The 66,301-nt window shown below is 51.6% G+C and overlaps 3 protein-coding genes and 5 pseudogenes across 3 annotated transcripts; 2 read left to right on the forward strand and 6 right to left on the reverse strand.

The window, feature by feature from the left end:
• Window positions 1-11,528: 11,528 nt before the first annotated feature.
• On the reverse strand, window positions 11,529-15,064 carry LOC142593195 (ubiquitin carboxyl-terminal hydrolase 42-like). Its single transcript, XM_075706866.1, has 10 exons — window positions 15,049-15,064; window positions 14,509-14,709; window positions 13,946-14,056; window positions 13,768-13,870; window positions 13,553-13,620; window positions 13,321-13,391; window positions 12,675-12,757; window positions 12,316-12,427; window positions 11,855-11,995; window positions 11,529-11,636 (listed from the first exon to the last, which is right to left on the reverse strand). The coding sequence occupies exons 1-10, from the start codon at window positions 15,062-15,064 to the stop codon at window positions 11,529-11,531; spliced, it is 1,014 nt and encodes a 337-aa protein (XP_075562981.1).
• A 2,307-nt stretch (window positions 15,065-17,371) lies between these two features.
• Window positions 17,372-17,747, forward strand: LOC142593308 (histone H2A.V pseudogene; annotated as a pseudogene).
• A 301-nt stretch (window positions 17,748-18,048) lies between these two features.
• On the reverse strand, window positions 18,049-21,438 carry LOC142593196 (syntabulin-like; annotated as a pseudogene).
• Window positions 21,439-29,019: 7,581 nt separating this feature from the next.
• LOC142593307 (histone H2A.V pseudogene) lies at window positions 29,020-29,395 on the reverse strand (annotated as a pseudogene).
• Window positions 29,396-39,067: 9,672 nt separating this feature from the next.
• Window positions 39,068-44,771, reverse strand: LOC142593197 (ubiquitin carboxyl-terminal hydrolase 17-like protein 6). Its single transcript, XM_075706867.1, has 13 exons — window positions 44,756-44,771; window positions 44,216-44,416; window positions 43,653-43,763; window positions 43,475-43,577; window positions 43,260-43,327; window positions 43,028-43,098; window positions 42,382-42,464; window positions 42,023-42,134; window positions 41,562-41,702; window positions 41,243-41,343; window positions 40,307-40,445; window positions 39,378-40,018; window positions 39,068-39,155 (listed from the first exon to the last, which is right to left on the reverse strand). Exons 1-13 carry the CDS (start codon window positions 44,769-44,771, stop codon window positions 39,068-39,070), a joined length of 1,875 nt encoding a protein of 624 aa, XP_075562982.1.
• A 2,313-nt stretch (window positions 44,772-47,084) lies between these two features.
• On the forward strand, window positions 47,085-47,575 carry LOC142593198 (histone H2A.V pseudogene; annotated as a pseudogene).
• Window positions 47,576-47,761: 186 nt separating this feature from the next.
• LOC142593199 (syntabulin-like) lies at window positions 47,762-49,910 on the reverse strand. The gene is given in 3 exon segments (XM_075706868.1): window positions 47,762-48,470; window positions 48,472-48,612; window positions 49,846-49,910. Coding segments are annotated over 3 exon segments (915 nt in total).
• Window positions 49,911-58,267: 8,357 nt separating this feature from the next.
• Window positions 58,268-58,643, reverse strand: LOC142593324 (histone H2A.V pseudogene; annotated as a pseudogene).
• Window positions 58,644-66,301: the final 7,658 nt, after the last annotated feature.

Below are 66,301 nucleotides of genomic sequence, written 5' to 3' on the forward strand. Positions count from 1 at the left end.
TTTTGTGTGTGCTGGCTGAATTGGCGTGAAGCTCAATCAGTTTCCCTGGCTGGTCCACTGCGCAAATGTACAAGTGCTTTGCACTGGCTCAAGGGTAGCCGGAGATGTGCATGGGAACAAACGGCCAGAGAAAGGTGGGGTACTTCTTTAGGCAGCACTAACCTACAGCATCTGTGAAACTACAGTGTTAATTGAGTGACACGGAGACTCGTTCCCCCCTCGGGTATGACACGTGTGCTCCAGAAGGCGTGCTAGCGCTTTCCATTTGTTGTCCAGAGAGTCAGTTTGATTTAGAGGTAAACCCCATATTCCGCAGGCAGCTTCCAGCACATGGTTCGTGCCTGTCTCATGCAGTGCTCTTCTCAACCGTACAAGTGCACTGCAGCATTTCATGGGTCTTGAGCGTATGCGGGGACCGTAACCACAAATGTACATTGTTGGGAGTGTTGAAACGTGTTACGATGATAAGTATAGGCGTGGGTACACTTTGAATATTAATGTTGTTTTAAAGTCTTAATGTGTCGGAACCTGATAGTGATTCAAGCCCTTTGGAACATTACGTACAATAGTACTGTGCTTTAACTTAGTGTTTATTTAATTGCTTTGTTGTAAATTCCCTTTCCAGTCACAAGTTCAGTAAAGCCTGTTAGGAGCGTTAAACGCGTGTGAGAGTTTTATTGTGGCAAAGCTGTAAAAAATACCCCATCTCAGCTGAGCCACCCGCTCTGCCGCACCCACGCTGCATTTGCAGGTGCAAGTGACCTAATCTTCAACCCGATGCAATCTTCCAGAAGCTTGTAACGTCTCGTTTCTGCACTGCCGGGGGAGCGTCCGTCTTCCTGGCATGTAAGAGAAGTCCGGAAGGGCTTGCTTAACCCGGCCGAGAGTCGTGCAGTCTCGGTGTGCCCACGGAGATGCCACTGTGCCCACCAAACCACGCTTTCCCCGTGTCCAAACCTTGAGATCTGTGCATAGATCAGAGGAGGGCAACACCAGCCAACAGATGAAAGAGTGGGGTTTGTCTGGCTCCACCCGACCTTTCAACACCACCTCTGGCCATTTAAACCTCACTGGCCTCCTCTTTTCCCCTCCAGCAAAGCAAGTGCACTGTTTCCGTGTGCAACCTAGAGCAGAAGAGGTCTAGTGAAGCCAGACGATGCCCTGCACTGCTCTGCAGCTTCTGGGAAGAAGGGAGTTCTTAGCAAGCCACAAGGGAGGAGGATTAATTGGCCAGCGTGCGGGGAGCATTGGCAACGCTCAAGAGGGTGATAGGCACCGATGCTTACAGGGGCGACTCAGAGACCTGTGGCATCCCTGTGATGCCCGGGTTCTGAATTGCTTGTGTTTGCAACAGAGATTCAGGAGGGTTCGTTAAGCGTTACAATTAAGGAAGAGAACTGACAAGCTGACGTAACAGAGTCCCCAGGAGTCCACAAAGACGGCCGTGACAGCATCTTGCTCCTTGGAACACCTTACAGAAAATGCCTTATTCCTACTTGGGAGTCTGTCTGTTCAAGGCCAAGAGAGCAATATTTTATACGCAGTGTTACCAACTGTAATACAGTTTTGGATTTCTCTTGAAATACTTGGACACAGACACATCCCTTCTGAAACAAGTCCAATCGGACACTTTTTAGTGGGGCCAGGGAGGAATTTGATGAAAATTAAGCACTTAGAATCATAGAATCGTTTAGGTTGGGAAAGACCTTTAAGATCATCCAGTCCAACCATTAACTTACACTACCAAGTCCACACTAAACCAATCAAGGGTAGACTAGACTAAACCATGTCCCAAAGTGCCACATCTACCCGTTTTTTGAATGCTTCCAGTGATGGTGACTCCACCACCTCTCTGGGCAGCCTGTTCCAATGCTTGACTACCCTCTCCGTGAATAAATTTCTCCTAATATCCAACCTAAACCTCCCCTGGCGCAGCTTGAGCCCATTTCCTCTCGTCCTATCGCTAACTACGTGGGAGAAGAGACCAACACCCACCTCACTACAACCTCCTTTCAGGTAGCTGTAGAGAGCGATAAGGTCTCCCCTCAGCCTCCTCTTCTCTAGGCTAAACAATCCCAGTTCCCTCAGCCGCTCCTCATAAGACCTGTGCTCCAGACCCTTCACCAGCTTTGTTGCCCTTCTCTGAATGCGCTCCAGCACCTCAGTGTCTTTCCTGTATTGAGGGGCCCAAAACTGGACACAGTGTTCCAGGCGCGGCCTCACCAGCGCCGAGTACAGGGGGACAATCACCTCCCTGCTCCTGCTGGCCACACTATTCCTGATACAAGCCAGGATGCTCTTGGCCTTCTTGGGCACCTGGGCACACTGCTGGCTCATGTTCAGCCGGCTGTCGACCAACACCCCCAGGTCCTTTTCAGCCAGGCAGCTTTCCAGCCACTCTTCCCCGAGCCTGTAGCGTTGCATGGGGTTGTTGTGACCCAAGTGCAGGACCCGGCACTTGGCCTTGTTAAACCTCATACAGCTGGCCTCGGCCCATCGGTCCAGCCTGTCCAGGTCCCTCTGCAGGGCCATCCTACCCTCCAGCAGATCGACACTCCCACCCAACTTGGTGCCACCTGCAAACTTACTGAGGCTGCACTCAATCCCCTCGTCCAGATCGCTGATAAAGATATTAAACAAGGCTGGCCCCAAAACAGAGCCCTGGGGAACACCGCTCGTGACCGGCCGCCAACTGGACTTAACTCCATTCACCACTACTCTCTGGGCTCGGCCGCCCAGCCGGTTTTTTTACCCAGCCAAGACTACACCCGTCCAAGCCATGAGCTGCCAGCTTCCCAAGGAGAATATTATGGGAGACTGTGTCAAAGGCTTTGCTAAAGTCCAGGTAAATGACATCCACAGCCTTTCCATCATCTACCAGGCGGCTCACCAGATCATAAAAGGAGATCAGCTTGGTCAAGCAGGACCTGCCTTTCATGAACCCATGCTGACTGGGCCTGATCCCCTGGTTGACCGGCACTTGCCTGTTGAGTTCACTCAAGATGAACCTCTCCATAATCTTTCCCGGCACCGAGGTCAGGCGGACAGGCCTGTAGTTCTCCAGGTCCTCCTTCCGGCCCTTCTTGTAGGTGGGTGTCACGTTGGCAAGCCTCCAGTCCTCAGGGACCTCCCCTGTTAACCAGGACTGCTGACAGATGATGGAAAGTGGCTTGGTGAGCTCCTCTGCCAGCTCCCTCAGTACTCTTGGGTGGATCCCACCTGGCCCCATAGACTTGTGAGCGTCCAGGTGGCATAGCAGGTCGTTAACTGCTTCCTCCTGGACTATGAGGGCTCCATTCTGGTCCCCGTCCCTATCTTCTAGCTCAGGGGCCTGAGTACCCTGGGGATGACTGGTCTGGCTGTTAAACACAGAGGCAAAGGCGGCGTTAAGTACCTCAGCCCTTTCCTTGTCCTCGGTGACAATGTTCCCCCCCACATCCAGCAAAGGCTGGAGATCCTCCTTGGCTCTCCTTTTATTGCTGATGTACTTATAAAAGCATTTCTTATGATCTTTTACAACACTGGCCAGATTAACTTCTTGCTGGGCTTTTGCTTTTCTAACTTGAGCTGAAGCCTTTCACTAGTAAAGATGCTAGGCTGCAATCCTCAGAACAGCGTCAACCAAGTAAGGTGACACTTGGAACAACGGAGATTCCGGGAAAACCTCACTGCTATCCCCACGTCACAGGTCTCTCTCTTACTAAGTATGGTGGAGCATGAACCTGACGACTGGTAGACAAAATACCTTTGACCATCCTGGGAATGTCCACTACACAAATTTTGCGCTCCAGAAATAGGGTGCCATATGCACACACCAGATTATTGTTAGTAGCTAATTTGACGAGACAAGCCCCTGCTTCAGAAAGCATACGTCAAGAAAGACATGTAGACTTTAGGCGGGCAGAGGGCCATTCAGTGTTGTGATGAGGTAGGAGCCTAAGTGCTACCTATTGAGAGCCTGATGGTGTGCATGTGAATACGCTCCACCTCTGTCTTTCCATGTGTACTGCTCATTTTAGACTTTTATATTTCATCCTGCTGCTTTGCCTCCGGTCCCTTGCGTTGCCCGGTTGTTCCAGAATGATGTTGTGACTCTCCCGTTAGCAACGATTTCTGACTGGGCAGTGAGCCCTTACACCTCACTGGTTCAGCTGCCCAAGTCAGAACGGTGCTTGTGCTTGTGCTAGTCAAGGGAGAGAGAGGCGAGATCCTCCAGACAGCGACTGAGAGTAGTGGGGTAACGAGGAAGCCGAAATTGGGTTGTCGTTCTGACTCATCCTCCAGAGGAGCCTCTTGCTCTCCGTTTAAGACAGGAAGAGCCTTAGCAAGTGGAAGCTAGGCGATGTATTCCCTTTGGTGTCTGTCAACAACTTTCAGTAATGCATAAAACACCCCTCCATTACAAAACCAGTCCCACACAGAAGACCAAAGCAACACTTAGGGGGTCAAAAAATGTGGGGGAGACAAGCGGAACAGGACTGTGTTAGTTCACGCTCTGGCTCTGTCCCCCGTAAAGAAGTGGGAAGGGAGGATGAGAACCTTGCCCCATACAACAGAGTAGTCTGGAGAATAAAACTTCCTGCACACAAGCGCTTGGGTAACAAGGTATTGAATTGCTGTGATAAACCTCTGGTAAAGTTCAGGTGGAGCCGGGGCATGGGGACGGGAGCTAAATTTGTGTATTAAAGACATGGGAGGAGGAGTGAAGCAGCATACACCTTCACACCCAACTTTCCTATTGGCCGAGGGGACCGAACTTGTCCCTTGTGAAGCTCTGACGCAGTAGCGTTGTCTCACAAAGGGAGTTTGTTACCCGGTGTGCGATAAACCAATTGAGTCGAGCAGTCGAGAATCCAATCCACCGAGTCGAGATATCCAGTTTATTTCATTTCTGTGCAGAGATGGGTGCTAGGTGGCAATTCCACAAAGCTAGCACACCCTTACAGTAATAGTTTAACATATGTATACTTATGTTGCTACATATCACTCCTTTCTATTTGCTTATCGTACCATCGTGGGTTCTTAGTCTCTTCTCCTTGACTGAAAGACACAATGTTGCATAAGGGTCTTCACGTGGAGGCAAGAATATTTTGGCACAGAGGTGTGTTTTTTCCATGCAAATGAGCGTAGTTCATTTAAAGTTCATATACTCTTTCAGTTTGCGTCCAATTCCATGCTCTGCTGCCCAGGTATTTCTTTGTGAGTGATAACTTTCTGCTTTATCTAACATTTTGTCCTTGGGTAAATATCATTCGCTACTAGCTGACCGCGACATTATGTTGCTTGAGACATCAGTTCCCCACTTTGAGACTACGAGGCTTTCTAAGAGCTTCCTAAGTCTCCCTATGTACCCGTGCTAACATAATGGACTGTCCTCTAGTTAATTGTAACAGCATTCTCTTTAAACAATTCACAGCAATACAAATAATGAGCAGTGTTCTTATTACAACAGTTAAGAGTGTGAAATGAGCTCTCTAACCATCCGGTTAATGAGTATCCCAGTCCGTTCAGGATTTTGTTTAACCAGCCTCCTTCTAACCCTGCTCTTAGTTCCCTGCTTGCTTTGGCTACTCCTTTGATATCATCTAGTTGATGGTCCAAATCTTTAGTTACATTTGGAATGTGGACACCACACCTACCATTTAAAAGATTCAGGTATCCACCACACTCCATGTTCGTGCAATAATAATAAATCCAGAGGCAAACGGTTCTGCAGTGTCATTTTAGAGGTGGCTTGTAACTGGAGGTTTAAATCTGACAGACCAGTCCGAGTTGCATTCGCTAATGCTTCCATCTGCAAGGTTAAATTCTGAATGGCTAATCTATTCTGAAACCTGAGGAGTCAATACAGGTCCAAATATCCACGCTACCTTGGTTCCAGTACTTGGGTGTTGCCAATTGTCCTCGACTGATCTTTTGATTCTCCCCCAAATTCCGCAGCTTAATGGAGATTTTCTCCATAAGGGACAAAGTTAGCAGTCCTACGGTCCAGTATTTATTCTCATCTGAAAGGGGGAGATGAGTTACCCACTCCCCATCACTGCTTATCCATACCGTATATCCTAAGGCCGGGACTGTCATCTGGGTACGATCTAGGCCGCTCCAAGGGTCATTATTAGTCAGATGCGACCAGGTATCATTTAATGGAGTTACATAATTCCTGCATATGCATCCTAACCTTAGGGCCATAGCAACCGGATACACTCGCTGCACTTGTGGTTCTGAGCTATTACAGTTAAAGATTCTAGTACAATTCCAGTTTGACTTTGTTTTTCCAGAGGCAGTTCTTGACCTATCGAGATTGGGATAAGTTAACTGCACTTGCAAGGGTTCATCAGGAATACCTTCATTTCCTTCCCAAACAAAACACCAATCTGTCGGTTGGTTATATTCCCGGCACTTCCCAAAGCTGGGGTATCTGACAGCCCCACGGCCTATTACTACACTGATCTCCTGACGGTCTATATATTACTTCTTTAGCCCACGGAGTTTCAGCTTTGCTGATATTACAGTTTTCCACCGTACCACCTTTCGGAGTCCATTTGAGGGCATTATTTTCCTTCCTTATTGTACCATGTGGTGGACCCATTAAGTTCCCTTCTCCACATGTCTTCCCCTGTTTTAGTTAGGTTTGTCGTTAGTACCCCCCCCATGAAATGGGATTCTCTGCGGACTTAGGAGTAGGTAAACACGCAGTCACTGAACTCAAGTTTTGAAGTTTACCAAAGTCTCGGACCAACTTCAGAATAAGATTTGTGTTACTGCAATTAATGTAGGAGTACATGATGAAAACTTTCACCACACACATTCTGCTTTCCACTTGGCAAAGGATCGAAGGCTCTACGTGAATATATATATATATATATTTTTTTTTTTTACAATCAAGTTCAAAATCCCTTTGGGACGCAAAAACAGTTTATGTGTTCTTGAAAATTCTTATCTTAGTTTCTCCTGTCTTCTCAGAGCTCCATTGTTCCGTCGGCGCTTTTTTAACCCAGGTACGATGAACCCAGGAGTCAATGCCTCTTTCTTTGATAGCCGTGTGGGTAATTAGCAAAACCAGGTAAAGTCCCTTCTATCGTTCCTTTAAAGGTTCATCCTTCCACGTTTGGATATAGACTTTGTCTCTGAGCATAAGGCAACAAGCTGGAGTGTCTAAGGGTATTGGCGCCCTTTCAGTTAAATACCCGTGAAGGGAAGACAAAGCCTGTTCCAAAGATAACAGGTAACGGGATAACAATTGGTTTCCCGTAATACGCGTTTGATCACCTTTCCCAGTTAAACTATTTATGGGATACTGTTTCCCATACAGAACCTCAAAAGGACTAACTCCTTCGCTAGCTCGGGGAGTGACTCGAATTCTTAGCAATGCTATTGGTAGCACATCTGTCCACGTCGTTTGAGTTTCCTGACAAAGTTTTGAAAACTGTCTTTTCAGAGTCTTATTCATTCATTGGACCTTGCCACTTGATTGTGGTCTCCAAGGAGCATGTAGGTCCCATGTCATTTGTAAAAACTTTGCACCTTCCTGAGCTATTTGAGCTGTAAAGTGTGGCCCATTTTCAGCGGACATTCCTTCAGGTACCCCAAATCTAGGAATTATCTCCTTTAACAATATCCTTACTACTTCTCTAGCCTTATTGGTACAACACGGGAAAGCTTCAGGCCATCCTGAAAGGGTGTCTGGTAACACCAACAGCTAGCTATACTGATTGCTTTTTGGCAGTTCAGAAAAAACAATTTGCCAGTATTCCCCAGGCATGTGGCCCTTCCTGACCTCTCCAGGAGGAGATCTTTTCTGTAGTTTGGGGTTATTCTTACAACAACATAGTTATCGGGCACTGCTTCACAACAAAGTTTGCAAAAGTTTGCATCTTCGGTCCTACAGCGTATCTTTTGATACTTGTGACCAGAGCATCCGCTCCCATATGGGATTCACTATGGGTCTTCTTCAGTATTTCTCCTACCACTGGGGTAGTAACCAATACTTGCCCATCTTTGGTTATCCACCATCCTTCCTTGACTTGGTACACTCTAAATACTTGGCAAGCTGATCCTCCTCCTTAGAATAGTTTGGAGGTTCCCACTGAACTTTTCTTGATGGGACCAATGCTTCAATTAGCGATGCCCTTTCCGCAACTCTTTTGGCTATTTCCTCTGCTTTTCCATTTCCTTTAATGATTCCCATTTGTCCTTTCTGATGAGCTTTGCCACACATGATTGCAACTTCTCTCGGTCCCAGAACAACTTGCAACAATTCTAAAATTTCCGGTCCATATTCAATAGGGGTTCCTTGAGAAGATAGCAACCCACGTTGTTTCCAAATAGCCCCATGCGTGTGGACCACTCCAAATGCGTATTTGGAGCCTGTATTTACTTACTTACTGTAAGTAGGTACTTACTGAAAGTAAGTACTGTACTTACAGTACTTATTTGCCTACTGTATTTATTTACTCTTCTATCTTTAGAGGTTTGGTTAAATCCAGCAAACCCAAAGCAGGAGCCCTCATCAATTCAGTTTTGATGGAGTCAAATCCTTTTCGGCACTCTGGTGTCCATTCTAAAATTTCTCCGGGTCCCTTCATAGATTCACATACCAGCCTGGCAATCAGACTAAAATTTGGTAACCGGAGTCTGCACCATCCAGCCATCCCCCAAAATCCTCGCAGCTCTTTCTTAGATTTGGGGGGGCTACTAAAACACGACTGGAACCCGTACTGACCCCTGGGTGACAGCGCTAGTTACTGGTCTCTGACTAGACTGGCTGCCACTGAGCAGCGCCCTCGGGGCCCGGCCGCTCAGCCCGTTTCAGTCCCGCTCACTGTCGGCTCATCCAGCCCACTCCCGTTCCAGTGACCAGAACTCCGTATTTAAAAAGAGGTTGCAAGATGGGCATATGCAAGCACACTGCTTTCAAAATCCCAAGACATAAACCTCCCACACTGGCTCTGTCCACCTATTGCCCCAAAACCTACAGAGAAGGAAACACCCCGTAAATTACATATGCAAGGCCAACAGCTGTTTTTACTTCTGGCTTTGGCTGTTCTGCCTGTTGGTTCCAAATGAGTATTATTTTTGCAGGGCCATCCCAAAAGCTGAACATGGATTAAAGTTCTTCCTTGAGGCACCTGTGGGCAGGTGGGCCAGCCGGTGGAGCTGTCTGAGTGTCTAGAAGGTCTCTCTGAGCACTTCCTGGCCAGAGGCAGCACTGGGAGGAGGGACAGGGTGGGCCGCTGGTGCCCTTTGTGCAGCTTGATCCCTGCTGGGGGCACTGCTTCCTGGATTCTCCTCCTCTCCTCTCCTCTCGCTGGCATTGCAGAAGTCAGATGCTGTGCTCCTCCTTCATCCAGGGTCGCAATGTGCCCCCGTCACCACCACAGCGCCCCGAGTGTTTGTCCAACGTGCATCTCTGGGGCACTGAAACCCTCCTCCTCCTCCTCCTCCTCCTCCCTGCTGAGGGGTCACAGTCTGATGTCCGCAAACTGACTGTGGCGATCGCAGCCCCGCCGTGGCGATCTGCTCCGCTCTCTCTGCCTCAGCTGAGTTTGCTCCCGAGCAGCCCTGGCTGCGGGAGCCCACTTGGAGCTGGTGGTGGAGGGCCCTCCAGCTGCATCACCCCTTGGGGCTCGGTCACGACGGGGAGACCTTGCTCTCCTCCTCCTCCCCCTGCACCTTGCTGAGCAGCTGTAGTCCGTGATCTCCACAAACCGGCTGCGGAGATCATAGGCACGCCGCAGGGATCTGCTCTGTTCTCTCTGCATCGGCAGGGTTTGCTCCCAAGCAGCATTGCATGTGGGAGCCGACTGGGAGATGCCGCTGGAGCGCCCTGGAGCTGCGTTCACCCTGGGAGCGCAGTCACGACTTGCCAGGCTAGTTCTCCTCCTCCTTCTCCCTGCTGAGGGGTCATAGTCCGTGGTGTCCACAAACCAGCTGCGGAGATCTTTTCCCCACTGCGGGGATCTGCTCCGGACCCTCTCCCGGGCACCCTTCCTCTGGCGGCGGGAGGAAGGGCTGAATCCCTGCTCCTCTTTGGTGGTGTCGTCGTCTTCTTGCACGCTGTGCGGCACACGGTCAACTGGCTGACAGCAGACCGGGCACGCATCTTTCCTTCCAGACACCAGCCTTCTACAGCCGCAGAAGAAGCGATGCAAGCAGAAGCCCACGCAGGAGGCGATGTTGAGCCTGCCTGTCCAGATGGAGCACGGCCAGCCTGCAGATGCCTGCCGTGCACCTGCCGAGGTTAGCTGGCTCGTGCTGGCTGTTGCGGAGGAGCTGCTGTCCTCTGGAGAGTCCTCCATGCCCACCGCCATGCCCTGCAAAGAGAGCTGTGCCAAGGTCCTGCCCTTTCCTCCTGAAAGGACCAGAACAGTGAGGAAACCCCAGAAGCTCTGTGAGGGGACAGCTAAGGGCCGCCCAAAGGCTCTCCTGGAGGGCTGCAAAGGCAGAAGGGGCCAAAGGCGCACAAATGGGATGGATCTAGGTGGCATGCTTTGAGAGGGAGCAGCGTTGCGGCTGTGTGACCGGGAAAAGAGAGCAATGCCCAGATCCCACAAAGAAATCCACTGTCCATCTGGTGCCCTGACCCGCCTCCCCAGAATTACCTTAGTCCTGTGAGGCAGACCCTGTGGTCCCACAGAAGCCGCCTGCTTGCTCTTGGCCCCCCACAGACTGAGGAAGAAACGGGCATATGATGGTGCCGGTGAGGAAGAAGCCCTTTCTCCAATTTTCAACTCAGGGCATTTGGAGGGGAAAAAAAAAAAAAGGATCTCTGTTTAGGGCTCTTCTTGCAGCCTCCTCTGGGGCTCAGTCATTTTCTTGGAGCGGTTTCTACGACAGAGAGAAGACGTAACCAAGACTACAAATAGGAAATTCGATTGGGGTCTTCCCACCACGTCTGCCCCTGCCAGAGCAAGTCCTCGAGGGTCTTTATACCCGCTACGGCTTCCATTTCATAGAGTCAGAGAATCAGAGAATATTTTGGGTTGGAAGGGACCTTAGAGATCATCTAGTTCCATCCCCGCTGCCATGGGGAGGGATATCTTCCACTAGACCAGGTCGCTCAAAGCCTCATCCAACCTGGCCTTGAACACTTCCAGGGACGGGCCATCCACAACTTCTCTGGACAAGCCCTTCCAGTGTCTCACCACCCTCACAGTAAGGAATTTCTTCCTAATTTCTAATCTAAATCTTCCCTCTTTCAGTTTAAAACCGTTACCCCTCGTCCTATCACTACACTCCCTGATAAAGAGTCCCTCCCCATCTTTGCTGTAGGGCCCCTTGCTTGAAGTACTCTTCTCAACATTAGCCAGCTTCAGATAGCAGACAAGTAGCCGTTTACCCCCGGGCAGCAGCCTAAAGCCCAGCAAGGGAAGATAAGGACTGACGTGGGGTAGTTCACGTTGGACAGCACTGAATGATGCAGGTACTAACTGTCTCCTATGACAGAAAGAGAAACACTCCAGAGGATGAGAAGAAACAAGCAAAGCCAGGAAAAGGAAACATATTCTGAACGGTTTTTTTAATACTTGTTATGACCTGACGTAAAAGAGTAAATAGGCTTGCTGCCCGAGAACTCTGTCGATGCCACAACCATCCACAGCCATGTCGTTCATCTTGTACCACAGTCCGTTGCTGGCCTGCAAAGAAAGGCATCGATACCTGGAGGTGAACTGCATGGTTTCTCCACAAAAACACAGGCAGAAAACTACAGGACCAAGAGTACACCAAAACAAATCCAATCCAGCCCCTGAAGAGACCTTCTCCCCCAAAGCCGTGGCTGCCAGTAACACTGCCGTGAAAGTTTCTCTTCCCCAGCACACATATTTCCCCTGCTAGGAAGGAAGTTGCTCTTTACCTTTGTGTAGCAGAAATAGTGTCCTGCATGGCAGCTGTCACCGCTGTGTACCAGGACAGCATATAAGGCGTAGAGGAGCGGTTCTCCAGCTGTCCGAGACATGTATGGCCGAAGATCCAAGTATTCAGGATACTCCACAACCTACGGAGAGACCCAGAGGGCTCAGAAATGATCCTGAAATAGCCTTCCAAGACTGAAGGCTAGCGGTGTGTAAATACATCTTTTTGGCTCATGAACACTTGTTTTCCCTTAAAGCAACATCCATGGTTTGGGAGGCAGGAAACTGTTCGCGGTCCAAACAGCTCTGTCGGAGCAGAGCATGTGCTTGTCTTCCCGCGGGAACTCTCGTCTCCCCAGAAGGGAACACAAAAATCCCAACACGAACAACCGGTGAAAGAGCGTACTGCTTTGGAAATCTCCTGCTCCGGGAAGAGAAAGTTGCGCTCCAGTTGCGTACACACCTTGCTGATCTTCCTGCCAGTGAAATCTTGAAACCTTTTCAGACACACCGTCAGAACCTTGGGCGCGTGATGGACCGTAAAGCTCTTGGAGGCAGCAACCATCTTGTCACACCTTGTAACCAAGCACAGAGATGAGTGCTGAAATGCACCTCTCTTGCCCCAAGAAGGCCAGACAAGCTTTCCCTTCTCACACATCCTTATGCTATTTTAAGGCTATTCAGTACCAGAAGGCCGTATTAAACAAAAGCTGCATCTCATTATTGTGCATCTAACCTACGTGAAAAGATGACTTATGCCGCATGACATGCGGCACCTTCACGCAGCACCTAGTATTAGTATGTCGTTAGTAATCCTCTTACTTGCTACATTTAAAGCAGTTTTCGCCATCCAGCTGCTCGGGTCTCACAAAGTCCTCCAGAGCTGCGGTGACAGATGAGGCCGCCTGGAGGAGCGAGAAAGGATGGCCCTGAGCTCAGGGCATCACCCTCGCCCAGACACTTACTAGGAGTTGACAGGAAGACCCAGGTAGCTGAGGCTGAGGAGACCCACCCTGAAACCCGCAAGCAGTGTCCAGAAGGAGGCACAAAGAGGGTATTATGCTGAACACTTCCCTCAATTCCCAGGGATTCCCGGCGCTATCAGGAGCTACCTCTCTGTGGCACCGCACAGTTCAGCTACCAATGCTGTGCAGGGTCATCAATAATGAAGACACCACAACCCATCAGCCTGGGAGCCAGACGGGTGTTGAGGAGGGCAAAAGGAAGACGGATGAGAGTATGTCAAGGGTGCAGAGAGGATAATTTGTACTTGTCCAGCTTAAAGCCAGCACCTACATGCAGACCGCTGCCACGGCCTCCCCAGAAGGACACAGGCCATTCCATTCCACTGCCCACCCGCCACCAAGCTCTCTTATGTTTGCACTCTACGTTTTTAAGCCAAATGCCTCGATTCTGGAAAGCTACAGGGGTCTTGGGACGTTTGAAGCACAATTACAAACCCTCTTACTTTTATATCCAAAGGGACATCCAGGAAGGCCTCGTAGGAATCGGACACTGCTCTGCAGCTCAAGCACGTGACTGGAAGGCAAATCAAAATGCTCAGCGACAGGGGAAGTTGACTGACTCTGCCCGTTTCTGTCCTTCAGGCCTACTACGCCAGTCACACCATCAGCCGTTTATCACGGGCAGACGGGAGGGCACAGACAATTCCAGGGAGAGCAACAGTTGTGGGAAAGTACCTCTGGATCTCAGAAAGCCCCCAAATATTTGATGGACGATGGTAGTTGCTTGAGAAGAGACGTCCAAGCTAGAAAGAAATGGTAAGGCAGAGAGTTATCTCCTCCAAGAGTTTTGCTTTGTCTGAAAGCCCTGGGCGTAGGTTCTCCTCGATGGGAGTACCTCAAGGAGTGCAAAGGGCTCGGGAACACTGAAAAGGTAATCGGCTTGTGCTTACTCGCTGCTTCCACTCAGACAGGCTCTCTGCATGGCATCGACAGTATAGCGTAAGAACTCGTGGGCGTCTTCCTGCATGCCAAGCTGGAAATGTTCTCCTATTCCTACAAAAGAAGAAGTTAGTAGATCTCTCCTACAAGAAGGCAAGAAAACCTGTAGGGGCACCTGAAATGACTTACGTGTGAGGACACTGATGACACCGCTAGGCCGGATGGCACAGACTGAGGAACGCAGGACCTCGTTAACGTGCGCTTCCATTACGCACATCATGCAGAAGCCTTGCTGACGACCTGAAGCGGGAGGAGGGAGGGAAGCAAGCTCCTCGGGTTAGCAAAATATCCACAGCGATGGGAAACGTAATGGAGATCTTGAAGTTCTAAGAACAGTCTCCACTCCTCCTCTCCCAAGGTGCCAATGTCCCAACAAGCCCCGGACATTATTTTAGTGCCTAGAAAACTTTCTTCAGAGGGATGCTAAACTGACAAAAGTTTTCTGTGCAATAAGCAAAGAGAGCTTAACTTGTCGGAATAGGGACTGAGACCTGGGGCTAGAAAGAGGTGCCTTTCTGAAGATCAACACACCTAGACACGAGGGGCGGCTTCTAGGCTTGAGTGTTCAAAGAACACCACCTCGGGGGGTTGACAAAGAAGGGCTGCTTTTCTGGTAGATCAAATTCCAGATTCTGGGAATCCTTGCAAAGTGTCCCACAGATTTACAAGGAGTTGTTCATAAAAGTTCTCACATGACTGGCTGTGCTCACGAGAGAGCAGGTAGTTGGCCAGAGGGGGTGTGTACGTCAGGCACTGCAGGACGGAGTTGAGGAAGCACGTATTGCCCAGGTTGTAGAGTCCCGCTCCAGCTCTCTGTCTGTGCTGCCAGTCCAGGCAAATCTTCTCCGGAGGAAAGAGGACCCTTTGTGGCGGAGCCATTCCCTCGGCGACGACTGCAGGGCAATGACATTTGCAAAGAGATGACACGACATTGTTGCACAAAAGCATGTCTTGGGCAAGCACCTAGCACAGAAGGTAACCCTACTGATGTCAGGATCTTTCTACGGGCAATGTCGTCTTTCAGAGTCTCGTACATAGTGGCAGAGGAGTGACAAAACGCGTTTTCATGTGTCTAATGGAAAACAGCTGGGTAAGTCTGGCTGCTATCAGGAAACGCCCCAGAATTCACGCTAGGCTGTCAGCACATCAACATTCAGGGATGGAGCACCAGCCACGTCCGTTGCCTTTGGGGAGTCACAAAGTCCAAGCCTGCTGATGAAGCCGTTACTCACAGGAGTCGTTCCCCATTGCGGCCATCGCTCCTCTCAGGAACACAGGGGAAAGCTTCGGATGACAAAGGATCTCAGGACACGCTCCAGAAAGAGATCAGCGCCAATGCCGTCCCCTGATTGCAAAGAAATAATCGCAGCTCAACAAAATGATTAAAAAACCCAAACCCAAACGCAACCCGCAGAACAGCAGCCGCCATCGAAAGAGTTTCAGTGGTACGTGGAACTGCTGCGGAGCCTGCAGGCCGACGGCCCTGCTGTCCCTGTCACAGGACTCCAATTGACAGCAATTACCAAGGCCCTTTTGAAAGACTGCATTGCGTGTCACCTTCTCTGAAGAGCACCTGCGGCTTACCTGTGGCTAGCGTTAGCAGCAGAGCCCTCTGGCTCTCCAGCCCACACTTGCCCACCTTGTATGCAGGACCGACCGGCTTCCGGCCGCTACTTTAGCGGCTGCCTTTGCCATGCTCCGTTTCTGCCTGCCTTCCTACCGCATCAGTCAGGGTGGGAAAACTGCTTGTCATTCTTGGCTGAGCCCAGTGCCTCAGACTACACTGCCACCCCCCTACTTACCTATCCTAGGGTATGGTAGAGAAATAAGTATCAGCACAAAGGAACTCTACCCGTAGCGCATATCCGGCCAGCCTGTAAAGGTGTAATAGCTCAGCCTAGAGCTCGGAAGGTATAGACCAGCCGATACTTTTGTCCCGTATCTCTACGACCTGTTCTGAAAGCCAAAGTGTAATTACCTTTGCAAGAGGAGGGAAGCTGAGAAGAAGTGGGCGATTTATCCAGACGATAAATGGCTGGAAAAGAGTAGTCGCGCAAGTAGCAATGGAATGAGCCAAGTTATCCCGAAGGCCAGCTCGGCCCAACTAGCTTTCCCTGGCCCGCTTTTCAGGATGGCAAGCCCTGGCCAGGTGAGCTCATAATCACCGGGCGGGTGTCGCATCACTGCCCCTTTGTGACACGGGGCCGCACGGGGACGTGCCCCCTCGAGGCCGTGGAGCCACGCATCCAACACATCCCGGGCGCCTGCCGCAGCCAGCAGCCGCTGGGCTTCCCCACGCGCTGCCAGCGAAGGGCTGTTTGCCTGCCGGCAGAGCTCCTGCCTCTTCCTGGGGCCGCGCCAGCCAGATGAATCAAAATCTGCTCAGGGCTGCAAGCGTGCCTGTTCACAGCTTTGGCTGGCACGTTCGGGCGGCTGAGGGCTTCTTTTCCACTCTTCTCAGGTGCAGGGCTGTGTCCGTGAGACTCGAGTGGAGCAAAGCACCCGGTCTCTTACAGGTTCATTTCCAATGAACTTTATCTGCTCCCCCCAAGACACAGCCACGGGCTGACTCTGAACTAGCACTACCAAAGAAGTTACTTTTGCCCCTGCTCCACTCGGGGAGCCTTTTTTCTTTTTAGATTTCGCTTGAGGCATCTAGTTTCTCTGCTGCCTTGCTCGGGTTCCTGGTTTTCATCATGTCCCTCTCGGGACAGCTCAGTTTCTCCCCTCTCTTGCTTGCGGAGGCTCATTTTGCCCCTTCTCCACACAGGGTGCCTGGATTTACTCCGGCCCTGCTCAGGTGGCTCGTTACACCCCTGCCCAAATCTGGGGTGGCTCGCTTTGCTCATGCCCCGCTTGGGGCATTTAGTTTTGTCCCTGTCCTGCTCAGGGCATCTCATTTTGCCCCTGCCCCAGCCCCGCTCAGAGCAGACATTTTTGTCTGTGCCCAGCTGGGGGTCCCGGTTTGCCCCCGCCTTTCCCTGCTCCACAGTCCCTCTTGCCCTGGCCTCTCTCGTTGCCCTCCAGTCCGGCTTGGGCGTTTCTCCTGACTAGGCTGTGTCCCATCGGGGCAGGGCCCAAGGAGCTTGCACCGTGCTCCCCTCCCAGTCGCAACCCCATACCTGGCTTCTGTCTGTGGTGGCATCAGGGCTGTGGGGCTGGGGGCGATGGGTCGAACAGCCGCCTGGCCCTGGGGGCTCCTTGTCCTTCAGTTCATTCCCCGTTGAAAGGCAGCCCCTCCGCCAGCAGACAACTGCAGGCGGCTCTCTGCGCTTTCCGCAGGCACTGCTGACTGGGTCCTTGCAGGGCTATATGTGCAAAGTCACCTCACAGCCAAGCTCGCTTCAGGGTCAGGCCTCGGGAGCCAGCAGTGCCCGTTGCCTCCCAGGGAAGCAGAGGATCCTGCCAGCTGGATGTTGAGCAGGGTGTGCCTCTGCTGCCCGCTCCTCACTCACGCACACATCGCCTCCCGCTCCAGAGGCTTATTGCCTGGCGGCTCCTGTGGCGGCTCCCGCGTGGACTCGGGACCGGAGCTCGGGACGTGGCGGTGGCACCATGGCTGGTGGCAAAGCAGGAAAGCACAGTGGGAAGGCCAAGGCAAAGGCAGTGTCGCGCTCACAGAGAGCTGGGCTGCACTTCCCTGTGGGCAGGATCCACAGACACTTGAACACTCGCACCGCCAGCCTACGGGCAAGTGGGTGCCACCGCTGCCGTCTACAGCGCTGCCATCCTTGAGGACCTCACCGCCCAAGTGCTGGAGCTGGCAGGCAACACGTCAGAGGATCTCAAAGTCAAGCGGATCGCTCCTCGTCACTTGCAGCTGGCAATCCGCAGCAATGAAGAGTTGGATTCCCTGATCAAAGCCACCATCGCCGGTGGAGGTGCCATCCCCCACATCCACAAGTCCCCCATTGGAATGAAGGGACAATAAAAAACAGCATGGAGAGGGGAAAAAAAAAGCAGCCCCCTCCCTGCCATCATCGTACTCTACCTAGCACAGAAGAAATCTTGGGGATATGTGGAATTTTTTTTTTTTTAAGGAATAGTTCAAAGGAAGAGCACACACAATTGACTGTAGAGAGGAGGAAACATCGGTAGGGGCTTTAGATTCAAAGTTTGGCACAAAGTTGTACCTCGTCGGGCGGCACCCCTTGGTGTGGTGGTTGAGGGGCTCAGCTGCTCCCCTGGGTTTTATACAAAAATGGAACTGACCTCCTCCCAGCGCTGCCATGCTATCTGCTCCACCATGTTTCAAGGGAGATGGACAGAAGGATGGCGATTAATTGATTGATTGCTGGCTGGCAGGCACGCGTATCTTGAGCTCTGAAGGTGTTTTGAAAGAGCTGCTCCACACCTAGGCTATATGGCGCCACATCAGTCTGCGTGGCCTGTTCCACCACCACGTTGCTCATTCTCCCACCTCCCCGCTCCTCCTCCTCCTCCTCCTCCTCCTCCTGGGAAGTAGTTACTTTTTCATCCAGAACATTTTCAAGCGTCTCTCGATTCACTGCAGAACTGGAGGGAGCTGGATCGCTCACCTCAGAGCTTGTGGCAGTCAAACTCTCTTCAAATGCATCAGTCTCGTTAGCCGTGCCCTCGTTAAGAAGCAGCCCACTACCTGCCACCTCCTCCAGAGCTTGGTCCTCCGTGATGAGGCTGCCTGGCACCGTGGCACACAACGCTAACGCCTTCCCCTCCGAGTCATACGTGTACTCCGGGCACTGCTCATCTCTCACAGAGCTGTTCTGAGCCATCTCCACGCTCTGCAGCAGAGACTCCAGTTTCTTGTTTTCAACGCTTATGTCTAGGAAGTATTTCTGATTTTTTTTTTTGTCGTTCTCAGACAAGCTGTTCAATAGCCTGCTTCAGTTCTTGAATTTCCCTTCTTGCTTCCAAGAAGGCCAGCTCCACCTCCACACCATTACACTCTTCTACAATCCACTCTTCCTTCACGTGTCCCAGATGAGCTTTCAGCCCTTCTACTTCTGTTTCCCTGCAGCAAAATAAAAATATTGCGACACTGTTTCGTTACAGAGTCAACGTGAGGCTCCACCGCACTGGGATGGCTATGCTGCAGAGATGCTCCAAGAAGGAAGCACATTCCTCCGTGCACCATTTCCTGCCGCCTCCGGGAGAGCTGGCAGAGACGTAAGCCGGCTGCCAAGACACACCGGCTGACTGCTGACTGGAGTCACCGACCTCGCCACACAGCCAGCAGCCTCCGGGGCTGTGCTGTGATCCTGGACATTTTGAGGTGCAAGCGGGGGCCTCTAGGTTAGGGCCAGCCAGCACAGAGCTTAACGTCTCACCGACTGCCCGGCCCTGGAAGAGACGAGAAGCAGCTGCCTGCACGCATCCCCCGTGCTTGCCAGCAGCTCCTCACATACAGCCAGAGCCAACGCTGGCCTCAGACAGCAGGATGGCTCGGGGCTGCAGGCCCCTGGCTTGCTTTGCACCCACCCGGCCCAGCACGGAGCCAGAGGCTGCTGCCTTGACTTGCAAGCACGTGGGGAGAGGGGGCCCCTGCAAGACATCCAGCCCTCGCAGATGCAGAGGTCGGGCTATCCCAAGCTGGACCAAGGGCTCCCTGGGACTCTGCCTTGGGGCTCCTTACAAACACCCCTCTGGGCCTGCTTGGGTGGCGTCTGCTGGAGAGCCAGCTCTCAGAGAGCGGCTTTAGCAAGAGAGACGACACCTGCTGCTGTGTAATGCATGTTGTCGCTTCTTTGCTTAGCGTACCTACAAAGGGCTACTGTGAACAATTCAACACCTAAGCGACAAAAACACAAGCAGGCACCCTGGTTTGTGTAAGAGCTTTTCTTTCATTAGGGGAGAAGGATGACACTTGCAGTCATATTTCAGTGAGTGAGGTACAACAGGGGACTAAGGTCTTGCAGGTAGAAACTGGCTTATGTACAAAAGGTCTCAATGCTCAATCACACTGGGAAAATATTACCCTTTAAAAATATTCTATTGGGAAAGTTCAAAACAGGGGAAAGAGGCAGCCATATTCATAACTAAACTGCACGGTACGTATTCACTGAGCACGCCGTGAAACCTGAAGTACCTGAGAACAACCTGATCCGCCTGATCGTCTTTCAAATTTCTTAATGAAACCTTGATGCGGTCAAGAAATGAGTCAAAATGTTCTGGATTCCCACCCCTAAATGCTCCTGAATACATCTTTCCAACTCTGATTTCTCAAGTGAAATAGACCTTTCTTTACCTTTCCTTACCTCTCCTCTCAGATTCCTTCAGCTTTGTTTCCAAATGCTGTACTGGAACTTCCTTCTGCTGCAGAGCAGTCAAATACGGCTTGGCATTTTCTGGCTTAGTGCTGCGATTCACCACAAGAAACGTATCTCCCCGATCGCCTGAAAAGGAAAAAAAAAAAAACCAACAAAACAAACCCTCACTTAACATCACTCCTGCAGTTCTTCAGTCCTGGCAAAAAGAAAAACATCCCACAGACTGATACAAAGCTTGACGCCTTTGGGGCTCCTCAGTGTCTGCACAAGTGACTCCCTCTGGCAAATCAAAGTACTTGAGGAAACGCCTCATTTGTGGCTATCGCACAAAATTTACTATTTATGGTACTTGTCTTCAGTGCCATTACATCAAATGAGACATTTCACTTCAAACCCCGAGCCACCCCCTCACCCAAAACACGTGGTGTGCCCACGAGCAGGCAGCCGGGCCGCTGGCAAGGGCGCCCAGCTGCAGGACGGCCAGGTGAGGTAGCATACGGACCGAGTTCAGCTCCACACGTGAGTTAGGAAGCTGAGCACCCTGAAACCTAGATTCATCCTAGCTAGCTTTAGGTGTGCACCTGACATGCTTGGCTGTTGAATTGCCCGAGAGAGACAGAGAGGGAGGGAGGGAAACAGCAGCAGCGTGGTGGCAATTTCTTCTCTACAACATGTGTTGTGTGCGCTGGCAGGCATCTCTTTTCTTCCCTGTACAGGAAACTGCACAGGGAGGTGCCTAAGGCTGGGCAGGCTGAATTTTCACCCCAGTGTATTATAGTTGCTATACCACCCCACCCAGCTCTCTCCAAAGCAAAAGCACCCTTACGCAAAAGAACCAGTGAATGCACAGGAGAACTGATGGCATGAAACCACAGGAAGGAGCCTGCCTCGGAGGGAAAAGCAGCTACAAAGGGCATTGACTAAAAGCAACCTTGACTTTTACAGTGCTGAAACAACATGGATGAATGAATACCATATGAAACAATAGGGATGGAGCACCCCGTTGACTGTCGAGCCACCAACATGAGGAGTCACACTGACGCCGAGGAGCAAGATGACCTGCTTGGCAACCCAGACAGCTGATGCCACGTTACAGTGCAGAGGAGGTCAGTCAGTGCCACTGAACACCGGGATGCTGAAATACACACTCGCCTCATCACTGGGCCGCTGTTGCTTCCTTTGCAGGAGCCCAAGTTGCTGCTGCTGGCTGAAGAAGCCCCGTAATGCTGGCGGATGTCAGCAGGAACTCCGCTGGGTTTTGCACAGTCTTGACTAGGGGTCCTTTTCACGGGAAGCCCGTGGGCTGGCTCTGCGCTTGCAGGATAAGGATCCATTATTCCGACCACAAGGGCCTCGGCTGGAGGGAACCAACATGGTTAAAGCACATTGGATTAGCCTCATCACGCAACACATTGTGTGCCTTATTTTACACACAAAGCTGTCTAAACACTAAACCAGATAGGTAGCTGTGAGTGGCCGGGAAGACAGACAGTCCTGAAGTCATCAGCCACTGCACGTTCTTCAGGGATCTTCAGGGATCTCCTTTTATTTTGTTTTTTGTTTGTTTCTCCTTTGTAAGGAAGGAGATAAGTACCTAAGTGCAGAAGATTTGTGCCCGAGACCCTGAACCGCAGGTGGCCTGTGCCGCCAGCCCGGAGCTCAGCAGATCATTACTTAGGACAGATGGGATTCAGGCTTTTGCCTTCTACTTGCCCATGCCTCCTTTCTAACTTGCTGACTCCTTTCTTGGATCCTGCGTTTGCGCTGTGACCTCTGGGTGCTTGCTGCAGCCTGAGAGCCTTGTGAACAAAAGGAGATACCTGTCTTGAGAGGCCACAGCCCAACCACTAATTGCCTACGTCTCTACTAAGCCACATCGACAATAACTGTTCAGAAGGGCGTGGATCATAACATTTCTGACACAGAACTAAAAGGTCCCTTTTCTAGGCCACTTTAATTTAACGGGAACTTGTGGATTGGGGTTCAAAATTAGGAATGCTAATCAGTTTTACCTAACTTGTTAAGCCTCTTTTGCTCAAAATATTTACGTTCGGATTATATTCCAATATTATCTCTCGGAAGTTGTAGAGCACTTCTTTCTCTTCAGTGCCATTTAGTTAGCTTATGTCCTAAAAATACTTCACTCCTGCTGACTAACTAAATTCACGGTGCAACATGAGATACAGAATCGCCCTGTGCGACGCTAGGGCGCCTTGGGCAGCGGTCCTCAGAAAAAGGACAAACAGAGGGTGCCTAAGCTTATCAGGGATGAACGGAAGAGGAAAAGGCATCTAATGAGACCCACTTGACGATCCAAGTGCCATCTTCAAACACAAACTTTCTTCCACAACTGAGTGGCTAAGACTGACTTCCCTTTCTGTTAAAACTACAAAACAAAAAACCAAACGAGGCAATAAAAGAGACGGAGACTGTACTTGGCTTCAATAAGGGCTAACAGCAGAGTGGTCAGAGACCTGATGAGGAACGCAGGAGACCGGGCTAGGATTCATCTCAAGAGCTCAAGAACACCACCTTGCTGCTCGCTCTCTGCCTCTACAGAGGCTAAACTAGCTGCCCAATGGCTCAGGCAACCTCCATTTTCAACAGAATCCGAGTCCAGCAGTTTGTAAGCGTGCCAGATCCTGAGACATCGCCTGTATGGATCCTTCCCCTGGCCTACAGGCCCATGCTGGCCGCTCCCGTGGTTAGGACCGGAGCTCAAGCGCTCTGGAAGGTGCGCACACACAGGCCACTGGAAAGCTTTGCTCAGCACTACCAGACGATGCCTAGTTGAATTCAGCGGCAGAAAGACAAACAGGGGAGAGGCTACGGTTCTGCGCGCAAAGGGAGCGGAGGACAAAACAAAAGAGATCGGGGGCAATTCCGGAAGCAGCGACAGGCCATCTGGCAGACAAGCACCGCTACCTCTAGATCGGGGTCCCGCAGACCAGCCCGCCACCCACACTGCTCCATGAGCGCTATGCCGACGGCTCTTCCGATCTCCTGCAAGGGGGAAGAACAGTCACGGGCAGCACAAAGAACAGAATTGACAAAACTACAGATCACAGCCTTCACGGCACAGTCCTGGGAAAAGAAAGAGTCTCTCTCTATCCCTAGGACAACAACTCATACAAAGACCAGAAGACGTACAGCAGGGCACAGCGAGCGAGCGAGCGAGCGGCACAGCAGACACACCGCGGGACAAAATGACTATCGCTCAACCGGCGCGCGGGAGGCGAAAGTTCAAGCCCCGCCCAAGGTACAACAAAAGTTGTCATCGTTTCAGAATTGTATACCACACGCACAAAATATTTCCGATGGCTGTAAGCTAGATTACCTAAGAGAAAACCTGCGAGCGCACAACTACAACTCACAGTTTTAATGCTTTTATGGCATCTAGAAAGCTCTGTCTACCTTCAGAGTATGAGAGTTCAAAGACACAGCACAAATTTAAGCTAACATTCATGGCGGCAGGCTCACGTGCCCCACCTTCCCAAGGTACTAGCTTTAGCAGGGAAGCAAAAATCTAGTTAAACTACTGTTATCTTCAAGTAAGAGAAATCTACACAAACTGCAGCTACACGGGGTTTGGTGTTTTGGGTTTTTTTTTTTTTATTTTCCTCACAGTAGAAAGACACTATAGAGGAGAAGAGTGCTGGACGGAAAGGGCCCCTGGAGGTCTCTACGCCACCACTCTCTCCCAAGCACCAAGAGCCACCCCCCAGGACACATCCCAGGCCTGCACCACCCTCCTGGGGAACAAGTTCTCCCCAGTGCCCAACCAGAGCCCACCCAAGCTGCAAGTTCTGGCTTTTGCCCCTTCTTCTACGCTGTCTGCCGCAACTGAGAGGAGGCTGGCTCCACTGTCCTTGCAATGGCCCTTTAAGTAGCTGTAAACTACTGTCAGATCACTCCTCTGACTCCACGTGCCCAGCTACCTCAACCTCTTACCTTTGCCTATCCTCAGTGAAGGGCACTGATTTGAAAACTATTCAGGGTAACAGCGCCCAGAAATTAACAGCAGCCCTTCAAACTTGTTTGAGGGGAATGCAGCTTCAGGCCTTTTTTTTGAGAAAAGACACAAAAAGCTTACATCGGTTTGTTATTCTAAAACATGCAACACACAACTGAAGCGACAAATAAACTACCCATCGCCCTTCACCTTTGCTAAATTCTTTTCAAACAGACATACTTTAGCATACCTGTGAAGGAAGTAGTTTGGCAATCGCTCCACCACAACGACAACAAACTCTCAAACTCAAGCTAAGCTGCTCATTCGCAACAGGCTTCTCTCCACTGCTTTTGGAAGGCTCTCCCAAGGAAGTCTTGCTTTCAGTCCGGCAGTCCGGATCACTCTTTCCCTCTGGTACCGCACACCTCTCTCCAGCTGCCGCTTGGCATTCCTCAGGCGCAGTCTCTCGCACTTGTTCTGTTTTCCGCCTTTTAGTTGCAATATTTGTCTCTCCTTCTCATCTTCTCTTGAGAGGCAATGGGTTTTCTTGAGAGACATCGGCTTTTTTCTTCCCCTCACACCCAAGAAGGTTTCTCCAAATAGAGGTAACATCCAGCCAGTACTTTGGCTCCTCAGTGACAAAGGCTTTTAATCTCATGCAGCATTCTCCCTGGAAGAAAAAGCAGTTTCAGGCCAAGTAGTTCGGTCTCAGCACTCTGTTCTCCTACGTACGGACTGAGAACAGCTGTTAACAGAGACTGTGCTCAGATTGCATCAATGCGCAAATCCAGGAACCACAGCGCCAGCAGACACCACAGGCACAGCTGAGCTCTCAACACCCACACGCCCCACCAGCAAAGACCCAGGCAGCCCTCTGATTACAAGCTCTGCAGAACCAAGATTAAATCCTGCGAGGGCTGAATTCTGCAGAACAATTCAGCAGCTCTAGACAACCAGACCACCTCCGAGAGCCATTCCCAGGGACGGAGGACCCGCCTACCATGCCATCCTCCCCAGAAAGCAGGACTAAGAGATGTGGGACGCTTTCCAGGATTGAAAGACAGACGCGAACATTAATTCAGCTCACAATAAAAGCCACGAGTTTATTCTTTTAGAAGGGAAATCTCTCCTTGCTAGTCATCAACCTGCCTTCAATCCTGCAAAGTTTCCAACGCACGCCCAAACTTACGCCCATGGGTAGTCCACTTGACTTGGCTACGACAAGAGAGGCACGAGGAATAGACACGCCAGTTCCCTTAAAAACCTTGAAGCTGGTCAAGGTGGGGGGCGGAAGGGGGAAGGTATTTCTAGTTCTCATTTAGAACCATGGTGAAATTTGAGCCTCAAAGCCTGAAGGCTATTTGTGGTCTCCCAAATAAAATCCCACCGGCACACAGATATCAACCCATCTGACTTGAAATTCTTACTCCAGCACTGACAGAGAACGGGACCTCAGTAGCTGAGATTTACAAGAAATCTGTGCACTGAACGTGTGAAGTGACGCAAGATGGACGTCTGGATCCACTTTGCCTAGAAGAAAATGACTCATCGTTAAAATGCACACAACGGATCCAGAACTGGACTGCGGTTCCAGGATGGGGTGGGGCTTGGGTTTGGGTTTTTTTTTGGGGAGGGGGGGGTGGGTGGGGGGAGGGGGGTCGTGGGGCTGGCGTTACACATACACATCTATGTACAGTGCCAGCAGAACACAAGCGGGTAAGCTACCTTCAGCACAACAGAAAGAACTGAAAACATATCTGGGTGAAGGCTACTTCAGAACCGATTGCTGTCAATTACAACTATGGCTGACAGTAACTAAATAAATCAAACATTACCTTTATAAAGAGGACTTGAACTGGGGCTTCACGTTTCTGAGCACCCACCCTGTGAGCAAAGCGGAGGGGACGACCCGAGGGAAGGAGTCAGCGCCGTACCTTTCTCTCTAGAAACTGCAAGCGGGGGGTGTTTCTTAAGCAGCACAAACAGTTGCTCTCCAGACTGCACTTTCCTCAGCTCGCCCGGCTCCGCCTCCGTGCTGAAGAGGACCTCTCCCGAGGCGCAGCCCACCTCCGGGGAAAACCAGAAACCAAGCCAAACCGGGAAGGGGTTTTGCCTGAGCACTGGCAGCAGCCCAGCAGCCCCTCGCACCCGCTCGCCCCTTCGCAGGGAGGAGGGCGGCGCAGACCTCCGCTCAGCCCGGGTGGCGAGGGGACACAGCCTGACCCAGCGGCAGGTGTCCCTGCCCACGGCAGGGGCGGCACCAGACGCTCCTTAGAGGTCCCTTCCGACCAAGACTAAGACCAAGACCAGACCCCGGGGGCCCCACGCAGCTGGCGGCACGGCCCACGCCGCGGCCGCCCGGCTCTGGGGCGCGAAGCGAACGAGCCCGCGTCCCCCGCCGATCCGATCCGATCCGATCCGATCCGATCCGATCCGGACCGGACCGGACCGCCCCGACTGGGCACCGGCGCCGGTTCCCCCCTCACCTCCGTAGGTCCGAGCTGCGCCCGCACCCCCCGCACGAGGAAGGGATCCAGCCCGCCGTGCAGAAGTACCGCCCGCCCCCCGCCGCCATCTTGGCCCGCCCCGCCGCCATCTTGGCCCGCCCCGCCGCCATCTTGGCCCGCCCCGCCGCCCTCAGGTGCTGCCGGCGTCGGGACCGGGGAATTTGTTAAAAGCGCCCACTCTGTGGCGCCGAAGCGGTGTCTGCATCCACACGGGTTGCGAGGAAAGACTGTACCCACCCACACCCCCCCCCCCCCCACGCCCCGTGAGTGATTCAGCACCCACGGCCCAGGGGGAAGCGCCAGGAGGGCAGCTGGGAGCCAGCAGCTTCCCGCCCGCCCCACACACACAGAGGTGACCTTCTCTGCTGCAGGGCCGGTGGCCCCGCAGCCACCCCCGGCTCTGCAGCGCTGGGGCTGCTTAGTCTGAGGAAGGTGAAGGGCAAGGATGGTGACAGTCTGCAGGCGAGGAAGAGGCTGGCAGTAACGTGTTCTCCACCTCCCGTGGGGAAGGTGGAAGTCACGGCCGTGGAGCGCAGCCGTGGAGGTTCAGGTGGAAAAGCCTTCCAGAAAGCCCAAGCCCCTCCTCCAGTATGAGCACAAGGAGCATCCTGGTGTGGGGCTGCCCAGAGCCCAGGCTTGCCGCTTGAGAAACAAAGACCGGGACCGGAAGCTGCGCCCGGGATCATAGCTACTCCTTTATCATGCCGATACGTTGTTCCTCCTCAGAGTTAGTATGTTAAACACTTTCCATTTTATATCTATGTAAATAAGAAGGTGGAAACACCTCCTCCCCTCACCAAAATGTCAGAACAGAGCATGGCACCAGGAAGCAAGACAAATGAAGGCCAGCTCGACCCCTAAACAGGATTTGCTGAGCACCAGAGAAGCTGTGATCGGCCGATGAGCGGCTGAAAATACAGCTGGTAGAGTAACACAGGAGGGCTGGCAGGGCAGAGAGGTTTGCTCTGGGGAGAGAGGGCTGTCCGCCTCCCTGCACCGTAACGGCTGACCCCCAAGGGGAACAGAACATGGCGTTGGACAAGATTTCCCGTCTTCGTGATGCAGAAAGACCTGAAAATAACATTAGTAACAATAATGGTAACAAAAAGCACATGCTTTGTAGCTTTGAAATTCAGGTCTCCTCTGCAGGCTGTGGTGGACCATGGAGAAGACTTGTGTCGGCCCAGATTTGGCCAGGAGGTGGCCTGGAGGAATGTCAAGCCTGCTCCTTTCCCATCACTGGAGGTCTCCTGGGTGCAGAGGAGCAGGTGGCACTGGAACCGGCACCCCGAGGCCACAGCGGCCTGCGGCAAGGGCAAGGCTGCCTTTGGAGGCAAAGCACCTTTTAGAGGCTAAGCACCTCTGGAAGTAAAGCACATTTGGAGGCAAAGCAGCCGCAGAGGCCGTGGCATTTGCTGGGGGGGGGGGGGGGCCCTGCCCGGGATCAGGCAGACTGGTCCTGAGTCCTGGCTCGGCAGTGGAGACACTGTGACCAAGACAGTTCTTGTCCTGCATCCTCCCTTGCTTTGCTTCCTGCAGCCTGGCACATCCTTGACGCCCGTTAAGCGACTGCGGGCCCGAGCACGCCTCGGCCCTCAGCTCAGCTCGTGCTTTGAGGTGTTTCTGGAATAAGAAATGATCATAATAGTTGCAAGGGCTTTAAGGAGAAACAGGGGGGCACCCAAGTCAAATTAGGTTGTTAAGAGACTTTGAATAACCCCTTCTGCCAGTTAAACTGGTGTCACTGTTAAGCTCTGCTCACTGAGTGACCGGCTCTCTGTCCCCTGCTGCATGTCCCAAGGTGACAGGATGCAAACCAAGAGAGCAAAATTGCTACACCACCCCAGTCCCCACAGTAGCCCATCTTCATCCATCGCCCAGCAGGCAGCTCAAAGAAGGGAGCCCGTTGTGCTGAGAGGGTCTGGCCCCACCCAAGACTCTATTGACATGGGCCCAGCTCCTCGGCCCATACGTGGTCAAGTATGCTGCGGGCGGGAAGCCAACGCCTTAGCGCAGCCGGCCTGCGCGTGCCTCCCAGCCAGCAATCAATCAATCAATCGCCATCCATCTGTCCTCCCTTGAAACATGGTGGAGCTTCACCTGCTGCTTGGGCTCTTTCTCCCCATCCTGCACTGCCCTGCTGCCCCCAGATATTCATAGGGTATCTCCCCTGCCCTTTCCAGAGTGCAGGTAGCATGGCAGCGCTGGGAGGAGGTCAGTTCCATATTTGTATAAAACCCAGGGGAGCAGCTGAGCCCCTCGACCACCACACCAAGGGGTGCTGCCCAACGAGGTACAACTTTGTGCCAAACTTTGAATCTAAAGCCCCTACCGATGTTTCCTCCTCTCTACAGTCAATTGTCTATGCTCTTCCTTTGAACTATTCCTTAAAAAAAAAAAATTCCACATATCCCCAAGATTTCTTCTGTGCTAGGTAGCGTACGATGATGATGGCAGGGAGGGGGCTGCTTTTTTTTCCCCTCTCCATGCCGTTTTTTATTGTCCCTTCATTCCAATGGGAGACTTGTGGATGTGGGGGATGGCACCTCCACCGGCGATGGTGGCTTTGATCAGGGAATCCAACTCTTCATTGCTGCGGATTGCCAGCTGCAAGTGACGAGGAGCGATCCGCTTGACTTTGAGATCCTCTGACGTGTTGCCTGCCAGCTCCAGCACTTGGGCGGTGAGGTCCTCAAGGATGGCAGCGCTGTAGACGGCAGCGGTGGCACCCACTTGCCCGTAGGCTGGCGGTGCGAGTGTTCAAGTGTCTGTGGATCCTGCCCACAGGGAAGTGCAGCCCAGCTCTCTGTGAGCGCGACACTGCCTTTGCCTTGGCCTTCCCACTGTGCTTTCCTGCTTTGCCACCAGCCATGGTGCCACCGCCACGTCCCGAGCTCCGGTCCCGAGTCCACGCGGGAGCCGCCACAGGAGCCGCCAGACAATAAGCGTCTGGAGCGAGCACGAGGCTGCTGGCTGTGTGGCGAGGTCGGTGACTCCAGTTAGCAAGCAGCTAAACTGGTGTTTTTTGCAGTACTGCTGCCTACAGAAATTGTCCTCCTGCTCCCAGGCAGCGCGTCCCTCCCCTGTGCTGGTGTCTTTCTGGTGCCAGCACAGCTGCCCAGCGAACGTGACCAGGGAAATCAAGGAGAATCAGAGCTAGCGCTCTTTTGTGTGTGCTGGCTGAATTGGCGTGAAGCTCAATCAGTTTCCCTGGCTGGTCCACTGCGCAAATGTACAAGTGCTTTGCACTGGCTCAAGGGTAGCCGGAGATGTGCATGGGAACAAACGGCCAGAGAAAGGTGGGGTACTTCTTTAGGCAGCACTAACCTACAGCATCTGTGAAACTACAGTGTTAATTGAGTGACACGGAGACTCGTTCCCCCCTCGGGTATGACACGTGTGCTCCAGAAGGCGTGCTAGCGCTTTCCATTTGTTGTCCAGAGAGTCAGTTTGATTTAGAGGTAAACCCCATATTCCGCAGGCAGCTTCCAGCACATGGTTCGTGCCTGTCTCATGCAGTGCTCTTCTCAACCGTACAAGTGCGCTGCAGCATTTCATGGGTCTTGAGCGTATGCGGGGACCGTAACCACAAATGTACATTGTTGGGAGTGTTGAAACGTGTTACGATGATAAGTATAGGCGTGGGTACACTTTGAATATTAATGTTGTTTTAAAGTCTTAATGTGTCGGAACCTGATAGTGATTCAAGCCCTTTGGAACATTACGTACAATAGTACTGTGCTTTAACTTAGTGTTTATTTAATTGCTTTGTTGTAAATTCCCTTTCCAGTCACAAGTTCAGTAAAGCCTGTTAGGAGCGTTAAATGCGTGTGAGAGTTTTATTGTGGCAAAGCTGTAAAAAATACCCCATCTCAGCTGAGCCACCCGCTCTGCCGCACCCACGCTGCATTTGCAGGTGCAAGTGACCTAATCTTCAACCCGATGCAATCTTCCAGAAGCTTGTAACGTCTCGTTTCTGCACTGCCGGGGGAGCGTCCGTCTTCCTGGCATGTAAGAGAAGTCCGGAAGGGCTTGCTTAACCCGGCCGAGAGTCGTGCAGTCTCGGTGTGCCCACGGAGATGCCACTGTGCCCACCAAACCACGCTTTCCCCGTGTCCAAACCTTGAGATCTGTGCATAGATCAGAGGAGGGCAACACCAGCCAACAGATGAAAGAGTGGGGTTTGTCTGGCTCCACCCGACCTTTCAACACCACCTCTGGCCATTTAAACCTCACTGGCCTCCTTTTTTCCCCTCCAGCAAAGCAAGTGTACTGTTTCCCTGTGCAACCTAGAGCAGAAGAGGTCTAGTGAAGCCAGACGATGCCCTGCACTGCTCTGCAGCTTCTGGGAAGAAGGGAGTTCTTAGCAAGCCACAAGGGAGGAGGATTAATTGGCCAGCGTGCGGGGAGCATTGGCAACGCTCAAGAGGGTGATAGGCACCGATGCTTACAGGGGCGACTCAGAGACCTTTGGCATCCCTGTGATGCCCGGGTTCTGAATTGCTTGTGTTTGCAACAGAGATTCAGGAGGGTTCGTTAAGCGTTACAATTAAGGAAGAGAACTGACAAGCTGACGTAACAGAGTCCCCAGGAGTCCACAAAGACGGCCGTGACAGCATCTTGCTCCTTGGAACACCTTACAGAAAATGCCTTATTCCTACTTGGGAGTCTGTCTGTTCAAGGCCAAGAGAGCAATATTTTATACGCAGTGTTACCAACTGTAATACAGTTTTGGATTTCTCTTGAAATACTTGGACACAGACACATCCCTTCTGAAACAAGTCCAATCGGACACTTTTTAGTGGGGCCAGGGAGGAATTTGATGAAAATTAAGCACTTAGAATCATAGAATCGTTTAGGTTGGGAAAGACCTTTAAGATCATCCAGTCCAACCATTAACTTACACTACCAAGTCCACACTAAACCAATCAAGGGTAGACTAGACTAAACCATGTCCCAAAGTGCCACATCTACCCGTTTTTTGAACGCTTCCAGTGATGGTGACTCCACCACCTCTCTGGGCAGCCTGTTCCAATGCTTGACTACCCTCTCCGTGAATAAATTTCTCCTAATATCCAACCTAAACCTCCCCTGGCGCAGCTTGAGCCCATTTCCTCTCGTCCTATCGCTAACTACGTGGGAGAAGAGACCAACACCCACCTCACTACAACCTCCTTTCAGGTAGCTGTAGAGAGCGATAAGGTCTCCCCTCAGCCTCCTCTTCTCTAGGCTAAACAATCCCAGTTCCCTCAGCCGCTCCTCATAAGGCCTGTGCTCCAGACCCTTCACCAGCTTTGTTGCCCTTCTCTGAATGCGCTCCAGCACCTCAGTGTCTTTCCTGTATTGAGGGGCCCAAAACTGGACACAGTGTTCCAGGCGCGGCCTCACCAGCGCCGAGTACAGGGGGACAATCACCTCCCTGCTCCTGCTGGCCACACTATTCCTGATACAAGCCAGGATGCTCTTGGCCTTCTTGGGCACCTGGGCACACTGCTGGCTCATGTTCAGCCGGCTGTCGACCAACACCCCCAGGTCCTTTTCAGCCAGGCAGCTTTCCAGCCACTCTTCCCCGAGCCTGTAGCGTTGCATGGGGTTGTTGTGACCCAAGTGCAGGACCCGGCACTTGGCCTTGTTAAACCTCATACAGCTGGCCTCGGCCCATCGGTCCAGCCTGTCCAGGTCCCTCTGCAGGGCCATCCTACCCTCCAGCAGATCGACACTCCCACCCAACTTGGTGCCACCTGCAAACTTACTGAGGCTGCACTCAATCCCCTCATCCAGATCATCGATAAAGATATTAAACAAGGCTGGCCCCAAAACAGAGCCCTGGGGAACACCGCTCGTGACCGGCCGCCAACTGGACTTAACTCCATTCACCACTACTCTCTGGGCTCGGCCGCCCAGCCAGTTTTTTTACCCAGCCAAGACTACACCCGTCCAAGCCATGAGCTGCCAGCTTCCCAAGGAGAATATTATGGGAGACTGTGTCAAAGGCTTTGCTAAAGTCCAGGTAAATGACATCCACAGCCTTTCCATCATCTACCAGGCGGCTCACCAGATCATAAAAGGAGATCAGCTTGGTCAAGCAGGACCTGCCTTTCATGAACCCATGCTGACTGGGCCTGATCCCCTGGTTGACCGGCACTTGCCTGTTGAGTTCACTCAAGATGAACCTCTCCATAATCTTTCCCGGCACCGAGGTCAGGCGGACAGGCCTGTAGTTCTCCAGGTCCTCCTTCCGGCCCTTCTTGTAGGTGGGTGTCACGTTGGCAAGCCTCCAGTCCTCAGGGACCTCCCCTGTTAACCAGGACTGCTGACAGATGATGGAAAGTGGCTTGGTGAGCTCCTCTGCCAGCTCCCTCAGTACTCTCGGGTGGATCCCACCTGGCCCCATAGACTTGTGAGCGTCCAGGTGGCGTAGCAGGTCGTTAACTGCTTCCTCCTGGACTATGAGGGCTCCATTCTGGTCCCCGTCCCTATCTTCTAGCTCAGGGGCCTGAGTACCCTGGGGATGACTGGTCTGGCTGTTAAACACAGAGGCAAAGGCGGCGTTAAGTACCTCAGCCCTTTCCTTGTCCTCGGTGACAATGTTCCCCCCCACATCCAGCAAAGGCTGGAGATCCTCCTTGGCTCTCCTTTTATTGCTGATGTACTTATAAAAGCATTTCTTATGATCTTTTACAACACTGGCCAGATTAACTTCTTGCTGGGCTTTTGCTTTTCTAACTTGAGCTGAAGCCTTTCACTAGTAAAGATGCTAGGCTGCAATCCTCAGAACAGCGTCAACCAAGTAAGGTGACACTTGGAACAACGGAGATTCCGGGAAAACCTCACTGCTATCCCCACGTCACAGGTCTCTCTCTTACTAAGTATGGTGGAGCATGAACCTGACGACTGGCAGACAAAATACCTTTGACCATCCTGGGAATGTCCACTACACAAATTTTGCGCTCCAGAAATAGGGTGCCATATGCACACACCAGATTATTGTTAGTAGCTAATTTGGACGAGACAAGCCCCTGCTTCAGAAAGCATACGTCAAGAAAGACATGTAGACTTTAGGCGGGCAAAGGGCCATTCAGTGTTGTGATGAGGTAGGAGCCTAAGTGCTACCTATTGAGAGCCTGATGGTGTGCATGTGAATACGCTCCACCTCTGTCTTTCCATGTGTACTGCTCATTTTAGACTTTTATATTTCATCCTGCTGCTTTGCCTCCGGTCCCTTGCGTTGCCCGGTTGTTCCAGAATGATGTTGTGACTCTCCCGTTAGCAACGATTTCTGACTGGGCAGTGAGCCCTTACACCTCACTGGTTCAGCTGCCCAAGTCAGAACGGTGCTTGTGCTTGTGCTAGTCAAGGGAGAGAGAGGCGAGATCCTCCAGACAGCGACTGAGAGTAGTGGGGTAACGAGGAAGCCGAAATTGGGTTGTCGTTCTGACTCATCCTCCAGAGGAGCCTCTTGCTCTCCGTTTAAGACAGGAAGAGCCTTAGCAAGTGGAAGCTAGGCGACGTATTCCCTTTGGTGTCTGTCAACAACTTTCAGTAATGCATAAAACACCCCTCCATTACAAAACCAGTCCCACACAGAAGACCAAAGCAACACTTAGGGGGTCAAAAAATGTGGGGGAGACAAGCGGAACAGGACCTGTGTTAGTTCACGCTCTGGCTCTGTCCCCCGTAAAGAAGTGGGAAGGGAGGATGAGAACCTTGCCCCATACAACAGAGTAGTCTGGAGAATAAAACTTCCTGCACACAAGCGCTTGGGTAACAAGGTATTGAATTGCTGTGATAAACCTCTGGTAAAGTTCAGGTGGAGCCGGGGCATGGGGACGGGAGCTAAATTTGTGTATTAAAGACATGGGAGGAGGAGTGAAGCAGCATACACCTTCACACCCAACTTTCCTATTGGCCGAGGGGACCGAACTTGTCCCTTGTGAAGCTCTGACGCAGTAGCGTTGTCTCACAAAGGGAGTTTGTTACCCGGTGTGCGATAAACCAATTGAGTCGAGCAGTCGAGAATCCAATCCACCGAGTCGAGATATCCAGTTTATTTCATTTCTGTGCAGAGATGGGTGCTAGGTGGCAATTCCACAAAGCTAGCACACCCTTACAGTAATAGTTTAACATATGTATACTTATGTTGCTACATATCACTCCTTTCTATTTGCTTATCGTACCATCGTGGGTTCTTAGTCTCTTCTCCTTGACTGAAAGACACAATGTTGCATAAGGGTCTTCACGTGGAGGCAAGAATATTTTGGCACAGAGGTGTGTTTTTTTCCATGCAAATGAGCGTAGTTCATTTAAAGTTCATATACTCTTTCAGTTTGCGTCCAATTCCATGCTCTGCTGCCCAGGTATTTCTTTGTGAGTGATAACTTTCTGCTTTATCTAACATTTTGTCCTTGGGTAAATATCATTCGCTACTAGCTGACCGCGACATTATGTTGCTTGAGACATCAGTTCCCCACTTTGAGACTACGAGGCTTTCTAAGAGCTTCCTAAGTCTCCCTATGTACCCGTGCTAACATAATGGACTGTCCTCTAGTTAATTGTAACAGCATTCTCTTTAAACAATTCACAGCAATACAAATAATGAGCAGTGTTCTTATTACAACAGTTAAGAGTGTGAAATGAGCTCTCTAACCATCCGGTTAATGAGTATCCCAGTCCGTTCAGGATTTTGTTTAACCAGCCTCCTTCTAACCCTGCTCTTAGTTCCCTGCTTGCTTTGGCTACTCCTTTGATATCATCTAGTTGATGGTCCAAATCTTTAGTTACATTTGGAATGTGGACACCACACCTACCGTTTAAAAGATTCAGGTATCCACCACACTCCATGTTCGTGCAATAATAATAAATCCAGAGGCAAACGGTTCTGCAGTGTCATTTTAGAGGTGGCTTGTAACTGGAGGTTTAAATCTGACAGACCAGTCCGAGTTGCATTCGCTAATGCTTCCATCTGCAAGGTTAAATTCTGAATGGCTAATCTATTCTGAAACCTGAGGAGTCAATACAGGTCCAAATATCCACGCTACCTTGGTTCCAGTACTTGGGTGTTGCCAATTGTCCTCGACTGATCTTTTGATTCTCCCCCAAATTCCTCAGCTTAATGGAGATTTTCTCCATAAGGGACAAAGTTAGCAGTCCTACGGTCCAGTATTTATTCTCATCTGAAAGGGGGAGATGAGTTACCCACTCCCCATCACTGCTTATCCATACCGTATATCCTAAGGCCGGGACTGTCATCTGGGTACGATCTAGGCCGCTCCAAGGGTCATTATTAGTCAGATGCGACCAGGTATCATTTAATGGAGTTACATAATTCCTGCATATGCATCCTAACCTTAGGGCCATAGCAACCGGATACACTCGCTGCACTTGTGGTTCTGAGCTATTACAGTTAAAGATTCTAGTACAATTCCAGTTTGACTTTGTTTTTCCAGAGGCAGTTCTTGACCTATCGAGATTGGGATAAGTTAACTGCACTTGCAAGGGTTCATCAGGAATACCTTCATTTCCTTCCCAAACAAAACACCAATCTGTCGGTTGGTTATATTCCCGGCACTTCCCAAAGCTGGGGTATCTGACAGCCCCACGGCCTATTACTACACTGATCTCCTGACGGTCTATATATTACTTCTTTAGCCCACGGAGTTTCAGCTTTGCTGATATTACAGTTTTCCACCGTACCACCTTTCGGAGTCCATTTGAGGGCATTATTTTCCTTCCTTATTGTACCATGTGGTGGACCCGTTAAGTTCCCTTCTCCACATGTCTTCCCCTGTTTTAGTTAGGTTTGTCGTTAGTACCCCCCCCATGAAATGGGATTCTCTGCGGACTTAGGAGTAGGTAAACACGCAGTCACTGAAGTCCAGTTTTGAAGTTTACCAAAGTCTCGGACCAACTTCAGAATAAGATTTGTGTTACTGCAATTAATGTAGGAGTACATGATGAAAACTTTCACCACACACATTCTGCTTTCCACTTGGCAAAGGATCGAAGGCTCTACGTGAATATATATATATATTTTTTTTTTTTTTTACAATCAAGTTCAAAATCCCTTTGGGACGCAAAAACAGTTTATGTGTTCTTGAAAATTCTTATCTTAGTTTCTCCTGTCTTCTCAGAGCTCCATTGTTCCGTCGGCGCTTTTTGGCTTTTTTAACCCAGGTACGATGAACCCAGGAGTCAATGCCTCTTTCTTTGATAGCCGTGTGGGTAATTAGCAAAACCAGGTAAAGTCCCTTCTATCGTTCCTTTAAAGGTTCATCCTTCCACGTTTGGATATGGACTTTGTCTCTGAGCATAAGGCAACAAGCTGGAGTGTCTAAGGGTATTGGCGCCCTTTCAGTTAAATACCCGTGAAGGGAAGACAAAGCCTGTTCCAAAGATAACAGGTAACGGGATAACAATTGGTTTCCCGTAATACGCGTTTGATCACCTTTCCCAGTTAAACTATTTATGGGATACTGTTTCCCATACAGAACCTCAAAAGGACTAACTCCTTCGCTAGCTCGGGGAGTGACTCGAATTCTTAGCAATGCTATTGGTAGCACATCTGTCCACGTCGTTTGAGTTTCCTGACAAAGTTTTGAAAACTGTCTTTTCAGAGTCTTATTCATTCATTGGACCTTGCCACTTGATTGTGGTCTCCAAGGAGCATGTAGGTCCCATGTCATTTGTAAAAACTTTGCACCTTCCTGAGCTATTTGAGCTGTAAAGTGTGGCCCATTTTCAGCGGACATTCCTTCAGGTACCCCAAATCTAGGAATTATCTCCTTTAACAATATCCTTACTACTTCTCTAGCCTTATTGGTACAACACGGGAAAGCTTCAGGCCATCCTGAAAGGGTGTCTGGTAACACCAACAGCTAGCTATACTGATTGCTTTTTGGCAGTTCAGAAAAAACAATTTGCCAGTATTCCCCAGGCATGTGGCCCTTCCTGACCTCTCCAGGAGGAGATCTTTTCTGTAGTTTGGGGTTATTCTTACAACAACATAGTTATCGGGCACTGCTTCACAACAAAGTTTGCAAAAGTTTGCATCTTCGGTCCTACAGCGTATCTTTTGATACTTGTGACCAGAGCATCCGCTCCCATATGGGATTCACTATGGGTCTTCTTCAGTATTTCTCCTACCACTGGGGTAGTAACCAATACTTGCCCATCTTTGGTTATCCACCATCCTTCCTTGACTTGGTACACTCTAAATACTTGGCAAGCTGATCCTCCTCCTTAGAATAGTTTGGAGGTTCCCACTGAACTTTTCTTGATGGGACCAATGCTTCAATTAGCGATGCCCTTTCCGCAACTCTTTTGGCTATTTCCTCTGCTTTTCCATTTCCTTTAATGATTCCCATTTGTCCTTTCTGATGAGCTTTGCCACACATGATTGCAACTTCTCTCGGTCCCAGAACAACTTGCAACAATTCTAAAATTTCCGGTCCATATTCAATAGGGGTTCCTTGAGAAGATAGCAACCCACGTTGTTTCCAAATAGCCCCATGCGTGTGGACCACTCCAAATGCGTATTTGGAGTCTGTATTTACTTACTTACTGTAAGTAGGTACTTACTGAAAGTAAGTACTGTACTTACAGTACTTATTTGCCTACTGTATTTATTTACTCTTCTATCTTTAGAGGTTTGGTTAAATCCAGCAAACCCAAAGCAGGAGCCCTCATCAATTCAGTTTTGATGGAGTCAAATCCTTTTCGGCACTCTGGTGTCCATTCTAAAATTTCTCCGGGTCCCTTCATAGATTCACATACCAGCCTGGCAATCAGACTAAAATTTGGTAACCGGAGTCTGCACCATCCAGCCATCCCCCAAAATCCTCGCAGCTCTTTCTTAGATTTGGGGGGGGCTACTAAAACACGACTGGAACCCGTACTGACCCCTGGGTGACAGCGCTAGTTACTGGTCTCTGACTAGACTGGCTGCCACTGAGCAGCACCCTCGGGGCCCGGCCGCTCAGCCCGTTTCAGTCCCGCTCACTGTCGGCTCATCCAGCCCACTCCCGTTCCAGTGACCAGAACTCCGTATTTAAAAAGAGGTTGCAAGATGGGCATATGCAAGCACACTGCTTTCAAAATCCCAAGACATAAACCTCCCACACTGGCTCTGTCCACCTATTGCCCCAAAACCTACAGAGAAGGAAACACCCCGTAAATTACATATGCAAGGCCAACAGCTGTTTTTACTTCTGGCTTTGGCTGTTCTGCCTGTTGGTTCCAAATGAGTATTATTTTTGCAGGGCCATCCCAAAAGCTGAACATGGATTAAAGTTCTTCCTTGAGGCACCTGTGGGCAGGTGGGCCAGCCGGTGGAGCTGTCTGAGTGTCTAGAAGGTCTCTCTGAGCACTTCCTGGCCAGAGGCAGCACTGGGAGGAGGGACAGGGTGGGCCGCTGGTGCCCTTTGTGCAGCTTGATCCCTGCTGGGGGCACTGCTTCCTGGATTCTCCTCCTCTCCTCTCCTCTCGCTGGCATTGCAGAAGTCAGATGCTGTGCTCCTCCTTCATCCAGGGTCGCAATGTGCCCCCGTCACCACCACAGCGCCCCGAGTGTTTGTCCAACGTGCATCTCTGGGGCGCTGAAACCCTCCTCCTCCTCCTCCTCCTCCTCCTCCTCCCTGCTGAGGGGTCACAGTCTGATGTCCGCAAACTGACTGTGGCGATCGCAGCCCCGCCGTGGCGATCTGCTCCGCTCTCTCTGCCTCAGCTGAGTTTGCTCCCGAGCAGCCCTGGCTGCGGGAGCCCACTTGGAGCTGGTGGTGGAGGGCCCTGCAGCTGCATCACCCCTTGGGGCTCGGTCACGACGGGGAGACCTTGCTCTCCTCCTCCTCCCCCTGCACCTTGCTGAGCAGCTGTAGTCCGTGATCTCCACAAACCGGCTGCGGAGATCATAGGCACGCCGCAGGGATCTGCTCTGTTCTCTCTGCATCGGCAGGGTTTGCTCCCAAGCAGCATTGCATGTGGGAGCCGACTGGGAGATGCCGCTGGAGCGCCCTGGAGCTGCGTTCACCCTGGGAGCGCAGTCACGACTTGCCAGGCTAGTTCTCCTCCTCCTTCTCCCTGCTGAGGGGTCATAGTCCGTGGTGTCCACAAACCAGCTGCGGAGATCTTTTCCCCACTGCGGGGATCTGCTCCGGACCCTCTCCCGGGCACCCTTCCTCTGGCGGCGGGAGGAAGGGCTGAATCCCTGCTCCTCTTTGGTGGTGTCGTCGTCTTCTTGCACGCTGTGCGGCACACGGTCAACTGGCTGACAGCAGACCGGGCACGCATCTTTCCTTCCGGACACCAGCCTTCTACAGCCGCAGAAGAAGCGATGCAAGCAGAAGCCCACGCAGGAGGCGATGTTGAGCCTGCCTGTCCAGATGGAGCACGGCCAGCCTGCAGATGCCTGCCGTGCACCTGCCGAGGTTAGCTGGCTCGTGCTGGCTGTTGCGGAGGAGCTGCTGTCCTCTGGAGAGTCCTCCATGCCCACCGCCATGCCCTGCAAAGAGAGCTGTGCCAAGGTCCTGCCCTTTCCTCCTGAAAGGACCAGAACAGTGAGGAAACCCCAGAAGCTCTGTGAGGGGACAGCTAAGGGCCGCCCAAAGGCTCTCCTGGAGGGCTGCAAAGGCAGAAGGGGCCAAAGGTGCACAAATGGGATGGATCTAGGTGGCATGCTTTGAGAGGGAGCAGCGTTGCGGCTGTGTGACCGGGAAAAGAGAGCAATGCCCAGATCCCACAAAGAAATCCACTGTCCATCTGGTGCCCTGACCCGCCTCCCCAGAATTACCTTAGTCCTGTGAGGCAGACCCTGTGGTCCCACAGAAGCCGCCTGCTTGCTCTTGGCCCCCCACAGACTGAGGAAGAAACGGGCATATGATGGTGCCGGTGAGGAAGAAGCCCTTTCTCCAATTTTCAACTCAGGGCATCTGGAGGGGAAAAAAAAAAAAAAGGATCTCTGTTTAGGGCTCTTCTTGCAGCCTCCTCTGGGGCTCAGTCATTTTCTTGGAGCGGTTTCTACGACAGAGAGAAGACGTAACCAAGACTACAAATAGGAAATTCGATTGGGGTCTTCCCACCACGTCTGCCCCTGCCAGAGCAAGTCCTCGAGGGTCTTTATACCCGCTACGGCTTCCATTTCATAGAGTCAGAGAATCAGAGAATATTTTGGGTTGGAAGGGACCTTAGAGATCATCTAGTTCCATCCCCGCTGCCATGGGGAGGGATATCTTCCACTAGACCAGGTCGCTCAAAGCCTCATCCAACCTGGCCTTGAACACTTCCAGGGACGGGCCATCCACAACTTCTCTGGACAAGCCCTTCCAGTGTCTCACCACCCTCACAGTAAGGAATTTCTTCCTAATTTCTAATCTAAATCTTCCCTCTTTCAGTTTAAAACCGTTACCCCTCGTCCTATCACTACACTCCCTGATAAAGAGTCCCTCCCCATCTTTGCTGTAGGGCCCCTTGCTTGAAGTACTCTTCTCAACATTAGCCAGCTTCAGATAGCAGACAAGTAGCCGTTTACCCCCGGGGCAGCAGCCTAAAGCCCAGCAAGGGAAGATAAGGACTGACGTGGGGTAGTTCACGTTGGACAGCACTGAATGATGCAGGTACTAACTGTCTCCTATGACAGAAAGAGAAACACTCCAGAGGATGAGAAGAAACAAGCAAAGCCAGGAAAAGGAAACATATTCTGAACGGTTTTTTTAATACTTGTTATGACCTGACGTAAAAGAGTAAATAGGCTTGCTGCCCGAGAACTCTGTCGATGCCACAACCATCCACAGCCATGTCGTTCATCTTGTACCACAGTCCGTTGCTGGCCTGCAAAGAAAGGCATCGATACCTGGAGGTGAACTGCATGGTTTCTCCACAAAAACACAGGCAGAAAACTACAGGACCAAGAGTACACCAAAACAAATCCAATCCAGCCCCTGAAGAGACCTTCTCCCCCAAAGCCGTGGCTGCCAGTAACACTGCCGTGAAAGTTTCTCTTCCCCAGCACACATATTTCCCCTGCTAGGAAGGAAGTTGCTCTTTACCTTTGTGTAGCAGAAATAGTGTCCTGCATGGCAGCTGTCACCGCTGTGTACCAGGACAGCATATAAGGCGTAGAGGAGCGGTTCTCCAGCTGTCCGAGACATGTATGGCCGAAGATCCAAGTATTCAGGATACTCCACAACCTACGGAGAGACCCAGAGGGCTCAGAAATGTTCCTGAAATAGCCTTCCAAGACTGAAGGCTAGCGGTGTGTAAATACATCTTTTTGGCTCATGAACACTTGTTTTCCCTTAAAGCAACATCCATGGTTTGGGGGGCAGGAAACTGTTCGCGGTCCAAACAGCTCTGTCGGAGCAGAGCATGTGCTTGTCTTCCCGCGGGAACTCTCGTCTCCCCAGAAGGGAACACAAAAATCCCAACACGAACAACCGGTGAAAGAGCGTACTGCTTTGGAAATCTCCTGCTCCGGGAAGAGAAAGTTGCGCTCCAGTTGCGTACACACCTTGCTGATCTTCCTGCCAGTGAAATCTTGAAACCTTTTCAGACACACCGTCAGAACCTTGGGCGCGTGATGGACCGTAAAGCTCTTGGAGGCAGCAACCATCTTGTCACACCTTGTAACCAAGCACAGAGATGAGTGCTGAAATGCACCTCTCTTGCCCCAAGAAGGCCAGACAAGCTTTCCCTTCTCACACATCCTTATGCTATTTTAAGGCTATTCAGTACCAGAAGGCCGTATTAAACAAAAGCTGCATCTCATTATTGTGCATCTAACCTACGTGAAAAGATGACTTATGCCGCATGACATGCGGCACCTTCACGCAGCACCTAGTATTAGTATGTCGTTAGTAATCCTCTTACTTGCTACATTTAAAGCAGTTTTCGCCATCCAGCTGCTCGGGTCTCACAAAGTCCTCCAGAGCTGCGGTGACAGATGAGGCCGCCTGGAGGAGCGAGAAAGGATAGCCCTGAGCTCAGGGCATCACCCTCGCCCAGACACTTACTAGGAGTTGACAGGAAGACCCAGGTAGCTGAGGCTGAGGAGACCCACCCTGAAACCCGCAAGCAGTGTCCAGAAGGAGGCACAAAGAGGGTATTATGCTGAACACTTCCCTCAATTCCCAGGGATTCCCGGCGCTATCAGGAGCTACCTCTCTGTGGCACCGCACAGTTCAGCTACCAATGCTGTGCAGGGTCATCAATAATGAAGACACCACAACCCATCAGCCTGGGAGCCAGACGGGTGTTGAGGAGGGCAAAAGGAAGACGGATGAGAGTACGTCAAGGGTGCAGAGAGGATAATTTGTACTTGTCCAGCTTAAAGCCAGCACCTACATGCAGACCGCTGCCACGGCCTCCCCAGAAGGACACAGGCCATTCCATTCCACTGCCCACCCGCCACCAAGCTCTCTTATGTTTGCACTCTACGTTTTTAAGCCAAATGCCTCGATTCTGGAAAGCTACAGGGGTCTTGGGACGTTTGAAGCACAATTACAAACCCTCTTACTTTTATATCCAAAGGGACATCCAGGAAGGCCTCGTAGGAATCGGACACTGCTCTGCAGCTCAAGCACGTGACTGGAAGGCAAATCAAAATGCTCAGCGACAGGGGAAGTTGACTGACTCTGCCCGTTTCCGACCTTCAGGCCTACTACGCCAGTCACACCATCAGCCGTTTATCACGGGCAGACGGGAGGGCACAGACAATTCCAGGGAGAGCAACAGTTGTGGGAAAGTACCTCTGGATCTCAGAAAGCCCCCAAATATTTGATGGACGATGGTAGTTGCTTGAGAAGAGACGTCCAAGCTAGAAAGAAATGGTAAGGCAGAGAGTTATCTCCTCCAAGAGTTTTGCTTTGTCTGAAAGCCCTGGGCGTAGGTTCTCCTCGATGGGAGTACCTCAAGGAGTGCAAAGGGCTCGGGAACACTGAAAAGGTAATCGGCTTGTGCTTACTCGCTGCTTCCACTCAGACAGGCTCTCTGCATGGCATCGACAGTATAGCGTAAGAACTCGTGGGCGTCTTCCTGCATGCCAAGCTGGAAATGTTCTCCTATTCCTACAAAAGAAGAAGTTAGTAGATCTCTCCTACAAGAAGGCAAGAAAACCTGTAGGGGCACCTGAAATGACTTACGTGTGAGGACACTGATGACACCGCTAGGCCGGATGGCACAGACTGAGGAACGCAGGACCTCGTTAACGTGCGCTTCCATTACGCACATCATGCAGAAGCCTTGCTGACGACCTGAAGCGGGAGGAGGGAGGGGAGCAAGCTCCTCGGGTTAGCAAAATATCCACAGCGATGGGAAACGTAATGGAGATCTTGAAGTTCTAAGAACAGTCTCCACTCCTCCTCTCCCAAGGTGCCAATGTCCCAACAAGCCCCAGACATTATTTTAGTGCCTAGAAAACTTTCTTCAGAGGGATGCTAAACTGACAAAAGTTTTCTGTGCAATAAGCAAAGAGAGCTTAACTTGTCGGAATAGGGACTGAGACCTGGGGCTAGAAAGAGGTGCCTTTCTGAAGATCAACACACCTAGACACGAGGGGCGGCTTCTAGGCTTGAGTGTTCAAAGAACACCACCTCGGGGGGTTGACAAAGAAGGGCTGCTTTTCTGGTAGATCAAATTCCAGATTCTGGGAATCCTTGCAAAGTGTCCCACAGATTTACAAGGAGTTGTTCATAAAAGTTCTCACATGACTGGCTGTGCTCACGAGAGAGCAGGTAGTTGGCCAGAGGGGGTGTGTACGTCAGGCACTGCAGGACGGAGTTGAGGAAGCACGTATTGCCCAGGTTGTAGAGTCCCGCTCCAGCTCTCTGTCTGTGCTGCCAGTCCAGGCAAATCTTCTCCGGAGGAAAGAGGACCCTTTGTGGCGGAGCCATTCCCTCGGCGACGACTGCAGGGCAATGACATTTGCAAAGAGATGACACGACATTGTTGCACAAAAGCATGTCTTGGGCAAGCACCTAGCACAGAAGGTAACCCTACTGATGTCAGGATCTTTCTACGGGCAATGTCGTCTTTCAGAGTCTCGTACATAGTGGCAGAGGAGTGACAAAACGCGTTTTCATGTGTCTAATGGAAAACAGCTGGGTAAGTCTGGCTGCTATCAGGAAACGCCCCAGAATTCACGCTAGGCTGTCAGCACATCAACATTCAGGGATGGAGCACCAGCCACGTCCGTTGCCTTTGGGGAGTCACAAAGTCCAAGCCTGCTGATGAAGCCGTTACTCACAGGAGTCGTTCCCCATTGCGGCCATCGCTCCTCTCAGGAACACAGGGGAAAGCTTCGGATGACAAAGGATCTCAGGACACGCTCCAGAAAGAGATCAGCGCCAATGCCGTCCCCTGATTGCAAAGAAATAATCGCAGCTCAACAAAATGATTAAAAAACCCAAACCCAAACCCAAACCCAAACACAACCCGCAGAACAGCAGCCGCCATCGAAAGAGTTTCAGTGGTACGTGGAACTGCTGCGGAGCCTGCAGGCCGACGGCCCTGCTGTCCCTGTCACAGGACTCCAATTGACAGCAATTACCAAGGCCCTTTTGAAAGACTGCATTGCGTGTCACCTTCTCTGAAGAGCACCTGCGGCTCACCTGTGGCTAGCGTTAGCAGCAGAGCCCTCTGGCTCTCCAGCCCACACTTGCCCACCTTGTATGCAGGACCGACCGGCTTCCGGCCGCTACTTTAGCGGCTGCCTTTGCCATGCTCCGTTTCTGCCTGCCTTCCTACCGCATCAGTCAGGGTGGGAAAACTGCTTGTCATTCTTGGCTGAGCCCAGTGCCTCAGACTACACTGCCACCCCCCTACTTACCTATCCTAGGGTATGGTAGAGAAATAAGTATCAGCACAAAGGAACTCTACCCGTAGCGCATATCCGGCCAGCCTGTAAAGGTGTAATAGCTCAGCCTAGAGCTCGGAAGGTATAGACCAGCCGATACTTTTGTCCCGTATCTCTACGACTTGTCCTGAAAGCCAAAGTGTAATTACCTTTGCAAGAGGAGGGAAGCTGAGAAGAAGTGGGCGGTAGACGATAAATGGCTGGAAAAGAGTAGTCGCGCAAGTAGCAATGGAATGAGCCAAGTTATCCCGAAGGCCAGCTCGGCCCAACTAGCTTTCCCTGGCCCGCTTTTCAGGATGGCAAGCCCTGGCCAGGTGAGCTCATAATCACCGGGCGGGTGTCGCATCACTGCCCCTTTGTGACACGGGGCCGCACGGGGACGTGCCCCCTCGAGGCCGTGGAGCCACGCATCCAACACATCCCGGGCGCCTGCCGCAGCCAGCAGCCGCTGGGCTTCCCCACGCGCTACCAGCGAAGGGCTGTTCGCCTGCCGGCAGAGCTCCTGCCTCTTCCTGGGGCCGCGCCAGCCAGATGAATCAAAATCTGCTCAGGGCTGCAAGCGTGCCTGTTCACAGCTTTGGCTGGCACGTTCGGGCGGCTGAGGGCTTCTTTTCCACTCTTCTCAGGTGCAGGGCTGTGTCCGTGAGACTCGAGTAGAGCAAAGCACCCGGTCTCTTACAGGTTCATTTCCAATGAACTTTATCTGCTCCCCCCAAGACACAGCCACGGGCTGACTCTGAACTAGCACTACCAAAGAAGTTACTTTTGCCCCTGCTCCACTCGGGGAGCCTTTTTTCTTTTTAGATTTCGCTTGAGGCATCTAGTTTCTCTGCTGCCTTGCTCGGGTTCCTGGTTTTCATCATGTCCCTCTCGGGACAGCTCAGTTTCTCCCCTCTCTTGCTTGCGGAGGCTCATTTTGCCCCTTCTCCACACAGGGTGCCTGGATTTACTCCGGCCCTGCTCAGGTGGCTCGTTACACCCCTGCCCAAATCCGGGGTGGCTAGCTTTGCTCATGCCCCGCTTGGGGCATTTAGTTTTGTCCCTGTCCTGCTCAGGGCATCTCATTTTGCCCCTGCCCCAGCCCCGCTCAGAGCAGACATTTTTGTCTGTGCCCAGCTGGGGGTCCCGGTTTGCCCCCGCCTTTCCCTGCTCCACAGTCCCTCTTGCCCTGGCCTCTCTCGTTGCCCTCCAGTCCGGCTTGGGCGTTTCTCCTGACTAGGCTGTGTCCCATCGGGGCAGGGCCCAAGGAGCTTGCACCGTGCTCCCCTCCCAGTCGCAACCCCATACCTGGCTTCTGTCTGTGGTGGCATCAGGGCTGTGGGGCTGGGGGCGATGGGTCGAACAGCCGCCTGGCCCTGGGGGCTCCTTGTCCTTCAGTTCATTCCCCGTTGAAAGGCAGCCCCTCCGCCAGCAGACAACTGCAGGCGGCTCTCTGCGCTTTCCGCAGGCACTGCTGACTGGGTCCTTGCAGGGCTATATGTGCAAAGTCACCTCACAGCCAAGCTCGCTTCAGGGTCAGGCCTCGGGAGCCAGCAGTGCCCGTTGCCTCCCAGGGAAGCAGAGGATCCTGCCAGCTGGATGTTGAGCAGGGTGTGCCTCTGCTGCCCGCTCCTCACTCACGCACACATCGCCTCCCGCTCCAGAGGCTTATTGCCTGGCGGCTCCTGTGGCGGCTCCCGCGTGGACTCGGGACCGGAGCTCGGGACGTGGCGGTGGCACCATGGCTGGTGGCAAAGCAGGAAAGCACAGTGGGAAGGCCAAGGCAAAGGCAGTGTCACGCTCACAGAGAGCTGGGCTGCACTTCCCTGTGGGCAGGATCCACAGACACTTGAACACTCGCACCGCCAGCCTACGGGCAAGTGGGTGCCACCGCTGCCGTCTACAGCACTGCCATCCTTGAGGACCTCACCGCCCAAGTGCTGGAGCTGGCAGGCAACACGTCAGAGGATCTCAAAGTCAAGCGGATCGCTCCTCGTCACTTGCAGCTGGCAATCCGCAGCAATGAAGAGTTGGATTCCCTGATCAAAGCCACCATCGCCGGTGGAGGTGCCATCCCCCACATCCACAAGTCTCCCATTGGAATGAAGGGACAATAAAAAACGGCATGGAGAGGGGAAAAAAAAAGCAGCCCCCTCCCTGCCATCATCGTACTCTTCCTAGCACAGAAGAAATCTTGGGGATATGTGGAATTTTTTTTTTTTTAAGGAATAGTTCAAAGGAAGAGCACAGACAATTGACTGTAGAGAGGAGGAAACATCGGTAGGGGCTTTAGATTCAAAGTTTGGCACAAAGTTGTACCTTGTCGGGCGGCACCCCTTGGTGTGGTGGTTGAGGGGCTCAGCTGCTCCCCTGGGTTTTATACAAAAATGGAACCAACCTCCTCCCAGCGCTGCCATGCTACCTGCACTCTGGAAAGGGCAGGGGAGACACCCTATGAATATCTGGGGGTAGCAGCGCAGTGCAGGATGGGGAGGAAGAGCCCAAGCAGTAGTTGAAGCTCCACCATGTTTCAAGGGAGATGGACAGAAGGATGGCGATTAATTGATTGATTGCTGGCTGGCAGGCACGCGCATCTTGAGCTCTGAAGGTGTTTTGAAAGAGCTGCTCCACACCTAGGCTATATGGCGCCACATCAGTCTGCGTGGCCTGTTCCACCACCACGTTGCTCATTCTCCCACCCCCCCGCTCCTCCTCCTCCTCCTCCTCCTCCTGGGAAGTAGTTACTTTTTCATCCAGAACATTTTCAAGCGTCTCTCGATTCACTGCAGAACTGGAGGGAGCTGGATCGCTCACCTCAGAGCTTGTGGCGGTCAAACTCTCTTCAAATGCATCAGTCTCGTTAGCCGTGCCCTCGTTAAGAAGCAGCCCACTACCTGCCACCTCCTCCAGAGCTTGGTCCTCCGTGATGAGGCTGCCTGGCACCGTGGCACACAACGCTAACGCCTTCCCCTCCGAGTCATACGTGTACTCCGGGCACTGCTCATCTCTCACAGAGCTGTTCTGAGCCATCTCCACGCTCTGCAGCAGAGACTCCAGTTTCTTGTTTTCAACGCTTATGTCTAGGAAGTATTTCTGATTTTTTTTTTTGTCGTTCTCAGACAAGCTGTTCAATAGCCTGCTTCAGTTCTTCAATTTCCCTCCTTGCTTCCAAGAAGGCCAGCTCCACCTCCACACCATTACACTCTTCTACAATCCACTCTTCCTTCACGTGTCCCAGATGAGCTTTCAGCCCTTCTACTTCTGTTTCCCTGCAGCAAAATAAAAATATTGCGACACTGTTTCGTTACAGAGTCAACGTGAGGCTCCACCGCACTGGGATGGCTATGCTGCAGAGATGCTCCAAGAAGGAAGCACATTCCTCCGTGCACCATTTCCTGCCGCCTCCGGGAGAGCTGGCGGAGACGTAAGCCGGCTGCCAAGACACGCCGGCTGACTGCTGACTGGAGTCACCGACCTCGCCACACAGCCAGCAGCCTCCGGGGCTGTGCTGTGATCCTGGACATTTTGAGGTGCAAGCGGGGGCCTCTAGGTTAGGGCCAGCCAGTACAGTGCTTAACGTCTCACCGACTGCCCGGCCCTGGAGGAGACGAGAAGCAGCTGCCTGCACGCATCCCCCGTGCTTGCCAGCAGCTCCTCACATACAGCCAGAGCCAACGCTGGCCTCAGACAGCAGGATGGCTCGGGGCTGCAGGCCCCTGGCTTGCTTTGCACCCACCCAGCCCAGCACAGAGCCAGAGGCTGCTGCCTTGACTTGCAAGCACGTGGGGAGAGGGGGCCCCTGCAAGACATCCAGCCCTCGCAGATGCAGAGGTCGGGCTATCCCAAGCTGGACCAAGGGCTCCCTGGGACTCTGCCTTGGGGCTCCTTACAAACACCCCTCTGGGCCTGCTTGGGTGGCGTCTGCTGGAGAGCCAGCTCTCAGAGAGCGGCTTTAGCAAGAGAGACGACACCTGCTGCTGTGTAATGCATGTTGTCGCTTCTTTGCTTAGCGTACCTACAAAGGGCTACTGTGAACAATTCAACACCTAAGCGACAAAAACACAAGCAGGCACCCTGGTTTGTGTAAGAGCTTTTCTTTCATTAGGGGAGAAGGATGACACTTGCAGTCATATTTCAGTGAGTGAGGTACAACAGGGGACTAAGGTCTTGCAGGTAGAAACTGGCTTATGTACAAAAGGTCTCAATGCTCAATCACACTGGGAAAATATTACCCTTTAAAAATATTCTATTGGGAAAGTTCAAAACAGGGGAAAGAGGCAGCCATATTCATAACTAAACTGCACGGTACGTATTCACTGAGCACGCCGTGAAACCTGAAGTACCTGAGAACAACCTGATCCACCTGATCGTCTTTCAAATTTCTTAATGAAACCTTGATGCGGTCAAGAAATGAGTCAAAATGTTCTGGATTCCCACCCCTAAATGCTCCTGAATACATCTTTCCAACTCTGATTTCTCAAGTGAAATAGACCTTTCTTTACCTTTCCTTACCTCTCCTCTCAGATTCCTTCATCCAAGATGATTGCTTCATCCAAGCACCTGACATGCTTGGCTGTTGAGTTGCCCGAGAGAGACAGAGAGGGAGGGAGGGAAACAGCAGCAGCGTGGTGGCAATTTCTTCTCTGCAACATGTGTTGTGTGCGCTGGCAGGCATCTCTTTTCTTCCCTGTACAGGAAACTGCACAGGGAGGTGCCTAAGGCTGGGCAGGCTGAATTTTCACCCCAGTGTATAATAGTTGCTATACTACCCCACCCAGCTCTCTCCAAAGCAAAAGCACCCTTACACGAAAGAACCAGTGAATGCACAGGAGAACTGATGGCATGAAACCACAGGAAGGAGCCTGCCTCGGAGGGAAAAGCAGCTACAAAGGGCGTTGACTAAAAGCAACCTTGACTTTTACAGTGCTGAAACAACATGGATGAATGAATACCATATGAAACAATAGGGATGGAGCACCCCGTTGACTGTCGAGCCACCAACATGAGGAGTCACACTGACGCCGAGGAGCAAGATGACCTGCTTGGCAACCCAGACAGCTGATGCCACGTTACAGTGCAGAGGAGGTCAGTCAGTGCCACTGAACACCGGGATGCTGAAATACACACTCGCCTCATCACTGGGCCGCTGTTGCTTCCTTTGCAGGAGCCCGAGTTGCTGCTGCTGGCTGAAGAAGCCCCGTAATGCTGGCGGATGTCAGCAGGAACTCCGCTGGGTTTTGCACAGTCTTGACTAGGGGTCCTTTTCACGGGAAGCCCGTGGGCTGGCTCTGCGCTTGCAGGATAAGGATCCATTATTCCGACCACAAGGGCCTCGGCTGGAGGGAACCAACATGGTTAAAGCACATTGGATTAGCCTCATCACGCAACACATTGTGTGCCTTATTTTACACACAAAGCTGTCTAAACACTAAACCAGATAGGTAGCTGTGAGTGGCCGGGAAGACAGACAGTCCTGAAGTCATCAGCCACTGCACGTTCTTCAGGGATCTTCAGGGATCTCCTTTTATTTTGTTTTTTGTTTGTTTCTCCTTTGTAAGGAAGGAGATAAGTACCTAAGTGCAGAAGATTTGTGCCCGAGACCCTGAACCGCAGGTGGCCTGTGCCGCCAGCCCGGAGCTCAGCAGATCATTACTTAGGACAGATGGGATTCAGGCTTTTGCCTTCTACTTGCCCATGCCTCCTTTCTAACTTGCTGACTCCTTTCTTGGATCCTGCGTTTGCGCTGTGACCTCTGGGTGCTTGCTGCAGCCTGAGAGCCTTGTGAACAAAAGGAGATACCTGTCTTGAGAGGCCACAGCCCAACCACTAATTGCCTACGTCTCTACTAAGCCACATCGACAATAACTGTTCAGAAGGGCGTGGATCATAACATTTCTGACACAGAACTAAAAGGTCCCTTTTCTAGGCCACTTTAATTTAACGGGAACTTGTGGATTGGGGTTCAAAATTAGGAATGCTAATCAGTTTTACCTAACTTGTTAAGCCTCTTTTGCTCAAAATATTTACGTTCGGATTATATTCCAATATTATCTCTCGGAAGTTGTAGAGCACTTCTTTCTCTTCAGTGCCATTTAGTTAGCTTATGTCCTAAAAATACTTCACTCCTGCTGACTAACTAAATTCACGGTGCAACATGAGATACAGAATCGCCCTGTGCGACGCTAGGGCGCCTTGGGCAGCGGTCCTCAGAAAAAGGACAAACAGAGGGTGCCTAAGCTTATCAGGGATGAACGGAAGAGGAAAAGGCATCTAATGAGACCCACTTGACGATCCAAGCGCCATCTTCAAACACAAACTTTCTTCCACAACTGAGTGGCTAAGACTGACTTCCCTTTCTGTTAAAACTACAAAACAAAAAACCAAACGAGGCAATAAAAGAGACGGAGACTGTACTTGGCTTCAATAAGGGCTAACAGCAGAGTGGTCAGAGACCTGATGAGGAACGCAGGAGACTGGGCTAGGATTCATCTCAAGAGCTCAAGAACACCACCTTGCTGCTCGCTCTCTGCCTCTACAGAGGCTAAACTAGCTGCCCAATGGCTCAGACGACCTCCATTTTCAACAGAATCCAAGTCCAGCAGTTTGTAAGCGTGCCAGATCCTGAGACATCGCCTGTATGGATCCTTCCCCTGGCCTACAGGCCCATGCTGGCCGCTCCCGTGGTTAGGACCGGAGCTCAAGCGCTCTGGAAGGTGCGCACACACAGGCCACTGGAAAGCTTTGCTCAGCACTACCAGACGATGCCTAGTTGAATTCAGCAGCAGAAAGACAAACAGGGGAGAGGCTACGGTTCTGCGCGCAAAGGGAGCGGAGGACAAAACAAAAGAGATCGGGGGCAATTCCGGAAGCAGCGACAGGCCATCTGGCAGACAAGCACCGCTACCTCTAGATCGGGGTCCCGCAGACCAGCCCGCCACCCACACTGCTCCATGAGCGCTATGCCGACGGCTCTTCCGATCTCCTGCAAGGGGGAAGAACAGTCACGGGCAGCACAAAGAACAGAATTGACAAAACTACAGATCACAGCCTTCACGGCACAGTCCTGGGAAAAGAAAGAGTCTCTCTCTATCCCTAGGACAACAACTCATACAAAGACCAGAAGACGTACAGCAGGGCACAGCGAGCGAGCGAGCGAGCGGCACAGCAGACACACCGCGGGACAAAATGACTATCGCTCAACCGGCGCGCGGGAGGCGAAAGTTCAAGCCCCGCCCAAGGTACAACAAAAGTTGTCATCGTTTCAGAATTGTATACCACACGCACAAAATATTTCCGATGGCTGTAAGCTAGATTACCTAAGAGAAAACCTGCGAGCGCACAACTACAACTCACAGTTTTAATGCTTTTATGGCATCTAGAAAGCTCTGTCTACCTTCAGAGTATGAGAGTTCAAAGACACAGCACAAATTTAAGCTAACATTCATGGCGGCAGGCTCACGTGCCCCACCTTCCCAAGGTACTAGCTTTAGCAGGGAAGCAAAAATCTAGTTAAACTACTGTTATCTTCAAGTAAGAGAAATCTACACAAACTGCAGCTACACGGGGTTTGGTGTTTTGGGTTTTTTTTTTTTTTTATTTTCCTCACAGTAGAAAGACACTATAGAGGAGAAGAGTGCTGGACGGAAAGGGCCCCTGGAGGTCTCTACGCCACCACTCTCTCCCAAGCACCAAGAGCCACCCCCCAGGACACATCCCAGGCCTGCACCACCCTCCTGGGGAACAAGTTCTCCCCAGTGCCCAACCAGAGCCCACCCAAGCTGCAAGTTCTGGCTTTTGCCCCTTCTTCTACGCTGTCTGCCGCAACTGAGAGGAGGCTGGCTCCACTGTCCTTGCAATGGCCCTTTAAGTAGCTGTAAACTACTGTCAGATCACTCCTCTGACTCCACGTGCCCAGCTACCTCAACCTCTTACCTTTGCCTATCCTCAGTGAAGGGCACTGATTTGAAAACTATTCAGGGTAACAGCGCCCAGAAATTAACAGCAGCCCTTCAAACTTGTTTGAGGGGAATGCAGCTTCAGGCCTTTTTTTTGAGAAAAGACACAAAAAGCTTACATCGGTTTGTTATTCTAAAACATGCAACACACAACTGAAGCGACAAATAAACTACCCATCGCCCTTCACCTTTGCTAAATTCTTTTCAAACAGACATACTTTAGCATACCTGTGAAGGAAGTAGTTTGGCAATCGCTCCACCACAACGACAACAAACTCTCAAACTCAAGCTAAGCTGCTCATTCGCAACAGGCTTCTCTCCACTGCTTTTGGAAGGCTCTCCCAAGGAAGTCTTGCTTTCAGTCCGGCAGTCCGGATCACTCTTTCCCTCTGGTACCGCACACCTCTCTCCAGCTGCCGCTTGGCATTCCTCAGGCGCAGTCTCTCGCACTTGTTCTGTTTTCCGCCTTTTAGTTGCAATATTTGTCTCTCCTTCTCATCTTCTCTTGAGAGGCAATGGGTTTTCTTGAGAGACATCGGCTTTTTTCTTCCCCTCACACCCAAGAAGGTTTCTCCAAATAGAGGTAACATCCAGCCAGTACTTTGGCTCCTCAGTGACAAAGGCTTTTAATCTCATGCAGCATTCTCCCTGGAAGAAAAAGCAGTTTCAGGCCAAGTAGTTCGGTCTCAGCACTCTGTTCTCCTACGTACGGACTGAGAACAGCTGTTAACAGAGACTGTGCTCAGATTGCATCAATGCGCAAATCCAGGAACCACAGCGCCAGCAGACACCACAGGCACAGCTGAGCTCTCAACACCCACACGCCCCACCAGCAAAGACCCAGGCAGCCCTCTGATTACAAGCTCTGCAGAACCAAGATTAAATCCTGCGAGGGCTGAATTCTGCAGAACAATTCAGCAGCTCTAGACAACCAGACCACCTCCGAGAGCCATTCCCAGGGACGGAGGACCCGCCTACCATGCCATCCTCCCCAGAAAGCAGGACTAAGAGATGTGGGACGCTTTCCAGGATTGAAAGACAGACGCAAACATTAATTCAGCTCACAATAAAAGCCACGAGTTTATTCTTTTAGAAGGGAAATCTCTCCTTGCTAGTCATCAACCTGCCTTCAATCCTGCAAAGTTTCCAACGCACGCCCAAACTTACGCCCATGGGTAGTCCACTTGACTTGGCTACGACAAGAGAGGCACGAGGAATAGACACGCCAGTTCCCTTAAAAACCTTGAAGCTGGTCAAGGTGGGGGGCGGAAGGGGGAAGGTATTTCTAGTTCTCATTTAGAATCATGGTGAAATTTGAGCCTCAAAGCCTGAAGGCTATTTGTGGTCTCCCAAATAAAATCCCACCGGCACACAGATATCAACCCATCTGACTTGAAATTCTTACTCCAGCACTGACAGAGAACGGGACCTCAGTAGCTGAGATTTACAAGAAATCTGTGCACTGAACGTGTGAAGTGACGCAAGATGGACGTCTGGATCCACTTTGCCTAGAAGAAAATGACTCATCGTTAAAATGCACAAAGACGGATCCAGAACTGGACTGCGGTTCCAGGATGGGGTGGGGCTTGGGTTTGGGTTTTTTTTTTTGGGGGGGGGGGGGGGTGGGTGGGGGGAGGGGGGTCGTGGGGCTGGCGTTACACATACACATCTATGTACAGTGCCAGCAGAACACAAGCGGGTAAGCTACCTTCAGCACAACAGAAAGAACTGAAAACATATCTGGGTGAAGGCTACTTCAGAACCGATTGCTGTCAATTACAACTATGGCTGACAGTAACTAAATAAATCAAACATTACCTTTATAAAGAGGACTTGAACTGGGGCTTCACGTTTCTGAGCACCCACCCTGTGAGCAAAGCGGAGGGGACGACCCGAGGGAAGGAGTCAGCGCCGTACCTTTCTCTCTAGAAACTGCAAGCGGGGGGTGTTTCTTAAGCAGCACAAACAGTTGCTCTCCAGACTGCACTTTCCTCAGCTCGCCCGGCTCCGCCTCCGTGCTGAAGAGGACCTCTCCCGAGGCGCAGCCCACCTCCGGGGAAAACCAGAAACCAAGCCAAACCGGGAAGGGGTTTTGCCTGAGCACTGGCAGCAGCCCAGCAGCCCCTCGCACCCGCTCGCCCCTTCGCAGGGAGGAGGGCGGCGCAGACCTCCGCTCAGCCCGGGTGGCGAGGGGACACAGCCTGACCCAGCGGCAGGTGTCCCTGCCCACGGCAGGGGCGGCACCAGACGCTCCTTAGAGGTCCCTTCCGACCAAGACTAAGACCAAGACCAGACCCCGGGGGCCCCACGCAGCTGGCGGCACGGCCCACGCCGCGGCCGCCCGGCTCTGGGGCGCGAAGCGAACGAGCCCGCGTCCCCCGCCGATCCGATCCGATCCGATCCGGACCGGACCGGACCGGACCGGACCGCCCCGACTGGGCACCAGCGCCGGTTCCCCCCTCACCTCCGTAGGTCCGAGCTGCGCCCGCACCCCCCGCACGAGGAAGGGATCCAGCCCGCCGTGCAGAAGTACCGCCCGCCCCCCGCCGCCATCTTGGCCCGCCCCGCCGCCATCTTGGCCCGCCCCGCCGCCATCTTGGCCCGCCCCGCCGCCCTCAGGTGCTGCCGGCGTCGGGACCGGGGAATTCGTTAAAAGCGCCCACTCTGTGGCGCCGAAGCGGTGTCTGCATCCACACGGGTTGCGAGGAAAGACTGTACCCACCCACACCCCCCCCCCCCCCACGCCCCGTGAGTGATTCAGCACCCACGGCCCAGGGGGAAGCGCCAGGAGGGCAGCTGGGAGCCAGCAGCTTCCCGCCCGCCCCACACACACAGAGGTGACCTTCTCTGCTGCAGGGCCGGTGGCCCCGCAGCCACCCCCGGCTCTGCAGCGCTGGGGCTGCTTAGTCTGAGGAAGGTGAAGGGCAAGGATGGTGACAGTCTGCAGGCGAGGAAGAGGCTGGCAGTAACGTGTTCTCCACCTCCCGTGGGGAAGGTGGAAGTCATGGCCGTGGAGGTTCAGGTGGAAAAGCCTTCCAGAAAGCCCAAACCCCTCCTCCAGCATGAGCACAAGGAGCATCCTGGTGTGGGGCTGCCCAGAGCCCAGGCTTGCCGCTTGAGAAACAAAGACCGGGACCGGAAGCTGCGCCCGGGATCATAGCTACTCCTTTATCATGCCGATACGTTGTTCCTCCTCAGAGTTAGTATGTTAAACGCTTTCCATTTTATATCTATGTAAATAAGAAGGTGGAAACACCTCCTCCCCTCACCAAAATGTCAGAACAGAGCATGGCACCAGGAAGCAAGACAAATGAAGGCCAGCTGGACCACTAAATGGGATTTGCTGAGCACCAGAGAAGCTGTGATCGGCCGATGAGCGGCTAAAAATACAGCTGGTAGAGTAACACAGGAGGGCTGGCAGGGCAGAGAGGTTTGCTCTGGGGAGAGAGGGCTGTCCGCCTCCCTGCACTGTAACGGCTGACCCCCACGGGGAACAGAACATGGCATTGGACAAGATTTCCCGTCTTCGTGATGCAGAAAGACCTCAAAATAACATTAGTAACAATAATGGTAACAAAAAGCACATGCTTTGTAGCTTTGAAATTCAGGTCTCCTCTGCAGGCTGTGGTGGACCATGGAGAAGACTTGTGTCGGCCCAGATTTGGCCAGGAGGTGGCCTGGAGGAATGTCAAGCCTGCTCCTTTCCCATCACTGGAGGTCTCCTGGGTGCAGAGGAGCAGGTGGCACTGGGACCGGCACCCCGAGGCCACAGCGGCCTGCGGCAAGGGCAAGGCTGCCTTTGGAGGCAAAGCACCTTTCAGAGGCTAAGCACCTCTGGAAGTAAAGCACATTTGGAGGCAAAGCAGCCGCAGAGGCCGTGGCATTTGCTGGGGGGGGGGGGGGCCCTGCCGGGATCAGGCAGACTGGTCCTGAGTCCTGGCTTGGCAGTGGAGACACTGTGACCAAGACAGTTCTTGTCCTGCATCCTCCCTTGCTTTGCTTCCTGCAGCCTGGCACATCCTTGACGCCCGTTAAGCGACTGCGGGCCCGAGCACGCCTCGGCCCTCAGCTCAGCTCGTGCTTTGAGGTGTTTCTGGAATAAGAAATGATCATAATAGTTGCAAGGGCTTTAAGGAGAAACAGGGGGGCACCCAAGTCAAATTAGGTTGTTAAGAGACTTTGAATAACCCCTTCTGCCAGTTAAACTGGTGTCACTGTTAAGCTCTGCTCACTGAGTGACCGGCTCTCTGTCCCCTGCTGCATGTCCCAAGGTGACAGGATGCAAACCAAGAGAGCAAAATTGCTACACCAACCCCAGTCCCCACAGTAGCCCATCTTCATCCATCGCCCAGCAGGCAGCTCAAAGAAGGGAGCCCGTTGTGCTGAGAGGGTCTGGCCCCACCCAAGACTCTATTGACATGGGCCCAGCTCCTCGGCCCATACGTGGTCAAGTATGCTGCGGGCGGGAAGCCAACGCCTTAGCGCAGCCGGCCTGCGCGTGCCTCCCAGCCAGCAATCAATCAATCAATCGCCATCCATCTGTCCTCCCTTGAAACATGGTGGAGCTTCACCTGCTGCTTGGGCTCTTCCTCCCCATCCTGCACTGCCCTGCTGCCCCCAGATATTCATAGGGTATCTCCCCTGCCCTTTCCAGAGTGCAGGTAGCATGGCAGTGCTGGGAGGAGGTCAGTTCCATATTTGTATAAAACCCAGGGGAGCAGCTGAGCCCCTCGACCACCACACCAAGGGGTGCTGCCCAACGAGGTACAACTTTGTGCCAAACTTTGAATCTAAAGCCCCTACCGATGTTTCCTCCTCTCTACAGTCAATTGTCTGTGCTCTTCCTTTGAACTATTCCTTAAAAAAAAAAAAATTCCACATATCCCCAAGATTTCTTCTGTGCTAGGTAGCGTACGATGATGATGGCAGGGAGGGGGCTGCTTTTTTTTTCCCCTCTCCATGCCGTTTTTTATTGTCCCTTCATTCCAATGGGAGACTTGTGGATGTGGGGGATGGCACCTCCACCGGCGATGGTGGCTTTGATCAGGGAATCCAACTCTTCATTGCTGCGGATTGCCAGCTGCAAGTGACGAGGAGCGATCCGCTTGACTTTGAGATCCTCTGACGTGTTGCCTGCCAGCTCCAGCACTTGGGCGGTGAGGTCCTCAAGGATGGCAGCGCTGTAGACGGCAGCGGTGGCACCCACTTGCCCGTAGGCTGGCGGTGCGAGTGTTCAAGTGTCTGTGGATCCTGCCCACAGGGAAGTGCAGCCCAGCTCTCTGTGAGCGCGACACTGCCTTTGCCTTGGCCTTCCCACTGTGCTTTCCTGCTTTGCCACCAGCCATGGTGCCACCGCCACGTCCCGAGCTCCGGTCCCGAGTCCACGCGGGAGCCGCCACAGGAGCCGCCAGACAATAAGCGTCTGGAGCGAGCACGAGGCTGCTGGCTGTGTGGCGAGGTCGGTGACTCCAGTTAGCAAGCAGCTAAACTGGTGTTTTTTGCAGTACTGCTGCCTACAGAAATTGTCCTCCTGCTCCCAGGCAGCGCGTCCCTCCCCTGTGCTGGTGTCTTTCTGGTGCCAGCACAGCTGCCCAGCGAACGTGACCAGGGAAATCAAGGAGAATCAGAGCTAGCGCTCTTTTGTGTGTGCTGGCTGAATTGGCGTGAAGCTCAATCAGTTTCCCTGGCTGGTCCACTGCGCAAATGTACAAGTGCTTTGCACTGGCTCAAGGGTAGCCGGAGATGTGCATGGGAACAAACGGCCAGAGAAAGGTGGGGTACTTCTTTAGGCAGCACTAACCTACAGCATCTGTGAAACTACAGTGTTAATTGAGTGACACGGAGACTCGTTCCCCCCTCGGGTATGACACGTGTGCTCCAGAAGGCGTGCTAGCGCTTTCCATTTGTTGTCCAGAGAGTCAGTTTGATTTAGAGGTAAACCCCATATTCCGCAGGCAGCTTCCAGCACATGGTTCGTGCCTGTCTCATGCAGTGCTCTTCTCAACCGTACAAGTGCACTGCAGCATTTCATGGGTCTTGAGCGTATGCGGGGACCGTAAGCACAAATGTACATTGTTGGGAGTGTTGAAACGTGTTACGATGATAAGTATAGGCGTGGGTACACTTTGAATATTAATGTTGTTTTAAAGTCTTAATGTGTCGGAACCTGATAGTGATTCAAGCCCTTTGGAACATTACGTACAATAGTACTGTGCTTTAACTTAGTGTTTATTTAATTGCTTTGTTGTAAATTCCCTTTCCAGTCACAAGTTCAGTAAAGCCTGTTAGGAGCGTTAAATGCGTGTGAGAGTTTTATTGTGGCAAAGCTGTAAAAAATACCCCATCTCAGCTGAGCCACCCGCTCTGCCGCACCCACGCTGCATTTGCAGGTGCAAGTGACCTAATCTTCAACCCGATGCAATCTTCCAGAAGCTTGTAATGTCTCGTTTCTGCACTGCCGGGAGAGTGTCCGTCTTCCTGGCATGTAAGAGAAGTCCGGAAGGGCTTGCTTAACCCGGCCGAGAGTCGTGCAGTCTCGGTGTGCCCACGGAGATGCCACTGTGCCCACCAAACCACGCTTTCCCCGTGTCCAAACCTTGAGATCTGTGCATAGATCAGAGGAGGGCAACACCAGCCAACAGATGAAAGAGTGGGGTTTGTCTGGCTCCACCCGACCTTTCAACACCACCTCTGGCCATTTAAACCTCACTGGCCTCCTCTTTTCCCCTCCAGCAAAGCAAGTGCACTGTTTCCGTGTGCAACCTAGAGCAGAAGAGGTCTAGTGAAGCCAGACGATGCCCTGCACTGCTCTGCAGCTTCTGGGAAGAAGGGAGTTCTTAGCAAGCCACAAGGGAGGAGGATTAATTGGCCAGCGTGCGGGGAGCATTGGCAACGCTCAAGAGGGTGATAGGCACCGATGCTTACAGGGGCGACTCAGAGACCTGTGGCATCCCTGTGATGCCCGGGTTCTGAATTGCTTGTGTTTGCAACAGAGATTCAGGAGGGTTCGTTAAGCGTTACAATTAAGGAAGAGAACTGACAAGCTGACGTAACAGAGTCCCCAGGAGTCCACAAAGACGGCCGTGACAGCATCTTGCTCCTTGGAACACCTTACAGAAAATGCCTTATTCCTACTTGGGAGTCTGTCTGTTCAAGGCCAAGAGAGCAATATTTTATACGCAGTGTTACCAACTGTAATACAGTTTTGGATTTCTCTTGAAATACTTGGACACAGACACATCCCTTCTGAAACAAGTCCAATCGGACACTTTTTAGTGGGGCCAGGGAGGAATTTGATGAAAATTAAGCACTTAGAATCATAGAATCGTTTAGGTTGGGAAAGACCTTTAAGATCATCCAGTCCAACCATTAACTTACACTACCAAGTCCACACTAAACCAATCAAGGGTAGACTAGACTAAACCATGTCCCAAAGTGCCACATCTACCCGTTTTTTGAATGCTTCCAGTGATGGTGACTCCACCACCTCTCTGGGCAGCCTGTTCCAATGCTTGACTACCCTCTCCGTGAATAAATTTCTCCTAATATCCAACCTAAACCTCCCCTGGCGCAGCTTGAGCCCATTTCCTCTCGTCCTATCGCTAACTACGTGGGAGAAGAGACCAACACCCACCTCACTACAACCTCCTTTCAGGTAGCTGTAGAGAGCGATAAGGTCTCCCCTCAGCCTCCTCTTCTCTAGGCTAAACAATCCCAGTTCCCTCAGCCGCTCCTCATAAGACCTGTGCTCCAGACCCTTCACCAGCTTTGTTGCCCTTCTCTGAATGCGCTCCAGCACCTCAGTGTCTTTCCTGTATTGAGGGGCCCAAAACTGGACACAGTGTTCCAGGCGCGGCCTCACCAGCGCCGAGTACAGGGGGACAATCACCTCCCTGCTCCTGCTGGCCACACTATTCCTGATACAAGCCAGGATGCTCTTGGCCTTCTTGGGCACCTGGGCACACTGCTGGCTCATGTTCAGCCGGCTGTCGACCAACACCCCCAGGTCCTTTTCAGCCAGGCAGCTTTCCAGCCACTCTTCCCCGAGCCTGTAGCGTTGCATGGGGTTGTTGTGACCCAAGTGCAGGACCCGGCACTTGGCCTTGTTAAACCTCATACAGCTGGCCTCGGCCCATCGGTCCAGCCTGTCCAGGTCCCTCTGCAGGGCCATCCTACCCTCCAGCAGATCGACACTCCCACCCAACTTGGTGCCACCTGCAAACTTACTGAGGCTGCACTCAATCCCCTCGTCCAGATCGCTGATAAAGATATTAAACAAGGCTGGCCCCAAAACAGAGCCCTGGGGAACACCGCTCGTGACCGGCCGCCAACTGGACTTAACTCCATTCACCACTACTCTCTGGGCTCGGCCGCCCAGCCGGTTTTTTTACCCAGCCAAGACTACACCCGTCCAAGCCATGAGCTGCCAGCTTCCCAAGGAGAATATTATGGGAGACTGTGTCAAAGGCTTTGCTAAAGTCCAGGTAAATGACATCCACAGCCTTTCCATCATCTACCAGGCGGCTCACCAGATCATAAAAGGAGATCAGCTTGGTCAAGCAGGACCTGCCTTTCATGAACCCATGCTGACTGGGCCTGATCCCCTGGTTGACCGGCACTTGCCTGTTGAGTTCACTCAAGATGAACCTCTCCATAATCTTTCCCGGCACCGAGGTCAGGCGGACAGGCCTGTAGTTCTCCAGGTCCTCCTTCCGGCCCTTCTTGTAGGTGGGTGTCACGTTGGCAAGCCTCCAGTCCTCAGGGACCTCCCCTGTTAACCAGGACTGCTGACAGATGATGGAAAGTGGCTTGGTGAGCTCCTCTGCCAGCTCCCTCAGTACTCTCGGGTGGATCCCACCTGGCCCCATAGACTTGTGAGCGTCCAGGTGGCGTAGCAGGTCGTTAACTGCTTCCTCCTGGACTATGAGGGCTCCATTCTGGTCCCCGTCCCTATCTTCTAGCTCAGGGGCCTGAGTACCCTGGGGATGACTGGTCTGGCTGTTAAACACAGAGGCAAAGGCGGCGTTAAGTACCTCAGCCCTTTCCTTGTCCTCGGTGACAATGTTCCCCCCCACATCCAGCAAAGGCTGGAGATCCTCCTTGGCTCTCCTTTTATTGCTGATGTACTTATAAAAGCATTTCTTATGATCTTTTACAACACTGGCCAGATTAACTTCTTGCTGGGCTTTTGCTTTTCTAACTTGAGCTGAAGCCTTTCACTAGTAAAGATGCTAGGCTGCAATCCTCAGAACAGCGTCAACCAAGTAAGGTGACACTTGGAACAACGGAGATTCCGGGAAAACCTCACTGCTATCCCCACGTCACAGGTCTCTCTCTTACTAAGTATGGTGGAGCATGAACCTGACGACTGGTAGACAAAATACCTTTGACCATCCTGGGAATGTCCACTACACAAATTTTGCGCTCCAGAAATAGGGTGCCATATGCACACACCAGATTATTGTTAGTAGCTAATTTGACGAGACAAGCCCCTGCTTCAGAAAGCATACGTCAAGAAAGACATGTAGACTTTAGGCGGGCAGAGGGCCATTCAGTGTTGTGATGAGGTAGGAGCCTAAGTGCTACCTATTGAGAGCCTGATGGTGTGCATGTGAATACGCTCCACCTCTGTCTTTCCATGTGTACTGCTCATTTTAGACTTTTATATTTCATCCTGCTGCTTTGCCTCCGGTCCCTTGCGTTGCCCGGTTGTTCCAGAATGATGTTGTGACTCTCCCGTTAGCAACGATTTCTGACTGGGCAGTGAGCCCTTACACCTCACTGGTTCAGCTGCCCAAGTCAGAACGGTGCTTGTGCTTGTGCTAGTCAAGGGAGAGAGAGGCGAGATCCTCCAGACAGCGACTGAGAGTAGTGGGGTAACGAGGAAGCCGAAATTGGGTTGTCGTTCTGACTCATCCTCCAGAGGAGCCTCTTGCTCTCCGTTTAAGACAGGAAGAGCCTTAGCAAGTGGAAGCTAGGCGATGTATTCCCTTTGGTGTCTGTCAACAACTTTCAGTAATGCATAAAACACCCCTCCATTACAAAACCAGTCCCACACAGAAGACCAAAGCAACACTTAGGGGGTCAAAAAATGTGGGGGAGACAAGCGGAACAGGACTGTGTTAGTTCACGCTCTGGCTCTGTCCCCCGTAAAGAAGTGGGAAGGGAGGATGAGAACCTTGCCCCATACAACAGAGTAGTCTGGAGAATAAAACTTCCTGCACACAAGCGCTTGGGTAACAAGGTATTGAATTGCTGTGATAAACCTCTGGTAAAGTTCAGGTGGAGCCGGGGCATGGGGACGGGAGCTAAATTTGTGTATTAAAGACATGGGAGGAGGAGTGAAGCAGCATACACCTTCACACCCAACTTTCCTATTGGCCGAGGGGACCGAACTTGTCCCTTGTGAAGCTCTGACGCAGTAGCGTTGTCTCACAAAGGGAGTTTGTTACCCGGTGTGCGATAAACCAATTGAGTCAAGCAGTCGAGAATCCAATCCACCGAGTCGAGATATCCAGTTTATTTCATTTCTGTGCAGAGATGGGTGCTAGGTGGCAATTCCACAAAGCTAGCACACCCTTACAGTAATAGTTTAACATATGTATACTTATGTTGCTACATATCACTCCTTTCTATTTGCTTATCGTACCATCGTGGGTTCTTAGTCTCTTCTCCTTGACTGAAAGACACAATGTTGCATAAGGGTCTTCACGTGGAGGCAAGAATATTTTGGCACAGAGGTGTGTTTTTTCCATGCAAATGAGCGTAGTTCATTTAAAGTTCATATACTCTTTCAGTTTGCGTCCAATTCCATGCTCTGCTGCCCAGGTATTTCTTTGTGAGTGATAACTTTCTGCTTTATCTAACATTTTGTCCTTGGGTAAATATCATTCGCTACTAGCTGACCGCGACATTATGTTGCTTGAGACATCAGTTCCCCACTTTGAGACTACGAGGCTTTCTAAGAGCTTCCTAAGTCTCCCTATGTACCCGTGCTAACATAATGGACTGTCCTCTAGTTAATTGTAACAGCATTCTCTTTAAACAATTCACAGCAATACAAATAATGAGCAGTGTTCTTATTACAACAGTTAAGAGTGTGAAATGAGCTCTCTAACCATCCGGTTAATGAGTATCCCAGTCCGTTCAGGATTTTGTTTAACCAGCCTCCTTCTAACCCTGCTCTTAGTTCCCTGCTTGCTTTGGCTACTCCTTTGATATCATCTAGTTGATGGTCCAAATCTTTAGTTACATTTGGAATGTGGACACCACACCTACCATTTAAAAGATTCAGGTATCCACCACACTCCATGTTCGTGCAATAATAATAAATCCAGAGGCAAACGGTTCTGCAGTGTCATTTTAGAGGTGGCTTGTAACTGGAGGTTTAAATCTGACAGACCAGTCCGAGTTGCATTCGCTAATGCTTCCATCTGCAAGGTTAAATTCTGAATGGCTAATCTATTCTGAAACCTGAGGAGTCAATACAGGTCCAAATATCCACGCTACCTTGGTTCCAGTACTTGGGTGTTGCCAATTGTCCTCGACTGATCTTTTGATTCTCCCCCAAATTCCGCAGCTTAATGGAGATTTTCTCCATAAGGGACAAAGTTAGCAGTCCTACGGTCCAGTATTTATTCTCATCTGAAAGGGGGAGATGAGTTACCCACTCCCCATCACTGCTTATCCATACCGTATATCCTAAGGCCGGGACTGTCATCTGGGTACGATCTAGGCCGCTCCAAGGGTCATTATTAGTCAGATGCGACCAGGTATCATTTAATGGAGTTACATAATTCCTGCATATGCATCCTAACCTTAGGGCCATAGCAACCGGATACACTCGCTGCACTTGTGGTTCTGAGCTATTACAGTTAAAGATTCTAGTACAATTCCAGTTTGACTTTGTTTTTCCAGAGGCAGTTCTTGACCTATCGAGATTGGGATAAGTTAACTGCACTTGCAAGGGTTCATCAGGAATACCTTCATTTCCTTCCCAAACAAAACACCAATCTGTCGGTTGGTTATATTCCCGGCACTTCCCAAAGCTGGGGTATCTGACAGCCCCACGGCCTATTACTACACTGATCTCCTGACGGTCTATATATTACTTCTTTAGCCCACGGAGTTTCAGCTTTGCTGATATTACAGTTTTCCACCGTACCACCTTTCGGAGTCCATTTGAGGGCATTATTTTCCTTCCTTATTGTACCATGTGGTGGACCCATTAAGTTCCCTTCTCCACATGTCTTCCCCTGTTTTAGTTAGGTTTGTCGTTAGTACCCCCCCCATGAAATGGGATTCTCTGCGGACTTAGGAGTAGGTAAACACGCAGTCACTGAACTCAAGTTTTGAAGTTTACCAAAGTCTCGGACCAACTTCAGAATAAGATTTGTGTTACTGCAATTAATGTAGGAGTACATGATGAAAACTTTCACCACACACATTCTGCTTTCCACTTGGCAAAGGATCGAAGGCTCTACGTGAATATATATATATATATATATTTTTTTTTTACAATCAAGTTCAAAATCCCTTTGGGACGCAAAAACAGTTTATGTGTTCTTGAAAATTCTTATCTTAGTTTCTCCTGTCTTCTCAGAGCTCCATTGTTCCGTCGGCGCTTTTTTAACCCAGGTACGATGAACCCAGGAGTCAATGTCTCTTTCTTTGATAGCCGTGTGGGTAATTAGCAAAACCAGGTAAAGTCCCTTCTATCGTTCCTTTAAAGGTTCATCCTTCCACGTTTGGATATAGACTTTGTCTCTGAGCATAAGGCAACAAGCTGGAGTGTCTAAGGGTATTGGCGCCCTTTCAGTTAAATACCCGTGAAGGGAAGACAAAGCCTGTTCCAAAGATAACAGGTAACGGGATAACAATTGGTTTCCCGTAATACGCGTTTGATCACCTTTCCCAGTTAAACTATTTATGGGATACTGTTTCCCATACAGAACCTCAAAAGGACTAACTCCTTCGCTAGCTCGGGGAGTGACTCGAATTCTTA

The sequence above is a fragment of the Pelecanus crispus genome, chromosome 3 (genome assembly GCF_030463565.1).
Source record: "Pelecanus crispus isolate bPelCri1 chromosome 3, bPelCri1.pri, whole genome shotgun sequence".
In the NCBI taxonomy this organism is placed as follows: domain Eukaryota; kingdom Metazoa; phylum Chordata; class Aves; order Pelecaniformes; family Pelecanidae; genus Pelecanus; species Pelecanus crispus.

Coding starts and splice junctions, on each gene's coding strand:
- LOC142593195 (XM_075706866.1), bottom strand. Junction 13,871..13,945: donor TGTCATCAGTGTCCTCACAC/GTAAGTCATTTC, acceptor CTTCTTTTGTAG/GAATAGGAGAACATTTCCAG. Junction 11,637..11,854: donor ACTATTTCTGCTACACAAAG/GTAAAGAGCAAC, acceptor CTTTCTTTGCAG/GCCAGCAACGGACTGTGGTA.
- LOC142593197 (XM_075706867.1), bottom strand. Junction 43,578..43,652: donor TGTCATCAGTGTCCTCACAC/GTAAGTCATTTC, acceptor CTTCTTTTGTAG/GAATAGGAGAACATTTCCAG. Junction 41,703..42,022: donor CTGGCAGGAAGATCAGCAAG/GTGTGTACGCAA, acceptor GTCTCTCCGTAG/GTTGTGGAGTATCCTGAATA.